The sequence below is a fragment of the Callorhinus ursinus genome, unplaced genomic scaffold (genome assembly GCF_003265705.2).
Source record: "Callorhinus ursinus isolate GAN/ISIS: 27379988/994484 unplaced genomic scaffold, GSC_fseal_2.0 scaffold88, whole genome shotgun sequence".
In the NCBI taxonomy this organism is placed as follows: Eukaryota; Metazoa; Chordata; class Mammalia; order Carnivora; family Otariidae; genus Callorhinus; species Callorhinus ursinus.
Window position 1 is genome coordinate 965,659 of NW_027397150.1, and position 72,089 is coordinate 1,037,747.

The following is a 72,089-nucleotide window of genomic DNA, read 5'->3' on the forward strand; positions in this document are numbered from 1 at the left end:
GGCTCTGGTCATGATCCCAGGATCCAGGGGTCAAGCTCTCTGCTCAGTGGGGACCTTGCTTCTCCCTCTCCCTCTGCCCCTGCCCCCACCCCTGCTCATGCTCTCTCTCTCTCTCTCTCAAATAAATAAGTAAAATCTTTAAAAAGAATCTTTATCTAAGAGATAAGAACCACCATCAATTATCTTAATGTACATATAATTTTTATGTTGACATGATTGATTCACATTAATTTCTGATCTTTAGAAGATTCTCTGAAGCAGGTATTACCATCCCTATTTTTATTTGCAAACAGAGGTAGTGTCTGAGAGGCATCCCATCCCATGGCTTTTGGTTTGTACGTATGCAAACAAAGAGTCAAGTTCCTGTGAGTATCACCACCATGCCACCCTGTTCTTTATCTGTTCTAGCCAAGCTTCTCTTAATTCATCAACATCTCTGGTTGTCCCGTTCCAGAATCGTCTCACCAATGGTGCCAACCCTGTGATAACCTTATGACCAAAGAAATAACAGGTCCCCATCAGCAGGATTGGTCATCATGAAATAATAAAATAAAAGTAGGCAAGAACACTAGTCTTCAGAGCAGGGAGTGATGTGGAAGTGCGCAAGAGTCAGGGAAGAGGTTTTATGCATCATAACCCAGCGTTCTTTGAGTTTTCAGCCATTTCAGCCAGAAGAGACTCATGGGACAAGCTTCTCTGGCTGCACTCTAGCTGTTAGTCCGGCAGCTGCCCTTGAGGCTCAGCCCTGCCCCATCTTCTGAGTCCTTCTAGGCTGACCGAGTCGCTGCAGTCCTCTGAGCACTACCACGTTGGGGCGAGAATCAGGGTGCCCTTGGGATTGACAGAGGGACATGATGAGAACATCTTAGATCCTAGTGGTTTAACACTTGGAACCCTGACCTTCTTGATACTTTTATAGTTTTCCAAGAATGCTCACTGGCTCTGACAACCTAGAGGCTCTGATTGGAATACAGTGGAGATTTGGAGCTATCTTTAAAATTGCATGTTGCTCTGTAGGTGAGTGAGTGCTGAGTGGCTGCAGAGAAAGCTAGAGTGCACCCCTGACTTCATCAGAGAGGAGACTTACCTTCCCTTTTGCAAGGGCGGGAGTAATTTGCAGGGTTCTTGTATGGGTCAAGGTTATCGGCACTAGGCAGATCTGTGCTTCACATACCCATTTAATCAGCTCTGTCCAGCTTGCCTGGGGCCTCCCCTCAGTTATCAGATCTTTTCCTGGGCCCAGAAACTCGAAGAGATGCTCTATACCCCAAACTCTGGAGTATCCCCAACTGGCAGCATTAACATTCATATCACGTTTACTGTGGATTTTCTGGAGTTCCATATTCTCAGCTCATTTACCAACAATGAAAATTGTTAATTTCAACATAAAACAATTTCTTTCCCATGGGATAAAGGTCGTTATTATTTTATTATTTTAAAATTTTAAATTTTTGTTTCTCCAGAATTAGTTCTCGTTTTAAAATGTCTCTAATTTTTGTCTCTTATGGGTTAGAATATTAGGTAATACAATTCAAAAACATAAAGTGATCTTTTTACAATTAACCGTATCGATGTTAATTCTTACCACTTCAGATCCTCTAAAGTTACTTGTGCCTTAACTCTATTCAGAATATATATTATTAAAAAAAAAAAGAAGAAGATAGCAGGAGGGGAAGAATGAAGGGGGGAAATCGGAAGGGGAGACGAACCATGAGAGACGATGGACTCTGAAAAACAAACTGAGGGTTCTAGAGGGGAGGGGGGTGGGGGGATGGGTTAGCCTGGTGATGGGTATTAAAGAGGGCACGTTCTGCGTGGAGCACTGGGTGTTATGCACAAACAATGAATCATGGAACACTACATCAAGAACTAATGATGTAATATATGGTGATTAACATAACATAATAATAAAAAAATTTTAAGAGAAAGAAAGAATATATATTATTCAAGATTGCAAATATATCATTAAAAAATAGAACTCTTTTTCTCCCTACTATAATCTTCTCTCAGTCTCTCTTACTTATTTTATTTTATTTTTTTGTTTAGTATCACTGCACTGAATAAGAAAAACCAAAACCCATGACATTTGCTTTATACAATGAACCATGTGATTGAGGCAGAAGGGGCGGTGGGGATAAGGGTAAATACACTGGATTTGGAAACTGAACCATCTAATTTAAAGGCTTGATTCCTCCATTTAACAACCAGATGAGCATTAGAAATTTGCTTTAATTTTGTTAAGTATATAATGCGGATAGTAGTGACCCATCCACCTATTTCAGAGAATTGTTATATGGCTCATTTTATATTTCAGTTACAAGTCATACATTTTATTTTAATTTTGAAAATCAGAAAGTAAAGGGCAGGGATCTGCTATGAGCTAATTCCTCATAAAGCTAAGGTTGTATCTTTTAAAGAACGATTTGCAATTCATCATTTAAAAATCTCACATAAAACTGCTTGATGTTCCCATCCACTAATAATTTTCTTTGAGTGCAGCAATGCTGAAGGAAACTATATAAGCCTAAGTCCTCATAAACCTTATAAAAATAGCAGGTTTGGTGCCATGGCCCCACTCAGGGAAAAAAGAGCTCAACTAAAAAATATTATTCTCATAAAAATAAAGGAAAGGAGGAGCCAAGTGCCAAGACCGAGCATATTATCTCCTGCATAGCCATGACTAGACTATGCTTATATTTAAGGGACTGGAGTCCCAGGATATCAGTGGAAGTTCTACCTGACATCTAAATATATGCCAGTCATAGAAATTTAAGTGGATTATCTGTGACATGGCTTCATTCCACTATGAAAATTGGCTGAACATGCAACTGCAGATAGACCAGATATCTTGCCTTTGCCCATTATCTCCCCTCCCCTGTGCTTCTCTGGTGAATGTGGGAATAGTCTGAGTTTTTTCTATAACTTAATTTTTTTATCACTTGTAATTTGTCAAGAAACATAAACTACCTCTATTCTAAAACTTTACTCTTTGAGCAAACTATTATTGAGCATTTCTATGGACAAAGAATTCTAACAGTCACTGGGAGCAGAGAGGTGGACAAAGCAAGATGCCTATTCTCGAGGAGTTACAAAAGAGAGGGCCCACTTTTCACATTACATGTATCATAAGAATATGCCAATGGTCCCTGTGTTTACAGCTGGTTGCATGCAAATGCAACAAGCAAACTGATGTCAGTAACATTTGATTTTCTCATGAAAACAATGGTTTCTAACAAAAAAGGTGGAAGAATGGTTTGTTATAAGTCACTTGACCCAGGACATTTGTAAATCCATCACTAAAAGATAAGACATTTTCAAGTCTACAACGGAAGTTCCATTATATCATCTTTTTGCCTTTTAGGAAATAAATTAAAAGATAAGACCACACTTTGATCAATTAGTGTTGTAGGATTCAGAGGAATTTCGGTGAAGAGAATCCCAGAACTATTTTTGAGGTGACTTTGGAGAAAATTAGTACTGCTTTCTGGTCTTTCAAAAACTGGTCCAGAGATGAGCCTTCTCACTGCGAATGTCATGTGGGTGTAGGCAAAAGGAAGTGACGCGGGGCATTAGGAGAAAGGTGAGGACAGCCAGAGTCTTCAAAGCAAAAGGAAATGATTTTCTGATCATCTCACTATCAAAGGGACAACACCCTGGTAAGACCTGCCATAAATGTCTACCTTCAAGTTGCAAGAACCAATCTTTATTTAGTAAACAGCTGGGCTCCTGGGTGGCTTAGTCTGTCAAGCATCTGACTTTGGTTCAGGTCATGATCTTAGGGTCCTGGGATCAACCCACGTTCCAAAGACAGGGGCAGGGGTGTGGACCTCCCACCACCTGGATCCAGCTCATGGGTCAACTGATGTCAACTCTGGTCCCAGATTGTGAGCTTCTGCACATCAGAGAATGGGCCTTATACCAGTATCATTCCAACACTTACACTTTCCACTGCATATAGTGATACATTTTAAAAGTTTCTTGAAGAAATAGATGAACTATTTCAATAGCACTAACAAGAACCTCAGGGATGGCCTATGCTGTAGCTGCTGAGAAGCAAGTCCTCCTCACCTCCCTCTTTTCTCAAGAATATCAGCACGATATTAGGACTATAGCATGGTGGTTAAGAGCAAGTCTTCTGAAGTAAAATAGGATGAGGTTCAAATCACAGCCCAGCCTCTTCCTAAATGTATGTCCTTAGACAAATCACTTAACTCTTGTAAGTCACAGTTTTCTTACTTATGTAATAAGAATGATAATAATAGCTATTGCTTAAGATTGTTATCGAGTAACATATATACAGGAGACATTTATTACAATGTCTTATATACAGTCCATGCCCAATAAGGAAAAATTGTATTATTGTTATTATCAATAAATATAATTGCTGCTGTGAATATAAAAATGTTATTTTGTTATTAGAAGCAAAACTATGATTAATAAATGCATCATAGTTGTTGATAAAAGAAATATATCTAAAATTAAGAAGAGTAAGTTAGCTGCTCCTGTGCCCACCAAGTCAGAAGCCACACATTTCCTTAATCCTATGCATTTACTAAGGGCGTAGTTAGAAAGTAATGTATGAATGTCAACACATCGTGAACTTTTTTTCTGTTTCCTTTGCTTTTGTTTTTTCTCTCAGCTTGGAATTGTCTGTGGTCAACACACACACACACACACACACACACACACACACACACACACACACACACAGGCTACCTAGTAAAATTCCATTCACAATCTGGAGTAGGATGGGTTTAGTCATAGGTTTTTAAGCGAAGTAATAAAGTGATCAGATCTAAGTTTCAATAAATAATTCAGCCTCAGTTGGGAGAGCAGCCTCAAGGTAGAAAAGTATGGATGTGAGAGAAATAGTTTTAGCTATATGAAGTTTTAGGGACATTGATAATATCTAGGAAAGGATTATATAATACAAAAAGTGGAGAGAACAGTTAAGAAAAGTGTGTAACCCTTTCCCCTGCTGGAGATTCATGTGTATCAGTTCTCCAACAATATCGCACTGGGGAAGGTACAGTTAAAATAACTAGTCAGTCAATCAGTGAAGTAATTCTGTTCCTCATTTCTCTGGAAGAACATGAGAAATAGATGCACTACTTAAACCCAGCAACACTACTGGTCTCGCTTTTCCTCTAGTCCCTCATTTTCTTCTTCAAGTATATGTTGAAGACTTCCCTTCTCAGGACGTTTTCACCCACAACCTATGGGTTTTCTCTCATTTACCTTCCCTTCTCTATCTAAGATCGTTATTAGATATTAGCCTCTTCTTACCAGCCCTTCCCCCTAACTCCTGTCTTTCCATCTGGTATCATAACATTTAGGCGTGAGGATGAGCGCATGGCTGTGGTACAGTCGTGGGACAATGAGGCTGACAACCATAGGATTTGTGTGGTGGGCTAGGGAGGGGGAAAATCTCCTAGTGGTAAGCTTTACCATGTCCTAACTGGGGTGTGAGCCCTAGAGGAAATCACCCTTTATGAAGCATATATAAGAAGAGTCAGCAAGAGAAAGAGCCCTCAAACAAAACAGGACAAGAAAAGTCCAGTATCCTCCAAGCCAAGGGAAAAGAGAAGAGTTGTTCAATACTGTTGACCAACCAGCTGCAACATTCAGAATGCAGTGTGGCCGTATTGGTTTACTCATCCAATGGGGGTTCATTGATGTTGTTGCTTAATTCACACAGTATCCTTAATTACATAGAAAACAAAGATTAAGTTTTTCAACTTATTATGAAAAAAATACTGATTCACTGATGGTTATTATTGCTTTACGTTTTTAAGGCCAAGTTTTAAATTTTGTTTTCGCATTTACAATATTATTCAATGATCTTCTTGGCCTAAGTGCAAATGGAGCAGGTGAGTCATAAGAGCACCTGCTGAAATATGTCTATACAGTTATTTATCAATAATGAATACTGGGTGTTATTCACAACTGATAAATTATTGAATACTACCTCTGAAACTAAGTATGTACTATATGTTGACTAACTGAATTTAAATAAAAAATAATGAATGCTTAATTTAGGAATTAAGATTATTTCTCAACTATATCCATTGGTGGTACCATGGAGAGAACTTAGTCTTATGAAGATGATTTTTCAATTACCATATCTCACAAACACTTTGACTACGTTAAAATTAAATGTTGACCCAGATCATTTCCACGAGATGAATTTATCCTGACTAAGCTGAGTGGCAGAAAGCTTATTTAAAAAAGTCAGATCCAACCATATGTCAGGTTGGATAAAGAGTGAAAGAAACTGTTAAATTTAGTTTTTAGTGAATTTTGTTTCTTGGTAACCTCTGGAAGACCAGTTTCCGTAAAAGGCTGATGGGAAAAGACAGATCACAGAGAGTTATGAATGAAAAGTCACCAACAACTATGTAGACTTCCAATAATTAGATCTTACTTGAGGTCCTTGGTCTTATGAAAAAAGATTTTAGCTTGACCCCAGTGTTTCTTTATAGCTTCCTTTATTTCTTTATTCCTCAGACTATAGATTATGGGGTTGAAGAAGGGGGAAAAAAACTGCGAAGGCCAGAGCCATGACTGTATCCCCAAATATGGAGTAGGTGGCAGAGAAGCAAAGGTACATGAAGGTCACACTGCCAAAGAAGGGCAGAAAGACAGTGAGGTGGGAAATGCACGTGGAAAATGCCTGTGTCCGCCTTCAGCTGGCCGGATATGTAGAATCATAGCCACAATACCAACATAGGACATGAAAATGAGCATCACGGCTGTAATAATCTCCACTGCATGGACAACATCCACTACCTGAATCATGACAGTGGCCTGTGGGTCTGTGCAGGCCAAGCGTAGCACGGGGAGGAAGTCACAGAAGATATGCTCAAGGTGCTTTGAGCCACAAAATGGCAGCGTGGAGATCCAGGCAATCTCAGGAAGGGGTGTGATAAAATCACAAACACAGCAACTGAAAGTCAGTTGGGCACACAGCCCGGGCGTCATGATAGTGGGATAATGAAGAGGGTTACAGATGGCCAGGTAGTGGTCAAAGGCCATAGCTGTCAAGAGACAAACCTCGCTGATGCCGGTGGAATGGGAGAAATACATCTGCAGGAGACAACCATTTAAGGAAATGTTCTTTTTTCACTCAGCAGGCTGGTGAGCATCTTTGGTATGGTCGATGTGGTGTACCAGATCTCCAGGACAAAAAGGGTGCTGATGAAGAAGTACATGGGAGTGTGGAGGTGAACATTCAGCTGGACCACTGAGGTGATGACCAGGTTTCCAAAGACAATGAAAGTGTAAACGAAAAGCAGTGAAACAAAACAGGTGACAGGACATTCCCAGGAATAAGAAGATGAACTCCTGAGTGGGCTTTGATTGGGGCTCTCCATTTTCTAGTTGAAAAAAGGACTTCCAAGTCCCAGTGCACTCAACCCTATAGGAGATGCCTACTATCGGTCAGAGAGTATATGTGATTACCAAACGCCAACTCTGTGTAGATCCGTGTACTGAGGATGTGGAGGAAGACAAAGGAAGAAGGAAGTAGTCCATACTCCACAGATGTTTACAACTGAAGTTATAGTATGGGAAAATCTCCAGTCAGAAAGACAATCAATATTTTAGACCAATGATTCTCTAATTTTTGCATGCTTCGGAACCATATGGAGGGCCGTTGAAACTCAGATTGCTAGTTCCTATCCTGAGAGTTTCTAATTCAGTAGATCTGGGATAAGGCCAAACAATTTGCATGCCTAACACATTTCTAGGTGATTCTAATCCTACCGGTTAGGGGGACCCCATTTTAAAACCATTGTGTTTAGACAAAGAAAGAACTAGACAAGGCAGTGAAGGTACAGCGAGGTGATATTTTTTTCCTGTATTCAGGTCTTACTGATTCCCTAACAACCTCCCCACAATGGCTTCAAAATTCTTTCCTCAAGCTCTCAGTTCCTCATCTGATTCTTGGCATATGTTTTAAATGAATATTTTCATAGCAAAAACAAACCATCACTGGTGAATTTCACCCTCTTCCTTCCCTTTCTGTCTCTAATACATCCTCTTTCTCTATCTCCATATGTATGTATAATATACATAACATGTATATGTAATAATTATTCAGACAATATTCAGAGAAGACAAATGATAGCAATTTTTACGTTATTTTTCTTTAAAAAAATGGGCTACTCTACCTTCTCCAGTTCCTTCCCTTCTCCCTCTTCTAGGAAAATGGATCTCAGATGTGTTTTGTGCCAGAAGGCTTTGGTCAAATGCCATAATTAATGGAAAATGACTATGTGAAGCCATAAATGCAGAGCTGCTCCGGTGGGATTGTGTGGGGCACTGGGATGGAGAGAGAGGCTGCAGGCTCTGTGGAACACAATATAAACAACACACCGCAGGATATGGTACTGTTAATTTATTCCCTTTTCAGAATCATTTGTTTTTTTCTCTTCACTGATTCTCTTTTTTCTGCTATCAATGTGCATAAATCTTATCTTGAGAGAAAAGTACTGAATCTACACAGACGATTTCTCTCCTTTGTACCAACATCATTTTCCCCTAATACATGAATATATATTTATTGTCTTCATTCCCTCCTCAATCCCTTTGAATCAATGATCTCTCAATGCTCCATATCTCTTTTCTTAAAGTATATCAGTGGATTTCTGATTAAAAATTCAATGGCCTCCCTCTGTCCTCATTTCCACTAACCTCCAAAGGTCAATCACCTGATCCTTGAAAATCTTTTTTTTTTTTTTTTTTTTGTCTTTTTGATGCCACACCTTCCTGGTTTCCCTCATTGGCTATTCTGTCTTCCACCTCCCAAATTTCTTTGTTCTTTGTTTCTAACTCCATATTTTTTTTACACAGAATCTTATTTATTCAAAACTTCCTCAACTCCTATTGGCCTCCTACTCTCATTAACTAATGTGACTCCAGAATGCTTTATTTTGGATCTCTCTCCTGAGCCCCGCATTTTCTTCAGAACCCTCCCACTTAGAGGTCTCACCTTGACCCGAATGTGCCGTCCCCACCTGTTACAGGCTGAATTCTGTCCTCCCAAAGTCCACATGTTGAAGTTCTAACCCCTGGTACCTCAGAATGTGACTTTTATTTGGAGAAAGGGTCTTTAAGGAGATAATTAAATCAAAGTGAGGACACGAGGATGGACCCTAATCTGATATGACTAGTGAACATCTCAGGAGAGGAAATGTGGACACAGATAGTTTCAGAGGGAGGACCCTGGGAAGACTCAGGGAGAAGGGAGTCATACAAACCACAGAGAAAAGCCTCAGAAGAAAGCAACTCTGCCCAAATGTGGAACTCAGGCTTCTAGCTTCCAGAACTGTAAGAAAATAAATTCCTGTTGTTTAAGGCGCTCAGTCTGTGATACTCGGTCCCTGCAGCCCCAGCGGGCTATCGTACCATCCTCACCCAGAGCATGCCACCAGAGTCCCTTGCTAGGTTTCTTAATTTTGTTCATCTAGATACCAACGTTGCTCGTTTTATATCCATTGTGCCCTCATTTCTCAAACCCAATTAAACATCAAGGGCTGCTTAACTTATTTTTTTCTTGTTCTATCATCAATATCTTTTATTCCCACTGCCTTCACCTGAACTTGATGCCTACGCATAACACTTAGACTATTATAACAGGTTTCCAGAGGTCTTACTTCTCCATATAATCTTTCATTCCCTCGAAGGTTGTCTTGCTAGAACATCAGTTTGTGCGTGTGACCTCCTTCCATCCTCTACTGGAGTTTCACGTTCTCCCCATCCTACTTCTTCTGAGGTGTCTCTGCTTTAAAAAGGTAACAAATTCAAGTCCTCTAGGGTAACACTTTCCTAATCACTGGAATAGGAAGTCATAAGCTCCTTTTGTTTGTCATTCATTAGTGTCTTGCTTTGTGTATTTATTAGAAAAGGGCACATTATTATAGTTTCTTACTTAGATTAGCTACGGATGTGTGTGTTCACTGATTATGTAATTAAGCCCCATCAAATTCCTACACCATCTGCTACATCATCTTCCTTTAAGACTGTACAGAATTTTTTTTTTGTTATTTATACAAAAACCCACCTTATCTTCTGTTGCTATGGCAAATTTTTAATCACCAATCCAGTTTAGTAGACCTGTAATTATTCCAAACATGTCAGTTTCATTTTCTGGTCTCCAAACACCCTTAAAGGAAATCTCTCTTACCTGAAATATCCTCATCTTCCTTCAAAACTCTGCCTTTTTTTTTTTAAACCTCACTGAATTGTACATGTGTCTTTTCTAGTTTCAGCAAGCTAATCCCACATGTCTTGAATCATTCTTTCTATTCCTTGTGATCTCTCTCTATTATCTCTCTCTCTATCATCTATATCCATCTATCTACCTCTCATCTACCATCTATCAATCATCTATATCAATCTATGTCTAACTATTAACCTATTATCTCTCTCTCTGTATATATATATATATACCTATTGATCATCTATCGTTTCTATCCATCTATGTATTATTATCTATCTATTCCTTTTACAATATTTTTTTCCTTTTACATATCTGATCTTTCCCATAAGTCTTGATGTCCCCAGTGGTAGTCACCACATCTTCTAACTATGGCCCTCAGGGCAGGGTTCTACAAATTGAACCAAGCTACTAGTTCAAGAAGGTGCTTCTGAGCAGACCTAGACCTAATTCCCTAATCTCCTGAAGAGATGTGATCAAGTAAAAAAAAGGATAAGGAAGATCTAAACCTGAAAGAAAAACCATTAGACTTTCCCCACTGAACCCTCCTCTATCTTCAGCCGAAACTTAGTAATCTTAGATCTAGTGCAAATGTTAATGATGTTTATGACAAACAGCTAAACGGAAATCTCACTTGATTCCTGAAACATTGATTTATGAAACATTTAAGAAATCAATCACAATGTTCATTTGTGGTTTTAAAGTAATCACTTAAGCCTTGGCTCCATTTCCTGGGAAATTTTTATATTTAAAATATTTATGCTTTGTACTAACTTGCACTATATAATTTTTTTCCTGATTGCTCCTTGCTCAAAATCTTCTCAACAGTTAGTTATTCACAGTATCTGCATGCACCCTAGGGTTATCTGTTCTTATGCAGGTGAATTGTTCTTTCTCTAGATATCTCCAGTTCCCCAAAATTAGTTAATTCACTGACCTCGCTGCTATTGGCTTCCAAAGTTGGACAAACACAGATGACGACTCTATCTTTCCCTGCCCTGATGTGGCCAACCATCAACTTCCTTCACTCTTCTGCTATGTTCCTACCCTGAGTCCTCCATCTATACTGTATCTCCTTTCCCAGGCAGTGATTTGTAGATATGATGCTCCCTGTAGAGCCCTCTCCCTCCCTCCCATATGCATGTATGTATCTTTTTTCTGAGTGTAACTAGAATGGGAAGATAGACTCTCTTGGGAATTTTACATAGACTAATTAAGATAAGAAAACAATCATTCCTGTAATGGCTTCAATTAGGAAAAGCAGTTCAGCCTGGCAGTTAGGAGAACCCCAGTTCTGGGGAACTTCAATCCCAGACAAATGAGATAGCCTGGGAGCCTGAGGCATTGGAATAAATGTATTTTTATAAGCTTCCTTTTTCTGTGTACTTCTGGTTGGATTGGCTTTTAACTGAATCAGAACGCTGAAGATCCAAGACTCAGATTTGAAGGAAGCTGATACAGCAAAGGGGAGAAATGGGTGGAACAATGAAAAGTGAGGTTTGAACTTACATCATGATTACTTATTTCCAGGCCAGTAAGCCAAATTTAGGAAAATGTAACCTTGCTTTTAAGCCATAAGTTTTCCATTTTCTCTTTGAATTTCTCCTTCCCCATGTTGTGGAATAAGCTCTTCTTTAAAAAGTTCTAGTTTCATTACTGAAGACAACAATTAGAAAACCAAATCTGAATTTTAGGAAATGACTTTTTTTTGTCCTTTTAGTATATTTTACATGGGAGTTGGCAGCTAAAAATATATTTTCCTAAAAATTGCATGTTCACACTAAAAAGTTCAACTTGATGCTAACATTGTACTTCAAAAGATGACTGCTTATTGATTCTTACTTTATAATTAAATAATAATTTACACTTGTATCAGTTAGGAATATTCTTTGCTTATTGGATCCCAAATTGACAAGTGATTCTCTTGGACTTTTCCTTATGGTTGCAAAGTAGATCTCTAAGTACCAGGCATCATTTGCATACTCAGGGCAGAAAATTGTGTGACTGAGAGTCCATCAGCAAAAGCTCTCCCAGAAATCCTAGCAAATTGTTGCCAATATCTCGATGGTGAGACCCCCTTAGCAGAGGTGGGCAAAGAATAATAGGTTTAGCAATGGGTCTCGGATTAGACAACTGAGCCAACAGTATCTGCTATATCCCTTCTCACTTTAAAATATTACTCTGAAAATTAATCTGGAATTTGAAATCCTACATAATTTTAAGCATTGTACTTAGGAGACTCCGTGAAAGATATTGATTATTACATAGAAACACATTTATTTGGAAACCCACAATGACATTTAATGCTGTATCATCAATTCCAAACTCAGATAATGGTTGCCTTCAAGTAGTATATGAAGTCATGTCTAAGAAACTTATATAGTTCCAGTCATTTTAGATTTATTGAGAAAAACCACTATTTTCATAAATTATATGAAATTGTAATATGATAGTATATGAAATTTTATAAAACAAAGGGCTCAATGGAAAAACTGTCAACACATAATAATTAAGAGTTAAGGAGAGCAACAGAGGGGGCGGAGCAAGATGGCGGAGGAGTAGGAGACCTGGATTTCGTCTGGTCTCAGGAATTCAGCTGAATGGGGATCAAACCATTCTGAACACCTACGAACTCAACAGGAGATCGAAGAAAAGAATGGCAACAACTCTCTGAACAGAAAAGCGACCACTTTCTGGAAGGTAGGACGTGTGGAGAAGTGAATCTGAGGCGATATTCGGGAGGATAGACGGCGGGGGAGGGGGGCCTCCATCGGCTGCTTCTGGAGGGTAGAAGAGAGCGACAGAGCACAAAATCGGAACTTTTAGAAGTTGGCTCCGCGGAGGGACGTCACTGCAGTGGCTAAGCGGGGGGTGGAACCCTCGCGGGACAGTGTGGTCTCAGGACCCTTGGGGTCACAGGAAGGCCGGGGGTGCCTGAGTGCGGTAGAGCTCCCAAGTATTGGAGCGGGGAAGCCGGCTGCAGAGACGGAGCCGAGGCGCGGGCTCTCAGCTCGGGGTGGCCATAAACCGTGATCCGCGGCCCAGTCGGGCCACGGCTCCTCCAGCAGGGACCCAACAAGCGGCAGAGCCGGGGAGACTCCCCTTCCTCCCCTGGGAGGAGCAGCGCGGGAGCGCACCGCAGGGATCTGCTGGGTTTGGAGACTCCACACGGGGTCGGGTGCCAGAGATAGAAACGCTCGGTCACAGGCCGGGTGAGCACGGAGTGCGGCCGGAGACCGGGGACACGGGAGTGACTGCTTTTCTCTGAGGGCGCACTGAGGAGCGGGGCCCCGAGTTCTCAGCTCCTCCGGGTGGAGACTGGGAGGCCACCATTTTCACCCTGGTCCTCCAAGGCTGTACCGAGAGCTTGCAGGGAACAAAAGCTCCTGAGAGCAAACCCGAGCAGATTGCTTAGCCCGGACCGACAAGGGCGGGGCAATTCCGCCTCCGGCAAAGACATTTGGGAACCACGGCAACAGGCCCTTCCCCCAGAAGATAAGCAAGACCAGCCAACCAAGACCAAGTTTACCGATCAATGAGAAAGGCAGAACTCCAGCGCTGGGGGAATACTGCACATTGAATTCGTGGCTTTTTTTTACTATGATTCATTAGTCTTTCAAAGTTAATTTTTTTAACTGTTTTTTTTTTTAATTTTTCTTTGTCCCTTTTTCAACCAACATCTTATCAATCCCCTTTTTTAAAAAATTTTTTTTATTTTTCATCTTAGAGTCATAATCCATCCCTTCATAGTAGTTACCCTTATTTTTGGCATATATATATATATAAATTGTTCTCTCTTTAAAATTGTGAGATACAGTTTCTTCCAACATATCAAAATATACCCTAAATCTCTAGTGTATGACTTTGTTCTGGTCTCCTGCCTGATCACATTCTCTCTCCTTTTTTTTCTTTCTTTCTTTCTTTCTTTTTTTTTCAAACCTCTTCTTTTTTTCTTCAAGCACCTTATCAATTCCTTTTTAAAAATTTTTTATAATTTTCATCTTTACAGTCATATTCCATCCCTTCATCGTATCAACCCTTATTTTGTACATATATAAGTCTTTCTTTCTTTAAAATTTTAGGAGGCGCTTTCTTCTAACAGACCAAAATACACCCAAAATCTAGTGTGTGGCACTGATCTATGCACTGGCCTGATCATATTTGATCATATTCTGTTTTTATTTGTTTTGTTCTGTTTTTGTTTGTTTTTATCTTTCTCTTTTTTTTTCTCTTTCTTTTTTCTTTCTTTCCCTTTCTTTTCCCCTGGGTTCAGGTCTTTTCTGATTTGTTTAGAGTATATTTTCTGGGGATGTTGTTAACCTGTTAGCATGTTGTTCTCTCATTCATCTATTCTCCTCTGGACAAAATGATAAGACGGAAAAAATCACCACAACAAAAAGAACAAGAGGTAGTACCGTCAGCCAGGGACCTACTCAATACGGACATTAGTACGATGTCGGACCTAGAGTTCAGAATCATGACTTTAAAGATACTAGCTGGTCTTGAAAAAAGCATGGAAGTTATTAGAGAAACCCTTCCTGGAGAAATAAAAGAACTAAAATCTAACCAAGTCGAAATCAAAAAGGCTATTAATGAGGTGCAATCAAAAGTGGGGGCACTAACTGCTACGATAAATGAGGCAGAAGAGAGAATCAGTGATATAGAAGACCAAATGATGGAAAATAAGAAAGCCGAGAAAAAGAGAGATAAGCAACTACTGGATCACGAGGGCAGAATTTGAGAGAGGAGCGATACGTTAAGACAAAACAACATTAGAATAATTGGGATCCCAGAAGAAGAAGAAAGAGAGAGAGGGGCAGAAGGTATATTGGAGCAAATTATAGCAGAGAATGTCCCTAATGTGAGGAAGGAAACAGGCATCAAAATCCAGGAGGCACAGAGAACCCCTCTCAAAATCAATAAAAATAGGTCAACACCAAGACATCTAAGAGTAAAACTTACGAGTCTCAGAGACTAAGAGAAAATCTTGAAAGCAGCTCAGGAGAAGAGAGATGTAACCTACAATGGTAGAAACATTAGATTGGCAACAGACCTATCCACAGAGACCTGGCAGGCCAGAAAGGACTGGCGTGATATCTTCAGAGTACTAAATGAGAAAAATATGCAGCCAAGAATACTATATCCAGCTAGACTGTCATTGAAAATAGAAGGAGAGATAAAAAGCTCCCAGGACAAACAAAAACTAAAGGAATTTGCAAACATGAAGCCAGCCCTCCAAGAAATATTGCAAGGGGTCCTCTAAGCAAAGAGAGAGCCTAAAAGCAGCATAGACCAGAAAGGAACACAGACAATATACAGTAACAGTCATCTTACAGGCAATACAGTGGCACTAAATTCCTATCTTTCAATAGTTACCCTGAATGTAAATGAGCTAAATGCCCCAATCAAAAGACCCAGACTATCAGATTGGATTAAAAAACAAGACCCATTGATATGCTGTCTGCAAGAGACTCACTTTAGACCCAAAGACACCCCCAGATTGAAGGTGAGGGGGTGGAAAACCATTTACCATGCTAATGGACACCAAAAGAAAGCTGGGGTGGCAATCCTTATATCAGACAAACTAGATTTTAAAACAAAGACTGTAATAAGAGATGAGGAAGGACACTATATCCTACTTAAAGGTCTATCCAACAAGAAGATCTAACAATTGTAAATATCTATGCCCCTAACATGGGAGCAGCCAATTAACAATAGGCAATTAATAACAAAAGCAAAGAAACATATTGACAACAATACAGTAATATTGGGGGATTTTAACACCCCCCTCACTGAAATGGACAGATCATCTAAGCAAAAGACCAACAAGGAAATAAAGACTTTAAATGACACACTGGACCAAATGGACTTCACAGACATATTCAGAACATTCCATCCCAAAGCAACGGAATACACATTCTTCTCTAGTGCCCACGGAACATTCTCCAGAATAGATCACTTCCGAGGTCACAAATCAGGTCTCAACTGGTACCAAAAGATTGGGATGATTCCCTGCATATTTTTCAGACCACAGTGCTTTGAAACTAGAACTCAATCACAAGAGGAAAGTCAGAAGGAACTCAAATACATGGAGGCTAAAGAGCATCCTACTAAAGAATGAATGGGTCAACCAGGAAATTAAAGAAGAAGTAAAAAAATTCATCGAAACCAATGAAAATGACAACACAACTGTTCAACATCTTTGGGATGCAGCAAAGGCAGTCCTAAGAGGAAAGTATATAGCAATACAAGCCTTTCTCAAGAAACAAGAAAGGTCTCAAATACACAACCTAACCCTACACTTAAAGGAGCTAGAGAAAAAACAGCAAATAAAGCCTAAACCCAGCAGGAGAAGAGAAATAATAAAGATCAGAACAGAAATCAATGAACTAGAAACCAAAAGAACAGGAAAACAGATCAACGAAACTAGGAGCTGGTTCTTTGAAAGAATTAACAAGATTGATAAACCCCTGGCCAGACTGATTCAAAAGAAAAGAGAAATGCCCCAAATCAACAAAATCATGAATGAAAGAGGAGAGATCACAACGAACACCAAAGAAATACAAACAATTATAAGAACATAATATGAGCAACTGTATGCCAGCAAATTAGATAACCTGGAAGAAATGGATGCATTCGTAGAGATGTATCAACTACCACTACTGAACCAGGAAGAAATAGAAAACCTGAGCACATCTATAGCCACTAAGGAAATTGAAGCAGTCATCAAAAATCTCCCAACAGACAAAAGCCCAGGGCCAGATGGCTTCCCAGGGGAATTCTATCAGACATTTAAGGAAGAATTAATACCTATTCTTCTGAAACTGTTCCAAAAAGTAGAAATGGAAGGAAAACTTCCAAACTCATTTTATGAGGCCACCGTTACCTTGATCCCCAAACCAGACAAAGACCCCATCATAAAGGAAAATTACAGACCAATATCCTTGATGAACATGGATGCAAAAATTCTCACCAAAATACTAGCCAATAGGATCCAACAGTACATTAAAAGGATGATTCACCACGACCAAGTGGGATTTATCCCTGGGCTGCAAGGTTGGTTCAACATCTGCAAATCAATCAACGTGATACAATACATTAACAAAAGAAAGAACAAGAATCATACAATCCTCTCCATAGATGCAGAGAAAGCATTTGACAAAGTACAGCATCCTTTCTTGATCATAACTCTTCAGAGTATAGTGATAGAGGGTACCTACCTCAATATTATAAAAGCCATCTACGAAAAACCTACAGCAAATATCATTCTTAATGGGGAAAAGCTGAGAGCTTTTCCCCTAAGGTCAGGAACGCGGCAGGGATGTCCACTATCACCACTGCTATTCAACATAGTATTAGAAGTCCTAGTCACAGCAATCAGACAACAAAAAGAAATCAAAGGCATCCAAATCGGCGAGGAGGAAGTCATACTCTCACTCTTTGCAGATGATATGATACTGTATGTGGAAAACCCAAAAGACTCCACCCCAAAACTGCTAGAACTCATACAGGAATTCAGTAAAGTGGCAGGATATAAAATCAATGCACAGAAATCAGTGGCATTCCTATACACCAACAACAAGACAGAAGAGAGACAAATCAAGGAGTCGATCCCATTTACAATGGCACCCAAAACCTTAAGATACCTAGGAATAAATTGAACCAAAGAGGCAAAGGATCTGTACTCAGAAAACTATAAAATGCTCATGAAAGAAATTGAAGAAGACACAAAGAAATGGAAAAACGTTCCATGCTCATGGATTGGAAGAACAAACATTGTGAAGATGTCAATGCTACCTAGAGCAATCTACACCTTCAATGCAATCCCCATCAAAATACCATCCACTTTTTTCAAAGAAATGGAACAAATAATCCTAAAATTTGTATGGAACCTGAAGAGACCCCGAATATTTTTTTAAGATTTTTTATTTATTTGAGAGAGATAGTGAGAGACAAAGCACGAGGGGGGAGGGTCCAAGGGAGAAGCAGACTCCCTGCTGAACAGGGAGCCCGATGCGGAACTCTATCCTGGCTCTCTGGGATCATGACCTGAGCCGAAGGCAGTTGCTTAACCAACTGAGCCACCCAGGTGCCTGCAAAGAAGCTTCTTAATAGTATCTTTCATATCCTTATTTCTCAGGCTGTATATTATGGGATTGAAAAAGGGAGTAAGGACAGAGAAGGTGAGAGTGATGGCAGCATCCCCAAATGGGGTATACGTGGCAGAGAATCTGAGATACATGAGGGCCACATTGCCAAAAAATAGCAGGAAGACAGCAATGTGGGCAGCAAAGGTGGAGAAGTCCTTTTTGCGACCCTCCACTGAAGGGAAGCCCAGGATCACAGTGACAGTTCTGATGTAAGTAAAAGAAATAATCAGACCTGTTATCAGAATGGCCAGAGCATGAATCACGTCTTGCACTAAGATCACAGAGGCATCCGTACAGGCTAAATGTAATAACAGTGTGAAATCACAGAAGATCTGGTGGATTTGGTTGGGGCCACAGAAAGGCAGGCTAGAAATCCACACAATCTCAGGTAGAAGGATGAGGAAACCAAAGACACAAGAGCCTGCAGAGAGCTGAGCGCGTATTTGGGGGGGTCATGATGGTCGGGTAGCGGAGTGGGTTACAGTTGGCGAGGTACCTGTCAATGGCCATGACAGTCAGCAAGTCTCCTTCAGTGTTTCCAAGTGAATGGAAGAAGTACATCTGCAAGAGGCAGCCAATAAAAGAGATGGTCTTCTTCTCACTGATGAGGTTGGAGAGCATCTCCGGGATGGTGGCGGTGGTGTACCCGATCTCCAGGAAGGAGAAGATGCTGATGAAATTGTACATGGGATTGTGGAGATGGGTGTCCGGTCTCACAGCAAAGAGGAAACCTCACATATCTTAGGCATCAGTAAGAAATTAGTATTTCGAAGGCTATGCAAATCCAGAATAACAAAAAGCTTCCAATTCAGTCTAATAAGTATTTTACTTTTCATCTGTATTAATTTGGAAATAGGTGTAGATGAAAAGTAAAGGAAAAAAGTATAGGAAGCCACTCTCCTGGAGCTGGGGGGAGCCAGTGAAGAGAAATTCAGTCACTGCAGATAGATTTGCACTCTCCATATCCCCAGAAGAGCTACCTGTGAATGAGGGAGAGGTTATACCCAACTAACAGAGAAGGAAATCAATGCAGTGTAAACATAAATATTATTTTGGTTACCTGGTGTTTTGTGTTTTGACATTTCCCAGGTTCAAAGTAACCAGTGACTTGCCTGTATCTGTAATCTTTTTATTTGGGAGACAGTATTAATGATTAGTAGCGTGAGACCCAATCAAACATACTAAGCCTGAATTCTCATCCTGCCACCTGTTATTTGGATGATAATGGACCGGTTATGTAATCTCTCTGAGACTCAGCATCTTCTTCTGTAGTTGAAAACATATTAGTCCGATCAGAGTTGTGAGTATTAAATGAATTAATGTCTCAAAGTCCCTGGCATTAATGCTCAATATCTGTTACCATTTCCTTCCTAGATCAAGTTTCTGAAAGAGTAATATTAACAACATCTTGTTCAGATTTGTTCTCTCCTCAACCATTTGCTGTGTGAAATCTTTCCTTACTGCCACTTACAGAAACCATTCTGTCCTGTGTGTCAGTGACATGATAACTGCAAAACAATAGAAAGTTTCCATTATTGTATTATGACCATACTTTTGCTCCAGAAATTCCTGATCACTGCTACTTGAAGATTTTCTCCCGTGGCTCTCATGAAGGTTTGCCCTGTTTTATATGGAAGCTTCCTCCCAGGTGTGTGTTATATCATTGTTTCCTTATTCTATGCGTTATGGACCCATCTTCTCTACCCATTTGGTACATGGCTATATATTGCAAGTTCCTGCAGTGGCCCCTAAAATCACATCCTTCTGCACTGTCTGTTGATGAGCAGCGCATAGTTATCAAACCTCTGTCTCCAGCACAGGTGTTTTTCCTGGACTTTAGACCCACAGATCCTGTATCCCCACCTGCCCCTCTCTCCTGCTCTGCTATGGCAGTTTTCAGAGCTCACCACCATTTCCCTGGGATGGCTTTGTGAATATCAACCCTTGTCTTGGAAGGCCTTTGGACTCACTCTTCTTCATCAGGATATTCCTGGGCTTCCTTCAGGTTTCAGCTCGGCCACTGCATCCTGTCAGAAGCCCCACAACTGTTGCTGTGCCATCACCTCCTTTCTGACATTCACACACGTGTGCATGTGCTCACACATATGCACACGTGTGCACACATTCACACACACACACACGCACGCACATCTGAGCTTTCTCATCTATGTGTCCTCCACAGGGCCTCTACCATAAACCTTACCATTTTTCATTGTAATTCTTTCTGTTTAATTTCACTACATGGTGAGCTTCGATCAGGGCGGGATCAGCTTTTTGTCTTTCATACCTCTTAGCATGTCTTAAGCACTTGAAAGTAGCTTCTTTTACAATGAATAGGTTTGGAGCAGACTACAAACATCATTAAAACCAGAAAAATCCAGAAGCAAGGCAGGTGGGAAGGAAAGTATAAGCATTCGTATCTTAGACCATCATATGGTCTAAATAACAGGGTATAATTTCTGATTGAAAATATGCAGAGCCCAGAGCCCCAAGATAGAACTTTCTCAGAAGCCTTAGGACAGTGCCAAATTCAAGCCACCCCAAATCTTCACTGAGTCTTCAGGTTGTGTTTCATCCCAAGTATAGGAAATCGATGCTATCTCCCCAGACTTCAGTGACCCTAAACTCACCTCTGCCAAATGCGTCTTTCCCTGAGTCTCTGCATTTCCAAATGTCCTTTCACCCTCTCTGGAAGGGTTGTTATAGACATCCTACAGAACACACTAGAGGGGAAATGAGCTCCACTGAGGCTTTATCTCCTGTTAATAAGTAGAAAGCAATCTTTTCTCTCATGGGGTCAATCATCAGAATACTTCTGCACTTTCTTCTCATTAGATCCCCAGGTCAAAGGGGAGTCAATGCTCCAAGGAAGATTCACAGATCCTGGTGACCATTGGTACCACCTTTTCCTTATTCTCATTATGATTTTAACCAGTCTCCATCTTGGTATGGAATGGGGAGGCTTCCATACAAAGGACAGCTTTCGTAGGACCCCATCCTTAAAAAACACACAAGAAATAGGACAGTGTTGAAGGTGATTTGTTGGCATGTTTAAGTATTGTGAATAAATTAGTGAAGAAAAAATAGAACAATTTCTGTGAAAACATGTCATTTGGAAAAAGGAGCCAGTGCTAAAGAAGACAGTGGAGGAATATCCACTTTTTCCTTCCAACAACGTACACAGGGCTCTCCTTCAAATTATTCCCATTGATTCTGATGAACTCTTTAAATTTCCTATTTTTCTCGACAAAATATATGAAAGATTGGTGTATAGTTCTTGTATACCATTTTATTTACAGTTTGTTGCAAACGTTGTAAAATACAACAAATATACATTAACTTTTTTTCTATTCATCATTCTTATAGAAAATATCTTAGAAGTTTCTTGATACAGTAGTATAACAATGGGGTCATGTCCTTCATTGTGAATGTGATTAGTGAACGTGGCTCAAATGTATGCAGTGTTAGGAAGAAGGAAGTTGGTGACTTCTTAGAATACATTACAAAAACAAATTCATATTAATTACCATTGCATAAGATACATTTATTTTTAACCACTGAAAATAATCAGGGAAGATCTTTTTCCTTCGTGATTCTCTATCAAGTGTAGTACTACTACAGAAATTTATTGCTAAAAAATATTTTATATGCTCCCTTGAATATGCAATTTCATCTAGATTATCTATTTCTCCCCATAGAAACTAACCTGTTTTTAGTATCAGCAACATTTGGCAACTTTACTTTTCAGATATAATCTGTGGTTCATCTGTTCACTGTTTCCAGAAATAAAATTATTTCTATGACAAAATGCATAAATTAACAAGAAAGGAGAGTGACTTAATTTGCTTTAAGAAAAAGAAATGCTTCGTTAGTCTGAATTTGTCCTCATCCAGGTGTTGGGAAGTCTAGAGAGTGAAAGGGTTGAATGACAATAGTGCCCCCTTCTTAATAATGTCCCCTTGTTAGCAGACCTGCCTCCTCTGTCAGTGTGAATCTTAAGAGTTGCCCCAGTGGAACTCAAGTGAGCCTCTTGTTGGCAGATGGGCACCAGTGGCAGCAATTTGGAAGGACATATTTGCACGGTCTCTTTATTCTCTAATTCCAACAAGTTTGTTGCTTTCAGAAGCAAGAAAAAATTTCTTCTCCCCACTCTTGTTTTAAATGCACCACAAGAAAAGTATGAACAGTTGAACTATATCAAACCCTTTGTGACACTTGGAGAAATCAGTACACTTTTAGATTAACAGAATCATTTCTAAATCTTTTGGTTTGTTTTCCTTCGGTATGGGAAGTTATATAATACTTAACTGACAATAACGAGTGTTGGCATGTGGGAGCGTATCTCAAATGCATTACACATACTCCACGGTCTTTCTGTGGATTCTCCTGCTCCCCTGGTGCATTTGTCTCTCCAACACCTGCTGCTGCAGACTTAGGAATGCTGACACAACCATGTGAATTCTGGTTGCCCACAGAGCAGGAATACACATTTTCTGGCAAGGGTACCATGAAGCCATGAGGCGCACGCCTTAGTCAAGTATAGATTTTGTTGGATAATTTTTTGTTTCCTTACCCATTTTTGTTTGCTTTCTTTATTTTTGATGACTATGACTCATGTTCAAAATCACTGGGTACAGCGTGGGATGCCGTGTAGGACTGAAGTTTGTTCAGCCCTTTAATTTTAATTGTTTCCGTGAGAGGACTCAGAATTCTTATGGCAAATATGGGTGTAGACCAAGTCTATTAGAGGTGGTCACTAATGTGCCCCTTTTCTCTGTTGGTGGTGGCATCCTAAATTCAGACTTTTGAAGTAAACATGTCCCAACTTTACTTGGCATGCCATTATTACGGTAGTAATAATTTAGTCTTACTAAATGTATATGCTTATTATTCTAATGGAGAGTGAATTACACAACTAAAAATAAAAGTATAATTTACTTCCTTAAGTATTATTTTTGCTTTTTTTAAGATATCTGCTTCCAGACAAACCTTATCAGGTAATCCGTGATTTGTCATGAAATAGAAAACTTTCCCGAGATCCAGTACCTGAAGCACATGGCCAGCTTCTGAAGTGGTGAGTGAGTTTTCCTTTAATTACAACTCTTCAGAAGAAAGCAAGCAAAGCCTTCAGTCCCATAATAAAATTCTTGACCATATATACATCAGGTGTTATAGCTATGACAGAGAGTACAAATGTGTTTTCCTAGATATAAGGAAAGTAATCAGGAGAACAGACAGAAAGTTCAGTGTGACAAGAAATAGGTATAGAGTAGTTTCATTTTTTAATCTGTTAGAGAAACATTAAAACAGTTGAAGGGGACATGCAGCTCAGAATTAACCTCTAGATGTGTTCAACTCTTTCCAAAGATGGAAGAGTTTTCTAATTGCATTCTTCATGTCCTTGTTTCTCAGACTATAAATGATGGGATTGAAGAATGGGGGCAAGGATAGTAAACATCAGTGCAATAGTTGTGTCCAAAACTGGGGGATAGGTGGCATTGAAATGCAAGTACACGAGGGACACAGTGCCAAAGAAAATCAGGAAGACAGTGAGAGGGCCGACACAGGTAGAAAGGTCTTTTGCCGACCCTCAGCCGAGGGTATCCTCAAGATCACAGTGACAATTCTGATATAAAACAGGGCAATGATTAGGATGGTAGTGATGATGGCCACAGCGTGGATCACATCTTTAACCAGAATCATGGACATGTCAACACAGGCCAGCCTCAGCATGAGGCCCAGGTCACAGTAGTTCTGATGGATTTGGTTGGGCCCACAGAAGGGCAATGTGGAAATCATTACAATCTCAGGAAGCAGGATGAGGAAGCTGAAGACACAGAGAGCTGAGCACACAGCCAGGGGGTCATGATCATTGTAGCAGAGAGGGTTGCAGATGGCAACGTACCTGTCAATGGCCATGGTGGTCAACAAGATCCCCTCCGAATTTCCAGGTGAATGGAAGATGTACATCAAGGGAAAGAAGAACAGGAGGTCACCATCCTGGGGCTGGGGAAAGCGAGTGAAGATAAATTCCGTCACTGCTGACACGTCTGCACTCTCCATACACTCAGCAGAGCTCCCTGTGATTGAAGGAGAGGGCACACACCAGCTCACAAGAAGGTGGAGAAGAAAGGATGTTGTACAGCTAAATAACTCAAATGAATAACGAAATAATCTGAAGGTTTTATTTTTTCCTAATGTCACACTCTTGTGCATATTGACTAGTATTTGACATGCTTTCTCACTCCTTCAGAGGCACAATCACAGAAACAGGTGTCTCCAAATGTTTTTAATGGTGCAATTAACCTGTAATATAACTATTTGCATTTGTAAGTTGCACACGCTTACTGTATTATGATTTAATAATTCAAAATATGTGCATATATTATAATAGGCCTGGAGTCTACCCTGAAACACCAATTGAGCCTCTTACTATCTGCATGTCTTTTGGCAAATTACTTAATCTTTCAGGCTCAAGTACTCATTTGCAAAAGTGAGATTAAAAATAGTACCTATCTAATAGGGAATCTGAAGATTAAGTGAATATGTGCACAGGACTTAATCATTGCCCCACAGGCAACTTCTTGAAAAGTGGTAAAACCCGACTCCCTGCGCCTCTCATGTTCCTACAACACTGCTGTTTACTCACTCCCCCACTTCTGCACTGACGCTCTTCCCACCAAGCTTCGCGAAGCCCTGTCTGCCCATGCTAATAGAGACTCTGCTGTCCTCTGGCACTGGACACTGTTCATCACTGTTACCTGAGGCTTTTCTCCTCCACTTCTGGGATTCCATCCCTAAGAGTAAGAGGCATGAATAAAAATAAACATAATAGGAGTAACAGTATATATTCCCAGTGGCTCTCAGAGGTGGTTCTGGCTTGGGCCTTTTCTTTTATTCCACTTGGTTGTGTTCATTCTACCATCCTTACTCTTACTTCTCCTCATCTCTCTCTTATAACATGGCTGCTTTTCTTAAACTCTTCCCCAGGTGCTCATTTCCCTCAGGCTCTCTGTTCTCAGGGGCTCTATCTGCCCATCCACCCTGCTGTTGATAATTCTATTTGCTCCTGTGGTGATCTCATCCACTTATAAGATCTCCACTATTACAACTTACAGATGTTTTCCCCCAGTTGGTTCATGAGCTCCGAACCCACACAGCTGGCCCAGAACTCGCTCCAGCTTCCTCTCCTAGCATCCCCAGTGCTGTTCCCCTGGAGTCTCCTCACGCACACTGCTTTGTGGGATCACCACAGGCTCCTGAGTCTGCCATGTCTTCTGACTTGTGGCGTAGTCACCACTCCTCGCTCTGCCTCCTCTCCTGACACAAAAGCAATATGTAATCCTGGTCAAAAGTCTGCATGTCAGAAACAGGTCCTCTCCACTACTTATAAACCCCCTGACCTATCTCAAGTTATTTAGCCTTTCTATGTCTTTAATTCCTCTTTTGTAAGATGAAGAAAATATTAATACTGGCACATAAGGTTTCAAGAATAGGTAGACACTTTTAATAACAATAACAGCACTGTATAGTGTGCTGGGGTATTGAGTCACTTACTGAGGCAAGCACTGCCCCAAGCACAGGCTATATTTCTTGCTAATGCTCTAATGAGGTAAGATTATCCCCATTTTACAGATGAGAAGACTTGGGCACAGACAGATGAAACACTGCCCAGGGATGCTCAGCTCAAGTCAGAATATAAATCCGAGTACTGTATCTCTAGTGACACGCTCCAACGCAGACACTTGACTGCCCCTACCAATATGTGTACACATAATTTCAGTGCTTTAAAGTAGTGTCAGGAATGTAGTAAACACTCCAGAATATTGGGCGCTATTACACTGGGGTTTCTGTAGTGTATGTATCATGTTTCAAAATAATTATCAACTACCTGTTTTTTGTTCTCTAGGCCAGGCTCTTCCTCCAGGGCCGTAAGCTAGAACAGGGTTGGCATGTAAAAAATGGTTGGTGTCAAATAAATTAACTTGGAGCCAAGCTACTGGGTGAAATTATAATTTAGCCCACGAGACAGCCTTGGACAAGTGAAAAAGAAAATTAGGGACTGTTTGGAAAGGGCAGTATGACAATTTACTTTGAGTGACAGTCTTAATCAAGTCTGGAAAAAATCACCTCTCAAAAGATGGCATCATAATGGAGTATTCTGTTTTATATACACCTGTGCCTGGCAGAGTCTCCCCCTACACTTGCTGTTGCACCCCACCAACATTGGAAGCTTCTGAGTCCCCAGGTTCTGACGTTCTTACATGCATGGTGAGTGAATTCTTTCTCAAGACAGCCTTCTGCACTCACTTCTACCAAAGACCACAGGGGCTCCCCTGTCTGGGTCTCTGCATCCTTCCTTGATATTCCTCCAAGCTCCAAAATGGGACTTAGAGCTATTTTCATAGGCATCCCAGCGAATAGCAGGAAGGGGAAGTGGGTGTCATAGGGGATTCCTGCCCTGCACCACAGTGGAGAGCATCACTTTTGCTCGTGGGGTTAATTAGGAGAAAGATCCCCACCGTACTCTTCTCTCATTAGATTTTAGGATCAAAGTTGTCATCAAGTATTTTTTCCTGATTGTACTTATCACTCTGAACATGGCAAACTACTTTCTCTAGCACAATGGCTATTGCCCCAGATATGAGTGTCCATCAGGGAGTCATGCAAAGAGCACTTTTGTGTTGGTCCTGCTCTTCTCACATGAACACACATGTGTGGAAAGTCTTGAAGGAAATATACGGACACCAGAAAAAAAAACTTGAAAAAATATTTAATAGAAAATAAGATCATTTCATAACAGACATGTCATTGGGGTTTTGTGCCAATATTGAAGTGAGGGGACAATGTCGTTTTTTTCTCATGCCACAAATGCATGTGGATTTCTCTTACCCTGAACAACTCACATTGGCCCTGCTCACCTCTCTATTGACAGTCAATGTCTCACCTTTTTTCACAGGATTATTCTGTACTCTATGTGCTCAATCCACTGCTCTGTGCTCTGTTGAAAACCCAAAGTTTTCCTCCTCCGCTTCCTTCTCTTCCTCCTCTTCCCCCTTCTTCTCTATAATCTAGTTTCTTTTGTTATAGAATCTTCTTGAAAATAAGTATCAGATTTTGGATGGGAAGACATGCTTTCTTTCTCTCTTGAGTGTTGTCTAACATTTATTCCTGTGACTTGGGGCCTATTTTCCTTGTCTAACTTCTTATAATACTTTCTGTGCAATTCAAAAATAATAATAAGCCATGGGAATAAAAGTTACAGCATAGGGAATATATCATCTGATATATTCAATGTCAGTGATGTTGTAATAGTGTTGTGTGGTGACCGATGGTGTCTACATTTGTGGGGAGCACAGCATGACATATAGGGAAGTTGAATCACTATACTGTACACCTGAAACTAATGTAACGTTGTGTGTCAACTACAGTCAAGTTAAAGAAAAAAATCACATGAGGGATCTGAAAAAATTTTAATTGGTAAAATTGTATTTCTAATGATTTAGCATAGTGTGAACCGGTCTATTTCATTTTTAACAACTTTTTGGAGATATAATTTGTATACAAAGAACATATGTAATGTATACAATGTGATGAGTGTGAACATACACAAACACCATATATAATCACCACAGTGAAGTCATAAATGTATCCAACACCTCCTAGAGTTGCTTCATATTTAAGATCACAACGCTTGTATGTAGTACAGTAAAATACAGTAAAATATGAATCTTAACCTCTTCTACAGATCTTACACTCTTAACCACTCTATTTTATAATCTGTAGTTATTTCTAATGCCTTTGGAATAATAATAATAATAATACTTACATAGTAACAATAAAATTGATGTTTATAAGATCTATTTTAATGGCTTAAACATTATATTTCCTTTCTATTATCTATCCATCTATGCAAGTCTCAACAGGTAGTCCATGATATATTAAATGTGTATAAATAGAATAAACATGTGAACTGGAATAAATAGAAACTATCAGTGTGACAATGAATGAGTTATATATGTTAGTTTTATGGTTTAGTATGTCAAGATAACATCCAAAGTGAGAGGTGCTAAGAGCTAGCTAACATCAACTTGCAGATGCATTAAACACTTTCTGAAGGCAAGGAAGTTTATTTTTTTAAGATTTTATCTATTTATTTGAGAGAAAGAGAGAGAGCACGAGTTGGGGTGGGGGCAGAGGGAAAGGGAGAAGCAGACTCCGCACTGAGCAGGAAGTCTGATGCGGAGCTCGATCCCAGGACCCTGGGATCATGACCTGAGCCAAAGAGCCAAAGGCAGATGCTTCACCAACTGAGCCACCCAGGCAACCCAGGACAGAGAAGCTTCTTAATTGCAATCTTCATATCCTTGTTTCTCAAGCTATAGATGATAGGATTGAAAAGGGGAGCAAGAACAGCAAACATCAGTGCAATAACTGTGTCCAAAATTGGTGGGAAAGTGGCAGCAAATCGCAGGTACATGAGTGACACACTGCCATAGAACATCAGAAAGACACCAAGATGAGATGCACAGGTGGAAAAGGCCTTCTGGCGGCCTTCAGCAGAAGGGATCCTCAGGATCACAGTGATGATTCTGATATAAGAGAGAGCAATAATCAGGACAGAGAAGATGATGGCCACAGCATGGATCACATCCTCAATTAGAATCACGGACGTGTCTGTACAGGCCAAGTGCAGCACAGGCTCAAAGTCACAGAATATCTGATGGATTTGGTTGGGCCCACAGAAGGGCAGTGTGGAAATCCATGCAATCTCTGGGAGCAACACAAGAAAGCCAAAGATGCAAGAGCCTGCAGATAGCTGAGCACACAGCTGGGGGGTCATAATGGTAGGGTAGCGGAGTGGGTTGCAGATAGCAACATACCTGTCAATGGCCATGGTGGTCAACAAGATCCCCTCCGAGTTTCCAAGTGAATGGAAGAAGTACATCTGCAAGAGGCAGCCAGTAATGGAGATAGTCTTCTTCTCACTGATGAGGTTGGAGAGCATCTTGGGAATGGTGGCTGTGGTGTACCAGATCTCCAGGAAGGAGAAGATGCTGATGAAATTGTACATGGGATTGTGGAGATGGGTGTCCATCCTGACTGCAAAAAATATAGTGAGATTCCCGACAACAATGAATGTGTAGATGATGAACAAAGGAATGAAGAGGAGGAGGCTACCATCTTCAAACTGGGGAAATCCAGAGAAGAGAAACTCTGTCACCGTAGAAGTTTGGTTAGTTCTTACCATGATCTCAATGGCCTTAATTGTTATGGGTAGAAAGACACAGCTCACTCCCCAGATGAAATATAAAGAGTTAGATCTCTTGGCTCATATAAGAGTAAAAGGAAGAAATGCTTTAGGTAGATGATTTACTCCATCATTCCTGGATTAATTAAACAGATATCCATTTAGTTTCTATTACGTGCCAAGTACAACTGTAGGCTTGTTAAATTCAGTAGTGAAGAAAGCACTCTGTTTTCATGGAGATTATATTTCAACGAAGGAGGCAAATAATAATAAACAAGTTATTAATAACGTCATGTTTATAAGTTGTGCTAGCTAAAATAAAGTAGAATATTAAGGGTACTAATAGGAATCACCTTTTATAAGAATTTCCCCAAATCATTTTGAATCACATACCAGATAAATTCTCTAATGTTTCCTGACTATGGATTAGACAATCAAAACTTTTAGTTATTTTCTTCTCTACATAGTTATTGTAAAGTTGTATTCTGCACTTTTTCAAAAATCTCCAGGTTTAAATATTCTCTTCCTTTTTCAGACCACAGAGGAGCTCTGAGAGTGGTTAGAGAAGAAGGCAACGTTTTTAGGCAAATATATCAAGGTGAAGCTATGGTAGGAAACTATTCCAAGCAGCAGAAGAGAGAAAGCTAGTGGAAACTGGCCAGCACAGAGGGAAAAGAGGTGAGAGAAACTGAGCTTTAGAGGGTTCTGGAAGAACAAAGAAGGCCCAGTGGGTGAACTGGGAGTTCTCTCTTTAGAAGCTAGTTCTTGAAATCTTTCAATCAGTCTTCTAAATGTCAGTCCATCAGGGATATGAAGAGAAGCAGAGAGTCTTATGGAGATAGCTAAGTCTCCCTGTGCAGATCATTTATACCTTAAAAAAGACCATCAAGGAATGAGAAAGTGAGGGCCAAAATGTGAGAGTCCGGCACAATTTAGATCCCTTGAAAGTGGCATGAAGCATGAAGAGGTCTCTAAAGGTAGTACAAGGAAACTCATCAGGTGCACCTGGGACTATTCCCCTGGCAATTCAAAAACCTGGTCTGACGGAGATAGAAAAATCAATCAAAGAGAAATGTTGAGAACACCAAGGAATTTGAAATATAAGTTCTCTTTTGAGACAATGTAGAGTCCTTTAAAAATGAGCCCCTTGTGGGAGTATGTCAGAGGGGGAGACGAACCATGAGAGATGATGGACTCTGAAAAACAAACTGAGGGTTCTAGAGGGGAGGGCGGTAGGGGGATGGGTTAGCCTGGTGATGGGTATTGAGGAGGGCATGTTCTGCATGGAGCACTGGGTGTTATGCACAAACAATGAATCATGGAACACTGCACCAAAAACTAAGGATGTAATATATGGTGATTAACATAACAATAAAAAAATTTAAAAAAATGAGCCCCTTGTATGATTAAATTAGAACACTTGATTATGCTGTATGCCAATATTCCCCTGGGAAGGCAGCCAAATATTTCCCCTGAGCCGATACTATTTGAAAAATTACTTATAAGCAGAATCAATGTAAGCTTACAACTTTATTGAAGAATGGCATTTGAAATTCCAAATTAACATGAGGCATTTAAAACATAGATGGAACCAAAGAAAAAATATTTGGCTCGTTCAGAGATTTTTTTCAGAGATCTCATTACAAAACTAAATACATATTTTGAAAAAGATCTTTTAAGAACTGCTTTATATAGACTAAATTTGACAAATATCAGTTCAGCAGCTTGTAGAAAACTAAGTGCCCACAGAGAACTAGGAAATGTTGATTATTACATGTATACATGTAAATCCCTCAGGTTTTCATAAAATAAGATTATTGTAAGGGTTGTTCTACACACATCAATTGTCATTAATTTTCCTACTGGTTATAGAACATCTGGTACATAAATATGCATATATAAGAATGTATACATTATATATTACGTATAATAGATAGATTCATTCAATGCAATCTCAGTTAAAATCCAGGTAGAGTGTTTTTTTTAGATATTAAGAAGCCAATTCTAAAATATATATGAAAAGACAAGGGACTAGGCAAAACATCTTGAAAAAAAGAGAACAAATTTAGAGGACAGAACTGCTGATATACATTTCCAGACTCACTATAACACTAAAAAAAATCAAGATAGTGTAGTATTGTCAAAAGAATAGACACACAGATGGGCGCCTGGGTGGCTCAGTTGGTTAAGCGACTGCCTTCAGCTCAGGTCATGATCCTGGAGTCCTGGGATCGAGTCCCGCATCAGACTCCCCACTCAGCGGGGAGTCTGCTTCTCCCTCTGACCCTCCCCCTCTCTTGCTCTCTCTGTCTCATTCTTTCTCTCTCAAATAAGTAAATAAAATCTTTAAAAAGAAAAGAATAGACACATAGATCAACGGAACCAAACAGAGTACAAAAATGGACACTCATATATACGGCCAAGCCATTCAACAGCGAGAAGAAAGTATTTCTGGCAAATGGCACTGGGAAAACTGGAAACAAATGTGCTAAAAACATCTTGCATCATACACGAGAATTAACACAAAATGGATCATAGACCTAAATGTAAAACCAAAAACAATATCTCCCAGAAACTAGAAGAGAACATCTTTATGGCCTTTGGTTCAACAGAAATGTATATGCTATAACATCAAAAGTACAGTATGTAAAAGAAAAAAATGATAAATTGAACTTCACCAAAATTGATTGCTTTGCAAACTCAGCAAAATTAAGGGACTGAAAAGAAAAGCCATTCTGGGAGAAAATATTTGTGAGACATGTATCCAACAAAAGACATATCCAGAATACATGAAAACTCAAAATTCTTAAAACCACAATGAGATACATCGTCATAACACATCTATAAGAACAATCACATTTTTTTTTTTAACAAAACAGCTGGTGAGGCCAAATGCTAGGGAAAGTATAGAGCAACTAGATCTCTCCTATAGGGCTGATGGGAATACAAAATGGTGCAGCCACTAGGGAAGAGTTTAGCAGTTTCTTATAAAGTCAAACATACCCTTAACATGTCATCCAGCAACTGCACTCCTAAGTATTAACCCAAAAGAAATGAAAGTTTGTTTATGTCACTAAATTCTATACCTGAAACCTATTTTAGCATACATGTTAACTAACTAGAATTTAAATAGAAACTTGGGGAAAAACTGAAAGTTTATGATCACAACACCTGTAAACAAATACTTATAGTGGCTTTATTTATAAAACTGTAAACAACTCAAAAGGCCTCTAACTGGTAAAGGGATAAATGAACTTGGTACATCCATGTAATGAGCTACCACTCAGCAATGAAAACGAATAGTATACACTCAATGCAGATTAATCTCAAATGCATTGTGATAAAGGGAAGGAGCCAAAAGCTACATGTTGTATGATTCCATTTATATGACTATTGTGGACTGAATGTTTTTGCTCCCTGCCGCTCTCATTCCCATGTTGAAACCTCACCTCCCAATGTGACAGTACTAAGAGATGGGGCTTTGGGAAGGTAATAAGAATTAGATGAGCTCACGCGCAGCATTATTTCCCTTCTAAGAGTCTGGAGAGAACTTCTTCCCTCTGCTGTCTGCCATGTGGAGATACAGAAAGAAGCAGTCATCTACAAAGCAAACACCAAGTCTTCCTGACCTAGACCTCAAAACTCCCAGGCTGCAGAGGTGTTACATACAAATGTGTGTTGTGTAAGCCACCCCTTCTCTGATACTTCTGTTATAGCAGCCTGAATGAATTAAGATAGAAATTAGTATCAAGGAGTTAGGGGTCCTACTCTAATGAATACTTAAAAATCTGGGAGCAGCCTTGAAACTGAGAAAGGGGCAGAGGCTGCAAGAGTTTAAGAGAAAGTATTTTGTGCCTGAGAAAATCTCAGTCCCAGGTGGATAGAATGCGGTAGTGACCCACATCTGTAGGGTGATCATCAGTAGTAACTTTGACTTATCACTCTACTCTTTCCAAACTCAACTCCAGGTAGATCAGGAGAGCAGTGTGGGCCCATGGAAGTCCACTGGAACAGACTTGCCCTTCCTGGTCTTCTGGACTCTGTGAAACTTAGAACACGTGAATGGTGGGGCTTGGAGAAACCCAGGAAAGGATGGAAGATCTGGGCTGACCTGAAGTTCACAGAAATGTTAGGCTGGCCCAAGCCCCAGGGGGATGGAATTAGCTTATGGTTGAGAAAGGGAAGACATTTAGGTTATGTAAAAGTTTGTGAATAAATGACTTAAGAGTCCAAGGCATAGGAAAAAAAAATAATAAGGGAACAGGAGATCTCCTGCTCTACCCTCCGCCTCAAAAATATATATGCACCGAGGAGTCTGGCTGAAACCCTGTGTGATTTTCAGACCTGACTGCAGGAGATTACAAAGGCTTTCCCAGGCAGTTTTCCCACGGAAAGCCATCCCTGGCACCAGGTCTCAGCCCATGCACTGAAGTGTCTAAGAGAGTTACAGCAAGGACTAAGGCTCCTGTGCCCACTCATACTCTTTGCATGTTTCCATTTGCCCCAGCAAATGCACTCCTACATCTCTGTTTGCAGCCTTGGGCCAAAGTCCTCTTCAGGCACCCTTTCTGAGGCTTCTTTAGGGGAAGAGAGAGAGAAACCCTGGGGTCACTTCTCCCCACTCTGACTTAGTCCACTCTGTGTCCTCCTCTCCATCTCAGGGTCCATGAAACTGCTGGAGCCTTTTGTTCAGGGCTCCTTCGACAATAAAATAACCCTCACATCTGCACTGATGCACCTGATCCTTGATCAGGGCTCATTTTCTCAGGGAATATGATAGGGGCCTGGGGGAGGTATTTCTCTGCTTTCAACATTTTGCTCATACTGTCATAGCAAATGACTATCACAGTAAGTGATCAAAAGCTTCATGGTTACGTTCATTGGGGCTCAGTGTTATTTTAATCTGCTACTCTGACACTCACTGTTCAGCTGAACCCCTGACACGCTCAAAGAGATTCAGGGAAGGGGCAGAGCAGGTTTCTATTATCTCCATTTACAAATCACTGTAAAGATGTCTACAACTACTGCCTTAGAACTGAGGTATTTTGGACCCCCAAGGCAGTCAGAGTTATTGTCTTATCGTGTTTCTGGTGCTTCTATTTATTTCCCCTAAGTGAGTGATATTAATCTTTTTAATAGAATCTGGGGTGCTTATGTTTTAGCAAAATCAGTGTTCTACTTTACAGAAATTAATGTGCCAATTCGAAGTTTATCCATTGGAAACTGGAAAGAGAGAAATGAGCTGACCCAGTCCCACCAGGAGAAAGGAAAGTGAATATAAAAATTAGTGTGGGGGGATACAGACCGTGTTCAATTTGACTCAATTCCTCAGAATAAGATTTTCAGGAATAGACTCCTCAGATGTATCTGACCTCTTTATTCATGATCTTATTTGGTTTATATTCATATGACTAGGAACAGAGACCAGTATGTAAAATGGTATCCTCCTGGATCAGAATTAATTTAGAGAAACTGTGAGGCTGTGAAAGCAGAGGAACAGTATCATTATTAGGGGAAAAGTCTTATTATTCCATCATCACACCCCAGACAAAACATAACATCATCACTAATTTTTAATCCTACAAGTGTATCTCCTCCTCCTGAGCCTAATTCCACTCAGCCATTCATGCAATCTCGAACATGTCCACAAATACTGTTATTTAAGTCAATAGAACGAGCACGAGCTAAGTGTCATTTTCTTCTACCCCGTAGGCAACTCACTTTCCCCTTGACTTGACACAGGACAAGCCTGCATCTTGGACGCACATGCCTTCTCCTCTTACCTCCGGCAGAGATGAAGGGGGATCCTTTCCCGGATTTATGTGGCTGAAGCCCCTTCAGTTCATCAGGTGGACCATTGTGCCTGTTTCTAAAGCCTTCTTGGGAAGATTTCTCTACTGGATACTTCCCTGATGACAAGAGAAAAACATCAGTTCCATTTCCCCGCAGATTAATTAGTGGGACTTCCTCCTCTGATCTTTCTTTGTTAGTTCTCCTTAGTGAGAGGAACTCCAAGAGTCCTTTTAAAGTATGAGTCCCCTGGGTGCCTGAGTGGCTCAGATGGTTAAGTGACTGCCTTCGGCTCAGGTCATAATCCTGCAGTCCCGGGATCGAGGCCCACGTTGGGCTCCCTGCTCGGCAGGGAGTCTGCTTCTCCCTCTGACCCTCTTCTCTCTTGTGCTCTCTCTCATTCTCTTTCTCAAATAAATAAAATCTTTAAAAAAACATAAAGTATGAGCCTCCTTTGATAGATTTGCTCAGAATAAATAGATTATATAAATACATATTTTTTCCAGTTTTATTGAGAAAAAAATGACATTCATCACTGTAAAAGTTTAATATGTACAACATGATGGTTTGATTTACATTTATTGTGAAAGGATTATAATAGGTTCATCTAACATCCACCTTCCCACATAGATATAATGCAAAGAAAAGAATAAAGAAGAAAAGGAAAAAGATTTTCTCCTTGTGTTGAGAAGTCTTAGAATTTCCTCTTAACAACTTTCCTATATACCATACAACATTAGCTCTAATCATTCACTATGTCATTACATCTCTAGGACTTATTTATGTTATAACTGGAAGTTTGTACCTTTTTACCACCTTCCTCCAGTTCCTCATCACCTCTACTGGAGTCAGATCTTTTTCTATGAGTTTTGCTTTTAAAAATTCCGCATATAAGTGAGATCATATAATATTTGTCTTTCTCTGTTTGACTTATTTTACTTAGCATAATGTCCTTAAGGTCCATCCATGTTGTGGCAAATGGTAGAATTTCCTTTTTCATGGCTGAGTAGATATCTAGTGGTATATTACATATATATATATATGAGTAATATATATATATATATATATATATATATATTACTCCTTTACCACCAGTTCCAAATACAAACCATTCATTACCCCACTCTTTGAGCCCATATATGTGGTTAGTTCCAATGGTTCCATTGAAGATTTCAGCACAACATGAAGACACCAATAATCTCTATTGCAAAGGAAATGGCACAATCCTAACTCTTCCCTGTATCCTAGCCCCTTACAATGTGATTTGGCAGCTCTCCTCATCAAGAAGTGGAGTCTCTTTCCCTCCTCTGAGTCCCTCTCCTGATATGATTTAGCCACTGAATACAATGGAAGGCATCGTGAGCCAGTTCTGAACCTGGTGCTCAAGAAGCCCTACATACCTAGGCTCTGTCTCAATGCCCATACCAGGCACTGTATGAACAACACAAACTAGCCTGTGGAAGGGGATGGAACAGAGGGAAGAGAGTACAACACTCTTAGCTAATATCAGACTGGTTCAGCTAGCTTTGGACCCTGGATACACGAGTGAACCAGGACAAGAAGAACCACCTGCTTGATTCCAGCCCAAATTGTCAACCCATAAATTACGAGACAAATAGTTTCTGTTTTAAGTCGCTAATCTGGGGGAAGGTTTTTTTCTGTAGCGAAAGATAATGGATATGGTCTCTTTCCGCCCTACTTTTTCTCCGCTCTGATCCACTGTGGATACAACAATAAAATGTTATTCTAAGAATATAGTTGCTTACTTAAATCTCTCCAATGTCCTCACTTGGCAATTGGGATAAATTCCAATATCCCACAACATGACCTCCAAGGTTCTGCATATCTGGCCTCTAGCCTTCATCCCATGACTCTCACTGTCTCCCATCCGCACATCTGTGCTTGGTTCCTTTAGTGCCCTCGGCTGCTTATCACCTCAGGGCATTTGCACAAATGATTTCTCTTTCATACTTTCCTGGCTGATGCCTTTTTAGTCTTCAAGTGTCAACTTAAATGCTGCTACATCAAGGAAGACTTCTCTGGCCCTACTTCTAAATAGATATGCACTTTTATTAATTCTTTTGACACATTTTGTTAAATCACTCTAGAAAAGATTGTGCCACGTCAACATCTCATCGGTGCTGTTGGAGAGTGTGTATTTTCTTCAACACATTTAAACTATCATTTTTAAAGGTAAAACTTGGTTTTTAATAAAATGCAATACTTTATTATAAATACATTAGAAACTATAGATAAATACAAAGATAAAAATAGAAGCAACCTGGGGCACATGGGTGGCTCAATCCATTAAGCATTCATCTCTTGGTTTTGGCTCAGGCCTTGATCTCAGGGTCTTGAGATCAAGCCCCATGTAGGATTTCACCCTTAGCATGGAGTCTGCTTGAGATCTTCTCTCTCTCTCTGCCTTTCACCCCCTCTCTAAAATGAATAAATAAGTCTTTAAAAAAATAGAAATGGCCTGTTAAATTTGTATCCAAAGGTAATTAGAGCTAAAGATTCATTAAGTTAAAGTTCTTTTTGTGTTCGTACTTAGAGTCACAACCCTTTAGTGAGTGGTGGAATCAGTTCCAGTGTTTTTAATAAAATAGAATAAGGGAGAAAAAAAGAATACAAAAGATAAAGAAGCACCACATGGAGTAACTGTAAGTTTTGTTTCATAAAATGTGTTTGTTACAAATACAGGAATTAATACGTATGTATATGGATCTTATATTGTGATTTAAAATATATTCTTTATTGTGAATCACAGTTAACATATATCCCACTTGCTCCTTAATACATTTCTCTACTTTCATCAGTACTAGAAGTCCATGAAAGAATTGTCTGTACTTGGAATTTCCAACTTCCCTTTGATCCTTTTCTATAAAATTACTCAAGTCAGCCTTTTGCCTGCAACACTTCAGGCACATTTCTCTCACTGAGTTCAGTACTGGCCTCCAGGTGGCCAATTTTCAGACTCTGTCTTACTTGACTATTGGCAGGATTTGGCAGAGTCAATCACTTCTTCCTCCTTTATTTATTGTGTTCATTTGGCTTTTGGAATGCTTGGGATTTTTTTTTCTATCTTATTGGTCACTCCTTCTGAGTCACATTTTCTAATTCTTCCTATTTTCCCCAAATCTGTAACAGTACAGTGCCCCAAAACTCATACCCTGGGTGATTTCCTCCAGTCTTGTGGCTTCAAATACATAGTTGCTGATCCTTGCCATGTATATCTTCCTCGTAGGCTTCACTCCTAAATGTCTAACTCATGTACCCAGTTGGTCAATATTTTAGTTGTGTAATAGTCCACTTATGCTTAAAATGTGCAAAACTAAACTTCTGATTTTTCTCCTCCCAACATAACCGTCTTGAAGTCTCCTCGTCTCAGATAGTGGCAACTCTCCCATTCCAGTTGGTGACTCTTCTCTTTCACACTTCATTCCTCAATCTACCAGAAAACCCTGTTAGCTCTGTTGTCAAATTATATCTAGAACTGACCCGCATTTCTTCACCTCCACTGTTACCATTCTGACCTGAGCCACTATCATCTCTCCCAGGATTATTGCAATAGCCTCCTGAGGAACCCAGCTTCCCCCCTGCCTCCCTTCATTGTCTTCTCAAAGAGAAACAAGCATGGTTCTTTTAAAATTCAAATCAGATAATAACCCTCCTGTGCTCCAAACTCTTGATGGCTCCCATTCTCAGAGTAAGTTAGGAAAATATAAATCTTTACATTGGCCTTCGGGGCCCTAGAGGATCCATCTTTTGTTTCCTTGCACTCATCTTGCAGTGGTCTAACCCCACCTTCAATCCATTTCAAGCACAGTGGCCTCCTTGAGTCCTTGAACAAGCCAGTGCTTGCCCACCTTGGGGCTCTCTCACTAGCTTTTCCTGCTGCCTGGACTGTTCTCCCTCCTCATGTCCATATGACTAACTCCTTGTCCATATGTGACCTTCTAAATGAGGTCCAACATGACCACTTGACTTAAAATTATGATCTCCTTACTCCTAGCAGACCCCCTTTTCCTGCAACATTTTCTCTTCTATTTCCCACAGAACACAGTTTCATATAATTTGTTAGTTTTCTGGTTTATTATGAATATGTATTTTAAAAAAATATCTCCCCTCACCATAGTGTTAGATACATAAAGGCAGGAAATTTTTCTCTATTGTAGTAGCCTCAGTATTTGTTTCAGAAATGGGTCACATAATAATTTCTGTAGTGGTTTAGCATCTTTTAAACTTAGCAAGATTGGGTGCCTCGGTGGCTCAGTTGGTTAAGCGACTGCCTTCGGCTCAGGTCATGATCCCGGAGTCCTGGGATCGAGTCCCACATCGGGCTCCCTGCTTGGTAGGGAGTCTGCTTCTCCCTCTGACCTTCCTCCTTCTCATGCTCTCTCTCTACCATTCTCTCTCTCTCTCAATAAATAAAAATCTTTAAAAAATCTTTAAAAAAAATAAACTCAGCAAGATTTTAGAGCTAACTATACAAATACGTAATAGAATCAAAACCTGTTATTTATTTTTTGCTCTAAGGAATTTATATATATTTATATTTTATGTATTTGCATTATTTAAGACAGTTTGATCTATTAGAATACCAAATCTAACTTGTAATTCTAATTTTAAATTTGTAATAGAGCAAATAATTTGTACTTTTTTAAAATCAACTTCACTGAGGTTAAAGTTATAGTTAATGAAATTCAAAATATTAGGCTTGTTATTTAAAACTGAAATTTTACCATGTCTATCACAGTCTGGAAACATTTAAAAGGATTTGGGATTAGCCATAGTCGTAATTTTTTGTTTATTCTCTTTATATTATAAAGGTTGTTTTTAAAACCTGTGGAGGCTTTAAGTCAGAAAATTGAGGTGCTTAAAAACAAGAGTGTATATCATATTTAAATGTGGTTTAAAAGGATTTAATTGCCAAGTTTATAAATCAGACCAAATATTTGTCAAACATCTTTCATAACAAATGATAAAATCTATTAGATTTGTACAGGGAATACTGAGGTTTTTAAGCAGGAATTCAAGTATCAAATAACTAGATTCCTTAATATTTACCTCAAATAAATTTAGTTTGACTTTATAACCAAAGAAACTTCTGTATAATTTTCTTTACACAGAAATGTTTTTTCTTAAGTTTCCAGAAGCTCACAAAAATATAGGAGAGGATTTGCGTTTCCAGGAGTGAGGGGATAAACGATGCTGCTGGTCCCCCAGGACGCAGCTCGCTCTTCTTCCTCATCAACACTCCCAAATGGACTTACTCTATGAAACCCCTAACAGTTGTCTTGTGTTCTTGGTTTGCTTCCCACAGAAGCTGAACCAACATTTCTTTTTCTAGAGACATTTCACTCAGCCCCTAAAACTACTCATGTACTTTGGGAGGAAGGCAGAGACCTTCATCCCAGAGGATAGAATGCATGTGATTTTTTGAGTATAGTTTCCACGGCAGAGAGGGAGCTAGGGAGAAACAGCTCCCGGGGCAGAAAGGCAGTAAGAACAAAGACACCAAGGTGAAACTGATGTTGATATTTTGATACAACCTAACACAAACAGAGCATTTTAATATAATGATGTTAATTTTAAAAATGGGCAAGTATATGTCTTTACATAATTTATGTGTTTTTTTGCTTTGGTCCCAAGCCTATATATTTCATCTATTCAATCTTTCAGTTTCCAAAGTTGTCTGCTCTGGAATTTTTAAGAAAATGTGAAACATAACCACAATGGCGTTGATGATGGCAGGATGACACAGATGTCACAAAGCCAGTGGCTGTATGTGCTGCATTGTCACTGTCACGTGTCAGAGCACAATCTGGGATGAGTGTTAGGAATCAGAGCTCCTAGTGCAGGCTAAAACCATCTCACCGCTGCACAGCTTGTTAATTTTTTAAACTGAAAAAAAAAAGAACCTGATATAAATGTATTGTGTATATAAAATAAAAGAGCAGGAAAGGGGAGTGTTTTGATATGTAAGAAATAAGTATGATTATTGTTCAGCCTGGTATTTGCCATTGATTTGGAGAAGAGAATACCACCCTATGTGGAGCTACAAAGGGGAAAAATATCCTATTGTAATCTGTAAATGATATGAAGATGGGTGAATCACAGAAGACCTCCCCCATCAGATCAAACAATAGTTCTTAGTTGAGAAAGTTGGGACAAAATACCCAAACAGCAACATGAAAAGTGTACACAGTAATTTCAGAAACTGATTTGTTAACATTTTAAACTTACAGAGATATTTCTTGGAACAGATGTGTATGAAGTCTCACTGGCTACCAGAGACATTGAACCTTTATTGAAAACAGAGAACTCTCCTGATGGCATCTTTCATGTCTTTGCTCCTCAGACTGTAGATTATCGTGTTGAACAGTGGGGTGAGGACAGCAAACATCAGGATGGTGGCCTTGTCCAGGAGAGGTGCGAATGTGACAGAGAAACGCAGGTACATGAGGACCACACTGCCAAAAACAGCAAGAAAATAGCAATGTGGGCTGCACAGGTGGAGAACGCCTTCTGACGGCTCTCCCCTGAGGGAATCTTCAGGATCATAGTGATGATTCTTAAATATGAAAGGCTGTTGATAGACACAGAAGTCAGGAAGGAAATAGCATGGATCACATCTTCGACCAGAATCATGGACATGTCCGTACAGGCCAACTGCAGCACAGGTTCAAAGTCACAGAAGAGTTGATGGATTTGGTTCGGGCCACAGAAGGGAAGAGTAGAAATCCACACAATCTCTGGCAGCAGAATAAGGAAGCCAAAGATTCAAGAGCCAGTGGAGAGCTGGACACACAGCCGAGGGGTCATAATGGTTGCATAGCGGAGGGGGTTGCAGATGGCAACGTACCTGTCGATGGCCATCACTGTGAGGACTAGGGCTTCTGTGACCCCAAGCGAGTGTAAAAAATACATCTGCAGGAGGCAGCCAGTAATGGAGATGGTCTTCTTCTCACTGATGAGGTTGGAGAGCATCTTGGGAATGGTGGCTGTGGTGTACCCGATCTCCAGGAAGGAGAAGATGCTGATGAAATTGTACATGGGATTGTGGAGACGAGTGTCCAGCCGGACAGCAGAGAAGATCGTGAAATTTCCAACAATAATGAACACATAAATAAACAGCAGAGGAACGAAGAGTAAGAGGCTGCCGTTCTCAAACTGAGGGAAATCAGAGAAACAGAACTCGGCCACCACTGTCCGGTTCTCCTGATCCATCTTTTCAGTGGGTTTTCTTGTTTGCTGATGAATCAAATACAGACAGTCAGAACCCCTCCTGCATTCAAATAACACATAGCTCAAGAGCTTTGAAATGAGGTCCATTAAGTAAAATATGTATGTGGGTTGCTTTGCAAACTGTAAAGTGATCCTGTCTAACTTGCAAATACTTATCAGTAATTATGATATCTTACATTATCACCTATTCTGTAGCTAAGCAAATAATTTTGTTATTTGGACATTTAATTTAGTACAAACTCCTCTGAGTGGCATTTTGGCAATTTTTATTGAGACTCTTGAGACTGTTTACAGCCTGCCTTTCACCATAGAGCATAAGAAAAATATTTTGAATATTAAAATTTAAAGATTGATTGGAATATTTATTATAATAGCAAATTAGAAACAACTTAGGTAAGGTAGGCATTTTTATTGTTTGAGATGAGATGTTGAAGACATAAAAAAATGAGTTGTGACAAAATGGTTCCCTCTGTGGGTAAGAATAAGACCATTTAAAGAGTGTCTTGGGACACCTGGGAGGCTCAGTCGGTGAAGCGTCTGCTTTCGGCTCAGGTCATGATCCCAGGGTTCTGGTGTCGAGTCCTGCATCAGGCTCCCCGCTGAGCTGCTTCTCCCTCTCCCTCTGCCACTCCCCCTGCTTGGGATTTCTCTCTCTCTCTCTCTCTCTCTCTCTCTCTCTCTCTCTCTCTCTGTCAAATAAATAAACAAAATCTTTAAAAAATAATAATAAAATAGAGCAGGTGTCTTAAACAAGGAAGTGTCTGTACAGGCTTCCCTTGACCAGCCTCATTATCAACCAATGAGTAAAAAGATAAAGCCAAATATAATACTCATTTTAGTTTACTTTAAAATATAACAGCTTAGAGCCATGCACTATGTCTGTGTGTGCAAATTCACCTTAACTTGTACCAAAGGGGATTAGTTAATAGTTGTATACAAATCTAGAAATCAGACTCTAGGAGTGGTTTGGTGACATTTGAAAGACTCAACAGTGGTCTACATCCAACAGCAGGTCTGGCAAGAGCTTCAGATACCCATATCTGTACCCACACCATCGGGTTCATTAATTAGCACAGAGCAGATCTGCTCGAGAAACTGACATTTGGACCAGGTAATTCTTTGCTGGGGGTGAAAGGTGGGAAGCTTTCCTGTGCATTGTAGAATGTTTAGCAGCAATGCTGGCCTCTGTCTACTAGGTGTCAGCGGCACAAGCCCCTTTAGCCTATCATGATCACCAAAATGTCTCTAGAAATTGCCAAATGTCCCTGCAGGGAAGGAGAGGGAGTAAAATTGCCCCAGTTGAGAACCAGTGGCATATAGAACATTAGAATTCGTGGGGAGTGAGGGGGTACTGAAAAACCCAGTGACCAAGATATGTGGATTGGCTAGAAATATACCTAAACTTTCCCCTGAGGTGATAAAATAAGACAGTGAGCCAAGCCACCTCTAAAGCTGGGAGGGCGCGGTAGGTCCATGATGTGTCCAGTCCTGTGATGCCCCGTAACAGAGATCCATCACCTGATCTCCAGCACCGCGTCAGCTTCTCTACCAGGGAGAATTATTAAATCTTATCTTTGATGGAGACGTTTATTCCTTCTTCTAATCAGAGAGCCGAAAGTACAGAGATTTATGGGTGAAGGGGATTAGGAGGCACCAACTTGCAGTTGTAAGTCATGGGAATGAAAAGCACAGCACAGGAAACAGAATCAATAGAATCAATGATATTTTCATAACAGGGCACAGCGACAGAAGACAGCTACACTTATCATGGTGAACACTGCATAACATATACAATTGTTGAATCACCATGTTGTGCACCCCAAACCAACATGACATTGTATGTCAATTATATTTCAATAATAAAGAAGAGAGAATAGAGTTGGGACTTGCGTGAGCTTCTAAGAACAACTTTGATAATGTTTTCTGTGCCTGCTTACTCATAAACGTTTGCAAATGGGGCAGAATTCTGAGACTTGCCTCCACTCTAGGAAACCGCCTGGGGGTGACGTTGTTAGAAACGGAACTCCACAATGACATGACGTGACTGTGGTGTGACAGGAATCATAGTGCAGTATACGATCCCAGCACATCAACGTGCACACTTTAAGCTTATGCAACGTTAAATGCCAATTATATCTCAATTTTTTAAATTAAAATATGTAAATGGAGAAAACTACTGCTATCTACCAAAAGGAGTCAGACAATTGTGAACTGGCAAAAGATATAAAAAGTAGATAAAATTCTTTTGAAACCAGAATACCAGAGGATTTAAACAGAAAGTCAGCTTGGCATATGACAACCAAATATTTTTAGTTTATTTTTGTTCTCGTTTTTTATAGATACATTAGAATATTACATCTGTGTTGGAATAGGAGAAATATAAGAGACAAAATTTCCCTTGGTTTTTCTTTAAGAAAACTTCTACCTAAAAAAACAGAGATTCACAAGAAAACATAATGTATGCTCTGATGGTTTCTTGCCTTAATTACTCTTACCTAGACTCACTGTTTTCAAACTTGATTTGTCCCAGTTTACCCTCCACCCAGCTTCTGGAATAATCTTTCTTAAATACAAAGCTGTCAATACTGTGTCTGAAAACAGACCTGGAGGTGGATCACACAGGCTTCCAAATAGAGCCTGAACTTCTTAGCATGATCAATAATATGAATGTATATGAGATTTTTTAATCATTTTGGCATCCCAATATCTCTTGGTTCTATTACCCCCTATATGATTTCCTCAAATGACAGAAGTTAACACTCTTTTAATGTTCTCGTTTCTTCTCTCAGAGGCAGATGGGAGATAAATAAGGAAATTAGCACTATGCTCAGTGGCAGTACATTTTGGAATTAGGAGATGGAAACTCAGAAAAGGAGAAAACTGGCAAGAGAAACTACTCTGAAAGAGAAGAGAAACTTGAGTCTTTCAGAAGGAAAGAACATACACATAGGAAGGCAATTTGAAGTTACTTGGGCCCAAAACCATATCTAACTGGACTCATATATTTTCTGGAAGAATGGATGGCCTGGAATCTCAACTAGAAAGCTCTGCGGGTTGCCACAGCATTGCTTTATCTTAAGAACATTTTCTGATTTTCAACTTTTTGAGGAAACTCCGTACTGTTTTCCAGAGTGGATACACCACCTTGCATTCCCACCAACAGTGTAGGAGGGTTCCCCTTTCTCTGCATCCTTACCAACATCTGTCGTTTCCTGACTTGTTAATCAAAAAAGAGCATTTTTTGACTTGACTAAATAAAATGCAAGCATCCTACATCAGAATTTAACCCAGAAATCAGTGGAGGTGAAAAGAGTCATAGAGCTAGTGGCACAGACAAAATTTAATAGATGTTTGTTTGGTACAGCCGTCAGTCCTGGGACACAAATCCACCAATCCCTCATCCCTGAGCTATGGTCTTTCCCCCTACCTCATGTGTCTGTAAAACCTCAGTGAAGTTTCCACAGGTCTTCACTGAAAACCAACAGAAAAAATATTTGGGTTCTGTGGCAGTCTTCCCCAATATATAGCCAAAGATGCCGCCCATGCACCCTCCAAAGTACAGAGCCCACCCCTCATCCCATAGCCACCTCTTTCAGGACCTAAGGGGCCACCTCTGTTTGCCAAATGTCTTCATCTCCATCGTTCTGAAGTCCAGCAAACAGGACTGTTATAACTGCAACCACGACGCTGGGTGTCTCAGGGAATCATCCAATGGGAGAAAGGCTTTCTTCAGGAAGGTTCTCCCCAGCCCCTGGGAAAGCAACTCCATGTCCCATGTGGTTAGTTAGGGGAGAACTTGCTGCCATGCTTGCCTTTTGTGAGGTGGCCCCACCTTCAGGAAGCTAGGTCTTTGAGTCAGGCTAGACCTCAGAGGGAAAGAGACACCTGGTTTTCTTTTCTGTTCAAGGGTTGAGAGAATTGTTTCTATATGAAGTATCTGCTGAGACAGAGGAAGGATAAGGAACACGAAGAGTCGAGCTCACAAAATGTGGTTTGAAGACAGAACGTTTTCTCCACTTCACAATGAAGCAGCAGTTCAGTGACATACAGCGGCTCTGAGGGGCACGATTGAAGATTCTGCCAGCAGTGGCCCAGCATGGCTCTGCAGAACTTCCCAGGGGGGTCCAGGGGGTCACAGGGCCATTAGCAGTCATGGCAGGAATGAGGGGCTCCCGTCCACGTATGTCACATGCTTCAGTGGTCCCAGCGGCAGGTGTCCCTAAGGGGCTGGAAAGGAAAGGGTTTGAGGACAGCCTTTCTTGCCACAGGAAAGATACATCGATGAGCACATGCAAGCTAGCCCTTGGAGAGAATTGGGGTTCAACAAGCCCCCCACATAATGAGTGGGGAATACAACCAGAGGGATTCCTTCCTTCCTTCCTTCCTTCCTTCCTTCCTTCCTTCCTTCCTTCCTTCCTTCCTCCCTCCCATTTGAGGAATGGATACACAGTTAAATAAGTAAATAATTGGGTGAAAGGGTGAATTAACTAATTTTAAGAATCAGACAGCGAGCCAGTGTTGGGCTGGTCTGCAATCTCTCTCATGCTTCCCTCTTCCACGCTGGTCTCCCTGTGAGCACCTTCGCAGCGAAGACACATTGCTCCCCACGTGCCCTGAAGCTCTGGGCTCACATCATCCTGGCCAGAGATGTTGCTTCTCCAGCCATCCTACCTCTCTATACATGTTCAGTTCTTCCTCTCTATGCCTTCTGCTCACTCTGCTTATAAATGTATTCACCTTAAAAGATATACTCGTCCTGTATACACAGTTGCTTTTGGGGCTGGCCACCACAATGCCTTTATTCTCCCTTTCTTTATTTTCTTTAGGGAGTAGTTTACCCTCCTATGTCTATTTCTGCTTGTACTTTTTCACTTCTCACTCACAGGAACGCATGACCCCAGTGAAGAAACAGAACATGATTAATAACTTTGAAGTCCACTAACTGCTCTTCCTCAGTCCAGTCCTTTCCCCCCATATTGTGTATCACCATTAACCTGCACATCTTGTTCATTACTCTGTTAAGCACGTGCGTATGCAGTCAAAAACAGCATAGTGTTTGGTTTTGCCTATTTAACTCTATATAAATTGAATTATATTTTAGGTATTATTGTACATCTTGCTCATTCACTCAACGTATTCTTGAGAATCATTCATGTCAATGCATCTAGCTGCAGCTTTAAAAGAAAATCACTTTCATCTCGTATTAATGTGACACAAATTATTCATTAGGGACGAACATTTTCTGTTGTAGAGCATTCACATCTTCAGCTCTAGGAGAGACTGCCAAATTGTTTTTCAAGGTTGTATCCTATCAATAAAGCATGGGTTTCTATTGTTGCACACCTTTTCTAACATTTTGAGTGGTCACATTTGTTGCTGTTTGGTTGTATGTATAAATAATGCACTATTGTTTAGATTTGCATTTCTCTGCTTATCAGTGAGGCTGAGTGCCATGTGTATGTGAGTATATATTATGTGTGTGTGTGTGTGTGTGTATATATATATATATCTTCACCTGATTTTTAAAATCATTTTCTTTTTAATTTGTAGGAGCTCTTTATATATTTTGAGTAATATTTGTTTTCAGTTATATAATTTATAAATACAGACTCCTAATGTGTAGTTTGTACTTCCTTTATGGTACCATTTGGTAAACGGAAATATTAATATACCTGAACTTAATGGTGTTTTCCTTTATCGTTTATATTTCTATTGAATTGTTTAAGATTTTTTTCTACTTTAAGTGATAAAAATATCCTCCCAAATTTTATTTTAAAGTATTATTTTTTAAATTTTTTATTGTTATGTTAATCCCCATACATTACATCATTAGTTTTTGATGTAGTGTTCCATGATTCATTGTTTGTGCATAACACCCAGTGCTCCACGCAGAACGTGCCCTCTTTAATACCCATCACCAGACTAACCCATCCCCCACCCCCCTCCCCTCTAGAACCCTCAGTTTGTTTTTCAGAGTCCATCGTCTCTCATGGTTCGTCTCCCCCTCCGATTTACTCCTCTTCATTCTAAAAAAATAAAGTATTAAAGTTGACTTCTCATATTAAACTTTCATTCTATCTGTAGACTTGTGGGAATGTAATGAGGTCAGGACAAATTTTATTTTATGTTTCTCATATGCTTAAACAGAGGCTCTAGGACCACGATTAACGATCAGCCCTTTCTCCACAGACCCTCTGCGCCGGCTCTGCCCATCCTCCCCACCCCCCGCCCCGGGTTCTGATGTTTCGGTTTGGCCATCTGTCAAAGCTCCGCACTGTGTCCATTTATTTCTTGGCTTCCATTAGCTTGTTACACTGCTCTGTTATAACCTTTGATGTACAATAGGACAAGCCTTGCCATTTTAATCTTCTCCTTTAAAATATCTGTCTGTCCCTCACCCTGACACAATCTACTCCCCACTACCCAAACGGAATTTTCATAGAAGTTGCATTGAAGTAATAGATAGATTTGTGTAGATTTGGCATGTTTCTGTAACTGAGACATTCTATTCATTAATACATCATATCAGCCCATTTATTTAGGTGTTCAGTGTCTTCCAAGAGTTTACAAAGTACTACATTTATCTATAACCCATCATTTATAGTTCCCGGGTTTTGTTGATATTCCAAATGATTTATCATTATCATCATCATTATTTTTAGAGCAGCAGAAAGAATAGAAAGCACAGTGAAAGTTGAGTGAATGGTTGAGAACAAAGCAATGTTTACTGAGTGTTTCTTTACTGTTGCCCGAACAGTGTGGTCCTGATGGGTCTTCTCTGATACCCACAGCTACTCCAGCCCCAGGGCTCAGCTCTACACCCCCTGGGAGATACAAAGGTATTTGGCTACGGGAAGCTTTTGAGACTTGACCCCGGGGAATATTTAATTACTATGTGAGACTTTTCCCTTAATTTATCCCTCAGAGAGGAGAGCAGAATGCACCACTTTCCTTGAGATCCTGCATCATCTAAGGAGAAAGTCCCAGGAAAGGACTTTTTCCCCTCTAGAAATTCCCCAAAGAGCCTTCTAAGACATCAATATCCTTGTCGACAAACCGGCAGCGGGGCTGGTAGCTGCGGAGACTCTGAGGAATGTCGCCGTGGGCTCAGGCAAGGTCAGTGTGAAAGACTGTTGACAGGAAACCATCCAACTGCTCAGCTGCCTCAGCTCCCCCTACCCTCTCCTTCCCTTGTACCCTTCACTCCTCTGGACCCAAACTTGCCCTCACTTTCCGGGTAAAGTTTCCTCAATGCAGGGGCTAACATTCCATATTTTTAGAACTTGATTGCATGAGTGAAAAAATTAAAATAATAAGACATGAAATCTAGAAAAGCCGTTAGAACAAACATAGTGCAGCTAACAGGTGAAGATACTGATACCATCTAAGGTCTTCCCAACACTAAAATTTTGTTGAAGCCCAAAGAATTACAGATTCCTGGGGAGTCACAGAGAAATTTACTGCTTTTTTCCCCCCAGGACTAAAATCTAATTTGAGTCTCTTTTAACCATACAACAAATATTTGTAGGGTGAGCTCCTTGGGCACAGCTGATTATCTGTCATTCTAGGAATCTTAAAAGTGTTCTTCATGTGTTTCAGGAGCACGAATACTGTTTAATCCACCTTCATGTAGCCCCTGAACCTATAATAGTGATTGGCAAATAGAGAGGGTCGATCAATATGTAAATGTTAACTGAATAAATGTGCGAATGATGAACAATGATGCAGTCTTCCCAGTGAGAAGGGCCTCACCGAGGGCAAAGTAGACACTCTATTGCCTTTTATGAGCCAATCTGTGCTGAACTTGCTTGCCTTTTCTTAGAACTCCATCGCTTCCTGCTTTGCCCAGCCACGTTGACCATAAGGACCACTCAGCATGGCCATGGTCTGTGCTTCAGGTGGAGATAGGACAGAGACAGGACTGCTTCGGCCCAAGAGCCCTCCCGTCTCTCACCTGTCCCCATGCAGGCTCTGCCCTTCTGCCCAGCACTGATGTTTCCTCCCTTCCAAAGCCTTCCTCCAGGCTTGAGGCTTAAGGCAAGAAGTGTTTTGTAGGAATTCATTTTCTTAATCTGCAATACATTTATTTTAATCTGCTTGTGACCCGCAAAAAAACAAACCAAACATAAAACACCTCTGCTCTCTCATTTCACACTCCGGGACACACCTGAGGATAAAGTGGTGCTCAGCGTAGGAAGCAGACAGGATGACTGGTGACTCTTGACCTAAATGTCTCACCTTGGTACAAAAAATAATAGTGGAATTTAAATAAATAAATAATAATAATAATGGTGGAATTTTAAAGCCTACAGACCAGGCTTCCCGTTGTTTTGGATCCCAGAAATGCGGATTTGAACAAGTTATTTCTCCCCTCTGGTTCCCAATTTTTGCACTTATAGAACAATAATAATAATCTCTCTGTCATAGGTAGAAAGAAATGAGATAAAATATGTAAAGTCTGGCATCATGACCGTCACCAGGGAGCTCTGCACTAACACTACTTCATTTATCCCTTATGATTCCTCTATGGAGCTTTCAGTCCACTTGGGGGGCTGGACACCGTTGATACACAAATATTTAGAGTGTAGGAAGCATGTGTTCGGAGTCATGGAAGCGGAGAATTCCCAGCACGCTTGCGGGTCGGAGGACAGAGGGCTAACTTCTGGCCGTGCAGACCCGTGGGAGCGGGATGATATAAGAGGGTTTGTTGGACGCCGGCAACTAGGATTCCAAGAGGAAGACAGAAAGAAAACTAAAGGAAGGAAGGACATAAGCAGAAATAGAAACACAGGAAATCATCCTATTTGGCTGAGCTGTTGAGTATGTAGAAAAATATTTGGCTCTAAAATTTGACTGGAACCAGATCAGAGAAGACAATGAGTTTCAGGCTAAGATCCGTGGGGCTTATCCTTGAATCATTTTGAAAAGAACAGGGACAGTAAAAGCCATACTCATCTGCAGAATGACTTGTTGGAGGTAAGGAAACCAGTGAAAAAGATGTTAAAATAGTCAAGGTGAGAGGTAATGTACATTACTATCCCGAACTTTTTTTTTTAAGATTTTATTTATTTATTTTAATGATTTTATTTATTTGAGAGATAGAATGAGATAGAGAGAGAGCATGAGAGGGGGGAGATCAGAGGGAGAAGCAGGCTCCCCGCCGAGCAGGGAGCCCGATGCGGGACTTGATCCCGGGACTCCAGGATCATGACCTGAGCCGAAGGCAGTCGCTCAACCAACTGAGCCACCCAGGCGCCCTATCCCGAACTTTAATTAGCCTTGCAAAAAGTCTAGTTGCCCTTCTCCCTAACAAGTAGATGCTGGTCTGATTTCTATTGCAGCTGGGTTTTGTGACACTTCCTTCCTGAGACAGCCATAGTTAGGTTAGAAGCGATTTTTTTTTTATCCAATGGCTCTTAGATGCGGCCCAGGAGGGGTGGGATATGGGAGGTGGAGTTATATGCTTGTCCAAAGTTCAGTGACCAATAGTTGCAAAATGGTTCTAGAGAGACTCTTGGCCTGAGCAGCTATCAGTGTGAACCACTGGGGGGGGGGAAGGGAAGGAATGTGAGGAGGAATATTTCCTGACATCTGGGCACTTAGCATCTAGCGAGAAACAGATGTCACCATGAGACGAACAGAAACAAGGCAGAGGTGAAGACGACCCTTTAGCCAGCCTCAGATTAGGGATCAGGGCCAGAAAAGATGGGACAGCAACATGAGGAATTATTGAGACCAGGGCTCCTGCCGGCGTCTCTGTATTTTTTTTTAAATCACTCTGAAGAACAGGAGTGAAAAACAGAAAGAGAAGTACACATTTTGGGGGCGCCTGGGTGGCTCGGTCGGTTAAGCGTCTGCCTTCGGCTCAGGTCATGATCTCAGGGTCCTGGGATCGAGTCCCGTGTCGGGCCCCCTGCTCCGCGGGAAGCCTGCTTCTCCCTCTGCCTTTGCCTCTCTCCCGCTCATGCTCTCTCGCACGCGTGCGCGCTCTCTCTCTCTCTCATAAGTAAATAAAATCTTAAAAAAAAAAAAAAGGAAAGTACACATTTTAAAGCTAAACGCCGAGGGCAGAGAGTGCGGGGAAGAACCAAGAAGTTAAAGAAGTGACTGAGACTCCAGAAAATATTTCCAGAGAATTAATTTGTGTGTCGCTTTGTGTTTCCTTTGCGTCAGTTGAAGATGTTTACAAAAGAGGCATTGAGGGGTCCAAAAGCAAATATTCCAGGTGTTTCTGGCGTGGAGGTGGAGCTACGAGATATTTCTAACTGGCCTGACTAGGGTCCCAGAGTCAGCTTAAGGAGCTGGTCACAGAAAGGGGTGGAGTGGCTTGCAGTGGATGGTCTCTCCCCCCCCCCAATTCCAGGAGTTTGTCTCCTTTCTTCCCCTCGCAGATGACGCAGATGGTGACCAGTGGGAGTCAGACTCGGGTGACTGAGTTCCTTTTCTCTGTGTTGCCACCGCTGCATCAAGGTGGCCCCTTGTTTTTAGTGCCCCCCCAGCTGGGCTCCTGTCCCTGCCCTCTGCGGCTCCACATCCCACACGCCGGTGCGGCCGGACGGCAGGACGGACGGGTCGTGAAAGACGGCATTGTCGTTCTGACCATTTGCTCCTGGCAGCTTGCCCCCAATCCTCTCTCCGTTCCTGAATCCCCCTGCTGCTCAGCCCCCCACATGAAGAAACAACCTCCTGATGCTAAAGAGACAGGCTCCATCTTTAGCTTATTTAACCCACAAACTCAAGTCAGCCTCCGTGCCCTGATCGACCAGGCATGAGAGAATTTGAGATCCAAAGGAGTGACACACAAATGCAGAGTGGAAATAGTCCACTCTGCTTCTTTAGCAATCTACCATTTGAAATATATTCACATGTATGAGTCCTCTTTAAATTTAAAGTATCCTAGAGTAATTAGGTCAGAAATCACCATTATTTACATGTTGGAACTGATGCTCAGAGAAGTTTACTGACTTGCCTGAGGTCACATAGGAGCTTAGTGACAGAGCTGGTCTGGACCTCAGGGCTCTACTTCATCCACTGTCCCCAGTAAGTACATACTTTTGTTTGATCTATTTGGTGTTCAAGAAATGAAATTATACCCGGGAGCCTGGGTGGCTTAGTCAGTTGAGTGTCCAACTCTTGGTTTTGGCTCAGCTCATGGTCTCAGGGTCGTAAGATCGAGCCCCAGCATCGGGCTCTGTGCTCAGCAGGGAGTCTGCTTGAGATTCTTTCCCTCTGCCCCTGCCCCCCGCTCATGCTTGTTCTCTCGCTCTCGCTCTCGCTCTCGCTCTCAAATAAGTAAATAAATCATAAAAAAAAGAAATGAAATTATACCGTCTATCCCCAAAAGTTTCATGAAACCCACCAGTCTCCAATGAGCTGTAGGAGTCACTGACTCCGTCCTTCATGAGCTTCCAGCCCTCACTCAGAGGACTGTGGCATCACAGAAACAGTCTCATTCAAACCAGATTTTATACCTGTTTTGCCACTAAGTTGTGCTGTTTCTGTATCTGTAAAATTCTGTCTGGATCAGATGAGCGGTTCCCCCAAACCAATTGCTCATCAGAACTTACAACTTAGAAAATCTGCAAGGGAAGCCCATGCATGCACCTGCATCTGGAAAGCTGACTCGAACATTCTGAGAATGGGTCAGAGTTGGGAGCAGCTGCATTAGATGGTCACTAAGATCGTCTCCAGCCTGGGACCCTTTGAGATTTATAAGCGCTGACATTTTTTAATAACATCTGAGCTTGGGACAAGTACCTTACATGTCCTGTCTCGTTTATACTCACAGCAATCCTGTGGAAGCAATATTAACCCTGACTGTTCCAAATGAGAAATGCAAAGCACAGAATTTCAATAAGTAGTCCGAGTTCACAGAGTTAATGATTTAGGAAACCAGGGCCGAAACACAATTACATTTGCTCCCAGAGCCGGGACTTCTTCACCGTGATCTGTGCCTGCTTCACGAGGCTGTCATCCCAAGACCGGTCTCGAAACCCAGAAAAAGCTCCAGAGGAAATGTGGTCACTAATTATTATACAAGAAGTCCTGAAAGGGTTTGCTCCTCCAGATTTCAAGATTGATTCATTAAAAAACGTTTGAGTAGCAATTCTATGTTGGGTCCTGTGTTAGGTGCAGAGGATTCACTTGGCAACTGTCACACCAGTGGGGTGCCTTCTGGAGACCTTGAAGTCTAGCGATTCATTAGCTGCTCTTAACAAGAATGTCATTATCCATCAAAATGGCTGGTTTTCTTGGCGCAAGATGCAATTGCCCCTGTGCACTTGCTGTTCCCAGCCATTAGATTATTCTGTTTCCTTTAAACTTTCCCAAATGTGCTATTTGTGTTACACACCTCTTAGAATACACACCCTTTTGTGTATTCTCTCTCAACTCTGCCCATTGATTCTTTTCACAAGGACATACTAACATTTGGGATTAAAGCTCAGGGATGGTTATTTTTGTCCATTGTCCCCTACTTCTCAACATTACTCCAGATTACTGGAATCTTCAAGAAAAGATTCCTCACACTAATATTGCTACCATTGGTGTCAGGACCAACGCGGACCCTTGTCTGAACGTGGCTTGCTTTCTGTCTTTCTGCTTCTCTCTGGTTTCCTGCTTGCCCCGCACCTCCTATGGGATTAAAGGGCACACAGACAGCAGGAAGAAGTTTCCCTCATCCTTAACACCACAGCCTTCAGCACAGGGTTCTGTTGACAGGCTGTCAACCAGCCAAGCTTTGTTCTTGACTTGTGGACCAACTAATCTTACAGGTGGATTGATGCCTGTAAGAACAGAGGCAACAGAGAGAAGAACGTTGGTGACAATGACAGGCAGTTCCCATATCTGCCCAAGGCAGCAGAAAGAGAAGCAGCACAGGAGGGAGGGTCTGTCGTCTGTGTGGAGGCCAGATCCAAAGGAGCCAGGCTAAGCTGATAATTCCATGCCTATAATATTTATCAAATGTTAATTATTATTATTTAATGCTTTTGTTACTTTTATTATTGCTCTGAGCTGAAAATTACTTCCAGGGTCTCATGTGGTACAACTCCAGGGGATACCACTCAATCTTTACTTTTTGCTTTCTGGGATCCCAGTAGCAAATGCTGAATCCCGTAGGTTTCACAGGGCCGCAAATTATCATTGTTGTATGGTTTTCGGCACAAAACAGAAGAACACCTTGCCCATGTAGATAACAGGGTCCTGTTTAGGACGTATGGTGTTTCCTCGTGTTGGGCATTTACCATATTTCATAAGACACAGTTCTTTTTATTTTAGAAGTGGAAAATGATCGGACTTATAACTAAATCCCTTAGCAAAAGAGTCAGATATTCTCAGAGCGTGGGATGAGATACTGCTCCTCTGAGACCGGGATAGGAGACTCTCATCCCCTCAAACAGGGATTGAAATCCCAGGGAACAAAGCACCAAGCTTGCCTAAGGCACATGGGCTGACCACACAAACCTCTGGTTTGGGTCAATTTAACCAGTGATACCCCTCAACTGCATGCATATTTTTCTTATAAAAAAATAAGTGTTTTATTCTTTGGCTACACTAGATTGCCTTCCACGTGTCATATCTTTGGACTAATCAACTCCCATGTTGGGTAAAGTACAATAATCATGGAGATAACAGTTAATTTGATATATTTCTCCCCTTTAAATAATCCCTTCTCAACCCATTCCCTTCATCCACCTAAAATCATTATGTTCAGAGAAAGTAGTCACTAAGGTAACTATATTTCAAAACAGAATTTCTTTACAAGCTATATCAACTCTACAAATGCTTCATATATAAGTAAGTATTTCCCCTATATGTTTGATATGCAGGATCTATCTATATACAAAGTTGTACACATAGAACTTTATAACTTTATATATAATATATGTAACTTCCATATTGTATTGATGTATATAATTTATATGTTACATACAACTAAAGCTTAATCATATAGCTTTAGTTTGATTTTTCCATATCCTTATTATTTCCTGGCACACTTATTTTCACTTCTTTCGGAAAGATGTCAAAAAGCTTTAGTTTCTTCCCATATTTTTGTCACTTTCTTACATGCTTCAAAGCTAGGTTGTTGGATGTAACCCAGATGAGAATGTTATGTTTGGCGTGGAATTTTCCTTATAATATCTTGAGAGTTCCTCTCAATATTGTTGCTAATATGCCTTTGTCATAAATTCTATCTTGTTATTAATATCACTGCACCAAACATGTTCTCTATGTTTCCTTCCATACTTTGTCTCTGTGTGTCTGTACATTTAGATCGATTCTCTTATAAGAAGCAAATAGCTGGATTAAAAAATCTAGTGTGATAATCTTTGTGTTATAATAGGTGGGCTTAATTAACCATTTACATGTTTTGTGGTCTAATTAGAAGGTTTGGAAGTGTTTTTACCAAAATACTTATGGTTTCTGTTTTCTTCATTCGTTTCTCTCAAAATTTGTTCCTTCCTTTTTCTAGTTGGATTGATGGAATTTCTTATATTTTTCACTACAAACGTTTTTCTCTACTAGTTTGAAAATACAGAAGATAATTCTCCTTTTAATGATTATCCTTTTTCCTTGTTTTTTATTTGTTTGTTTATTTTAAAGATTGATTTATTTATTATTTTAGAGAGAGAGAAAGAGAACCCGCGAGTGGGGGGAGGGGCAGAGGGCAAGGAAGAGAATCTCAAGCAGACGCCGAGCTGAACACAGAGCCTACCATGGGGCTCCATCCCACAACCCTGAGATCATGACTAGAGCCTAAAATCAAGACTCAGACGTTTAATGGACTGAGCCACCCAGGCACCCCTTTTTCCTTGTTTTTTTTTTTAATGTTTTATTATGCAATATTTATAAACATTCATGAAAGTATAGAAAATAGTAAGCCCCTAGATCTCAAATTTTAATAATACACAATATTTTGTCATTTTTACCTCATCTCTTTTTTAAAAATGTATTTTTAAAAGATTTTATCTATTTATTTGATGCACAGAGAGAACGAGAGAGCACAAGCCGGGGAGCTACAGGCAGAGGGAGAAGACAAACAAGCTCCCTGCTGAGCAGGCATTCCAACATGGGACTCGATCCCAGGACTCTGGGATCATGACCTGAGCTGAAGGCAGACGCTTAACCAACTGAGCCACCCAGGCGCCCCCAAAATATTTTAAAATAAATTCCAAAGATGTTGACATTTCCTCCTAAACACATTTTCTTTACTAACCACAAAACACTGTCACACTCTAAAGAGTCAACAATTTCTCAATAGCACGTGATACCCAGTCCACAGTCGAGTGCCTCCACCCACCCCATAAGTGTCCTTTCACTTTTGGTTGATTTGAATCAAGATTCATGTTACTCTGTGACATGTTACTCTGTGTTGTGTCGTCTAAGTTTTTTTTTTTTTTTAAGATTTTCTCTATTTATTTGACAAAGAGAGAGAGAGGGAGAGCACAAGCAGGCAGAGAGGCAAGCAGAGGGCGAGGGAGAAGCAGGCTTCCCGCAGAGCAGGGAGCCCGACGTGGGGCTTGATCCCAGGACCCTGGGATCGTGACCGGAGCCGAAGGCAGATGCCTAACAACTGAGCCACCCAGGCGCCCCCATCTAAGTCTTTTTTTAACTTAGAGTAGTTCTCTCGTGCTCACTCACCCTCCACCTCCCCCCTTCCCCACTTCATGTCTCTCTCTTTGTCTGTCTCCCTAAATCTAAGAATCATGTTTAAAGATGTCTGCCCCGTGGAGACATCCAGAGCAAAGTCCAGTCAACAAGCCAGGGGACAGTGTGGTGGTGTTCCCGGGAGACTGTATTCATGCACCTGTTAAGCCCAGAGCCTCCCATCAAACTTCCAGCCAGTACACTGCAGTCGGTTGTAAAGCAAATATTCATCAAGTGAGCCGAACTTCAGCCCTACTTTTTAAAACAGCTTTACTGAGATACAATTTACAAACCATACAATTCACCCATTTAAAGTATACAATAGAATGGCTTTTAATAAATTCACAGATACATGCAACCATCACTACAGTCAACTTCAGAACTTGTTAAACACCTCAAAAAGAAATTCTGCATCTTTTTTTTTAGGTTTGAGTAGTTTTTTTAGATTTTATTTAAATTCAAGTTAGTTAACATATAGTGTATTATTAGTTTCGGGGATAGAATTTACTGATTCATCAGAAACTCTGTATTCTTTAGCCATCACTACCCCCTACTCAGGTGCCCCCCCATACACACTTCTGCCACTAATCCAGTTTTTGTTTTACAGATTTTTTCTATCCCTTATATTTTGTATGAATGATATCACAGAGTACGTGGCCTTTTTTTTGTGTCTGGCTTCTTCTATGCAGAATAATACTTGCAAGGTTGATCCATGCTGTGGTAGGTATGAGGACTCCATTGCTTGTTCTGTATGAATATAATCCAGTGTTTAGATATGTACACGTTTAGTTCATTCAGTTCTCCATCAGTAGACATCTGGATGGTCCCCATTCAATACTCAGGTACACGTTTTTGTGTGAGCATATATTTTCATTTCATTTCTCTTGGATATACACGTAGAAGTAGAATTGCTGGGTCATGTGACAACTCTATGTTTAATCTTTTGGGGAAATGCCAGGCTGTTCTCCAAAGTGGCTGCAGGGCTTTACATTTCCACAAGCCTTGAGTGAGGGTCATGATTCCCGCCCACCACCAGCATATGGGGGTATCAGGCCCTGTGATGCTAGCCATCCGATGGGGTGTGAAGTGCAATCTCATTGTGGGTTTGGTTTGCATTTCCCTGATGACTAATGATGCTGAGCATCTTTTCATGTGCTTATTGGCCACTTGCATTATCTTCTTTGAATAAGCGTCTGCTCAGATTCTTTGTTCATTTTTCAATTGTGTTATTTGCCTTTGTATTATTGAGCTGTAAGAGTGTTTTATATATGATAGACATAAGACCCTTACCAGATACATGGTTTGCAAATAATTTTTCTTATTCTGTGGGCTGTCCTTCACTCTCTTGAATGTGAGCCCTGCTTTCACCCCTGCTGTTGCAAATCCTCAGTTGCCAGCACCCTGGCGGCCTCTGCCTGCTTGTTTCCAGACCCATAACCTAGCTATCAACTATTTTAACTGGTGCTTTCATCTTTTTTCTCCTTTTTTCCTATGCTTTCTGGGACCTTTTAAAGACTAGAGGGTCCCAGCTGGGAGGCTGAAGATTTTGTTTTCCTGTACTGTTGGCAAGTCTTTCCACCTTCCTGGGTCTAAATTTCCAATTTTATGAAGTGAATACAATCATTGCTCTCATGAAATGGCTGATTCTGATGTATCCTTTAGTTTTCAGCTTCAGTGTAACTTCCTCCCGAAGAGAGAGTGTATGTGTTTTATTACTAATTACCACAATTTTTATTAACTTACTGTAACTGAGTATAAATTAATGATAATGTTGATATCTATATTCTCAATTCTTTCCAACCAGCCTAAGGGCAGGGACTGGACAGATTCTGTTTTGTTCATCCTTTTATGTAGGCCTTAGCATGGCACCAGATATAGAGTTAGAGCTAAATAGCCATGTGCTTACTGGACTGGATGGGTGGATGGATGGGTATCTTTAAGATGGTGGGAATAGAAACACTTGGGGGCTTTTGTTGAAAGTTCTACAAAATTGCAAGTTTTCTTATAGTCAATGTTTGATTCTCTACTCATAGTAGATATTCAGATGCATAATAATCCCTAACACCAGCTAAATAATTAAATCACCACATAGCTCATATGCTAAGATATAAGATTATTTTTCACGTATTTTCATTTGTTTAAGGAAATAATTAGCTTAAAGCAGAATAGAGAACTAGTCCAATGTAAAGAGTAATCCTATTTCCTGCCAGTGGCTCGACCCCTGCACTCCCACTAGGAATGGATGTCAAGGCCCCCAAGACTGACACGCACAGCTGGCCAGAACCCAAGGGCAACCAGCTGGCTCGCCTCTCTAGTACACCCTCTGGCTCCTTCACTCCTTTCCTCTGGGGAACAGTATCTGGGAATTTTTTTTGCATATTCTTGCATAATTACATTTTCCTGGATATTATTCTAAGGCTCAGTGTAATGATGAGAGGTTTGGGGCAGAATAATATATATATATATATGTATATATATACATATATACATATATATATATATATACATATTGCTATCAGTTACATGCCAGACACTTTGTCTGTGGTATATAGACCTTATCACTAATTCTCAAAACAACCTTCAAGAAAATATTTTTAACAGATGAAATTAAGACTCCAAGATTTTGAGTTACTTTCTAAAGATCATGTAATTAATAAGTAACTGAATGAACTAGGATTTAAACCCAGATGTATGTTGTTAAAATGTTTTCTTCTACTATGCCTGTGTCTCCCATTGTAATACATAAATAATTGGTACACATGAAATACCATTTAAGGGTAAGTGGTGCATGAAAAACAATTTATTTTTGTTCTAAAATTTATTTCACAAATATGATTGCTTAGAATATGACTAAATGCATTTATATTAAATATACATCAAATTTGCTGTGTGTGTGTATATATGTGCATATATATATATATATATGTATATATGTTCATAGTAGGTTAGACACAGAGCTGACAAAAATCCCATGTGTGCTATACAAACATCTGGGATTTGACAACCACCACACTGTACCATATTCCCATCTGGCTGCTAGCTGCGTGTGTGGCTCCAGCACAGTATGGTGTTTGTGTCGGCACTGAGAACCAGGCAGCTCTTGGCCCAGCTCTGCGTCCCGTGCAGAAAAGCACTCGATGCTTGATTTCTCAGCTGTAGTGACTGACGACACCCAGAGTCACCATACATCGGCCTCCCACTTGGCCTGCCCTCCCCACCTTCATCCCATATCCCTGAGCTCGTTAACTGCCTCCTCATGGCCTCCTTAATATCCTTGTTGCGAAAGCTGTAGATGAAGGGGTTGAGGAAGGGCGTGAGCGCGGAGTAGATCACGGCCAGGGCACGGTCACAGTCCAGCGAGTCCTTCTTCGGCCGCACATACGTGAAGAGAATGCTCCCAGAGAAGATGAGAACCACGGTCAGGTGGGAGGCACAGGCGGAGAAGGCCTTCTTCTTGCCTGCAACTGAAGGGATCCTGAGCACGGTGCGGATGATCTGGACGTAGGAGCTGAGGATCAACAGGAAGGTGGCCAGGATCTTGCAGGAATTGATAACAAAGTCCACCAGGACATTGATAGATGTGTCAGTACAAGCCAAGCTCAGTACAGGAGGGAAATCACAAAAGATGTGCTGAATGCGATTGGGGCCACATAAAGGGAGACCAGACGCTAAGGAAATTTCAGTCACCGGCCCAGCCAGGCCTCCCAACCAACACCCAACAGCAATCTTGACAGAGTTCTGAGGTCATGAGGGTGGGATAGTGGAGGGGCCGGCAGATGGCTAAGTACCTGTCAGAAGCCATAGCTGTGAGGAGATAGCACTCAATAGCCCCAAGGGAGTGAAAGAAATAGATTTGCAGGAGGCATCCAGAGAAAGAAATGGTCTTCTCCTCGCTGAGCAGGTTCGGCAGCATCTTGGGGATGGTGGCAGCGGCGTAGCCGAGCTCCAGTAAGGAGAGGGCGTTGACAAAGTGGTACATGGGGGTGTGGAGCCGGGAGTCCAGGCACACCACCAGGATTATCAGCAGGTTTCCCAGGATGGTGGTGGGATAGATGAGAAGGAACAAGATGAAGAGGTAAAAGCCTGGACCCCCTGAGGAAGGGGAAAGCCCAAGATGAACTCTGTCACCTGGCTCCAGTTCCCATGGTCCATGGTTCACCACTCATGTCCCTAGATGTGAGGCATGGAAGGACGAGAAAGAAGGAGCCATGGAAGTGAGCAAGAATCCTCTGCCACCTCCAGAGTAAAGTGTTCCCAGCAAATGCTTTCAGAGGCCAGAGTTTGGATCCCCACCAGCAGCCTCCTTCAAGTGACCACTCTTGTCACCAGATTTTTAAGTCCTCTGGTCTCACAGCCCATTTTGTGGCCCCCATAATCCATCCTGTTACCCAGTTATCTTGCTTAATGGAAACTATATAGGCTTGAGAAACTTTAGTATTCTTCTTCTAAGGCTTATCATATATTATTTATCCATATTCCTTGTCTTAGGTATAAATTATCCTTTATAGGGATGAAATATTGGTAGTGTGTAGTGGACCAAGATTACATCATTTCAATTGCACATTTTTTTAATAATTTCAATTTATTTTCTTCTTCAACTTTCTGGATACCAAAGAATCTTCCCTTTCACCCTGGGCTCCCTCCTGTGTCCTAAAGGAGACTCAGGTCTAGCAGCATCCTCCAGGAGCATGGAGGTCAGAGTGTCAGTCTTCTGGACACTGGCATGAAGCCTAGTCAAGGTGAAGGGGGGTTGAGTAAATCTGAGAGTCACAGAAAACGAGGAGGCAAATCTATCTCTTGCATTTCTATTGCAAACTATGGCCACTTCCTCCCTTCTACTGTCTGCCTCCACCAACCTCAAGTGCCCTTTTCGGATTTATTGCTTCACAGATGGTAAATATTTAAATTGTATTATGAGGTCAATGTAACAAAACTTTATTGAACATCTTTTTGTATTGGAAGCATTATTCTTAGAACAGGAGCTAAACAGATGAGTAACATAGGGGACCTGAAGTTAGGAAATGAATATTCTAATAGAGAAAACAGAGAAGCAACTAATTGCTAACCTGCTGTGTGTTGGAACATTCCCTCGTCGTACGAACATGCTCCTATTCTCACTTATTCAACAATTAAAAGACAAGCCCCCCAAACTCCTTCTCTTGACTCACTTATCCCACAGCCACTGGTCTTTTTCCTCCCCTGTTCCTGCAGCAACACTCCCGCGAAGCGTCAGTTTTCTCTAAAACCATTCCAATCAGACCTTCACCACCGGACAGTCCATCAGATCGCGCCTCCTCACTCACACCAGTTATGTAAGATCTGCCAGTTCCCATTCCTTGGCTTGCCCGACTGTCGGCCGGCCTTGACCGAGGTCTGTGTCCCGCTCCTTGACATACTCTCCTCCTTGGTTCTCGGGGCGCCATCCTTCAGGTTCTTCCTACCTGAGTGGTCACGCCTCAGCTGCCCCTGCTAGTTCTTTCTCTCTGCCCTACTTTTCTAATGCACAGAGCTCAGTGTTGATTTGTCCTTCTTCTTTGTTTTGTAAACTCACTCCTTTGTCAATGCCATCCAATGTCACGGCTGGAAGCACCATCTATGTTGAAGACTTTCCAAATCAGTTCCCAGCCAACACTGCCTCTCCTACTCCAGACACAGCTGCCTGGTCCCACCTCCCTCAGGACGACTAACAGCCGTCTCAAACCTCACTCCTGCAGGCGCCCCCCACCCCGGCCTCCCCTCTCCAACCTGGGCAGTCACGGTCTTGCGGCTCACGGGCCCAAATCCTCACCATGCTCCTTGTTTCTGTCTTTCTCTCAAATCCAGGATCTATTTTCACTGGGTTCAAGCCATGACATCTCTCACCTCCATCCCTATAATCGCCTCCTACCAGATCCTCCCTGTTTGTCCGTCACCTATCTCGACACAGCAGCCACACTGTCCTTTTGATGTTAAGTCAATTCCCTGCTCAAACCTTTTCAGTGACTTGACACTTTATAGTCTCTGTCGCAGCTGTTTCCCACCAAATTTCCACTTGGGTTGCCTCTCTGTTCATTCGGAGCCTTCGTGCAGATGCGCCCTGCCCGGCAGCCCTGCCTGAGCACTGCCCCCCAACATACACACAGCCCTGTCCTGTCCCAGCGCCACCCTCCCATCCACAGTTAATCCTTTGCACGGGACTTACCACGCCCTAGCATATCACCAATGCCCTTGTCTGTTGTCGCAAAGATGTGTTGTTTCTGTCCTCTTCGGGAATGGGAGCCCCAGAGCGCAGGGAGTTTTTCTGTTCCGTTCATCCACGGATGACTCTCAAGGGCCCACAGCTGTGTCTGCAACATGATAATGATTCAATAAATATTTGTTAAGTGAATAAGCAAATTGGGCAGGATAACCGCTCATTTGCATATGCAGGAGCCAGAGGAGCTGGGGATGAGCCGTGGGCTGGGCATGGATGTCAGGACCACCTCACAGAAGACATCATTCGTATTTGAAATAAAGTGTCAGAATTTGCCAGGTGGAAAAAAGGAAAGAAAGGTATTCTAGGCACAAGGGAACACCGGTGTAAAAGCAAAGTCTCCTCTTTCTGTCCTCCAGTCCTCTCATCACAGTCAAACCCAATTTTACTTACTCTGCTGGTTCCTGGCTGCACTATCTTCTAAACCCAGACAACACACCCCATCTTCTACCAAAAGCTTTCTCATTCTGAAGATAGGATGTTTCTCTACGAAGATGCGGGAGGGCTATTTCTGGGCGGGATCCTTACGAGTGATCTTTCTCCAGCAAGACCTTAATAGCCATCTTAATATTAGATATTTCCCCTCTGCCTCAGTTTTCTTCACTCCAAATCCGTATCTGTCCATTGTCCAATTCTGCCTTCTACCTCCTTCAAATCTGAGGTGCAGATGTGCCTCCTAGAAAAGATTATCTCAACATTTCTATCCAACTCAGATCATATTTATTGTGGATGTTTTACGTTCCTTCCCCTCCAGGTATAAATATAAAGCACCATTCCTGGAGCGGCTGCTCCATCTCTGGCCTCCCGACTGCACTCACAGATGAGTTGTCCAGTGACTTTGACTAAACTTCCAGATGAATGGGGGGCCGGCCTCACGGTTGAATATTGGAAGGCAATGTCTTGCCCTTTCTTTCTTTGGAGGGTAGGGCTTCCACGTGACTCCAAAGACTTAGTCTCAAGCTATAGAGTAGCCCCTCTTATCGGCCTGCAGTCCACTGCAGTCTGGAAGCAGATGACCCTCCTTCTGACGGATCATCCAAAAGTCAGGAGTAGCCTCACACTACATCACGATGCCTACATCACCCACCTCCTTCATCTCATCATGTAGGCATTTTATCATCTCACATCATCATGAGAAGAGTGGGTGCCCTACAGTAAGATATTTTGAGAGAGAGAAAAAGACTACATTCACCTAACTTTTCTTACAGTATATTTATATTTATTTTATACTTCTATAAAACTTAACTTCTACTTGTTTATAATTAAAAATTTAACTCTAATTTACAAATCAAACTTTATCATCGGTATGTATGTATAGGAAAAAACATAGTATATGTAGGGTTTAGTACTATCTGTGGTTTCAGGCTTCCCTGGGGCTCTTGGAACGTGTCCCCCGCAGATAAGGGGACCCCGCACATTGCTTCTCTGCTCACCCATGTCCTGCTGTTCTTCGCTCCCTGGATCCTGGGACATCAAAGTCACACAAAGTCAACATGGCCAAGCCAAACATTATTTCCCCCCTGAAACTGGTTCTGCACATCCTCTCAATTCCCTAGGTCATAATTCTCGGGATTCTGACCACTCCCTTCTTTCCCTCACTTTCCCCCACTCGGTACAGAAAAAGAAAATTACTGATGGTTTTCCCTTTACATTTTTTTATTTCATTTTCTTTTACTATTTCTAATTACTATTGTAATTCAGTTTCCAGCACCAAGAGACATTGAGTCCATGTTGGAAGAAACTTTAGGAAATATCAATTCTCTTTGTACTGCCATAGTCTTGGGTTTCATTGGATCATTAAAAATATTTTAAATGCAACAGATATTCCCATCAATTCATAAAAATAAAAGATCTTTTCAAACCACACCACCAAAAAAAAAAAAAGAAAAGAAAAGAAAAGAAAGGGGAGGCTGAAGCTTCTTCCCCATAAGACAATTCTCTCTGTTGTTGAAGTGCTTCAGTGATAAACTGAGTCCCTCCATTGACCTGACATCTGAGTTTCACCCACTATCCCTAGTTCTGCTCTGTGGAAAGTCCCTGTTGTTCTGGTCCAGATTCGTGCTATAAATACTGTGTTCAGCATCATCATAGACATTTCACTGTTTGCCAAATGGGTCCCTGTGTTTAGTCTTGACCCTTCTGTTTGCAGCGTACCCTCCTGAGAACATACCTCCTCCTAAGGCCATCCACAGACATCTAACAATCTGGGCACCCAGACCCCCACTTTCTTTCCTTGACTGTCTGTGGCGAACACCAATCTTTCCCACATCTGAATTCCCAGTAGTCCTTCCTCACTTTGCTTCCAACTATACCCTGTCCTGTGCTGCGATATTTTCCTCTCATACATCTTATCATTCCAAAGCAACTCTCTGTGAGGATTTTGAAATTAAAATCTCACTTTATGCCCCACCTCCTAGAGTGCTTGGCACAGTGTCTGATGTCTCACAGTTGTGGTGAAAAATGAAAAAATTGATGATGATCAGGATGAGTGGTCCAGATCCTTAACTCATCAACTACTCATCTCCTCTCATTGGTCTCCTGATATTGGAATCAGGGCTCTTATAAAACCTAACACATGTATAAATTAGCATTTATCTTACTTGGGTCCTTTGCAACCATAGGTCACAATAAAAAAATAAACATTTTTAAAGAGGTGAGATAAAGACATTTGCAGGAAAAGGGTGAAAGAAATTATTGTCAGTAGACATGCATTACAAAAAATGTCGAAGAAAATTCTTCAGGCAGAGGGAAATAATACGAGATAGAAATTCCTAACTACACAAAGAAATGAAGAGTGCAAGAAATGGTGGAAGGTAAATAAATAACATCAAATTGTGGTATATTCTACAACAGCCATAAGAGGAAAAGAACTACAATGAAATGACATAGAGGTAAAGCTCATAAACATAATGTTGAGTGAAAGAAAGCAGAAACAAGAATGTAAACTGTACGAACAAATTTATATAAAATACCAAAACACATAAAATCCACCTACAGTGTTAGATGTCGGGTAACTGGTCACACACGGGGCGGGAGAGGAGTTGTGTTGGAGGTAAGGGAGCATGGGGGAAATTTTGGAGATGTTTCCACTGTCCTGTTCTGAATCCTGTCCTTACATAAAGATTGAATCTGTGAAAGTTCACTGAGTTGCACACTACTGAGTGTTCTGTATGGATATTTCAATACCTTTTAAGATCCAGAGTCACCCTCTAGCTTATACTTTTTCATTTCTTTGCTAAATTGTGTGTTCTGTATAATAAAAGGTTATGGTTCCAAACACAGTAGCTGCACAAAGTGCACAATTTACTTAGAGTGAAGTAGAATAAAACAAATCAGATAGGGGGTGTAACACAAACTAGGAAACAAGCCAAAAGATGGGTGAGTGCTCCCTTCTATAATTTCTGAAGGCTTTGCTTTCTGTTTTCCATGGAAATTCTCATTCTGCTCTATTTAAACTAAGCATGGAGGAGAGGGAGGGGAGAGGAGGAATATGTTGTCTTTCTCAGAGTAGAGAATAGGCAGGGATAGTGTGAAAGCTTTCTGCTCTCCATATATGTCTAAGGACCAAATGGAGAAATAATAGTTGTAACATACAATAATATAGAGAGAAAAATGGATGCAGAAATAGCAAAGGAGAGAAATTAAAATATAGGTAAAGAAATAGTGAAGCAGTCTCATCCATAAAGGAGGATCATGATTTCTTCCCTCTTTGTTCTGCAGAAGTTGTATGTTTATTTATGTTTATATGTTTGCATATTGTGTGTCTATATATATACATATGTAAGTACATACACACATAAATATGGAACTTCTATAACTTCTATATCTGTACACAAGAAAAATAGTTTCAATGTTCAATTAATCTGCATGGCTAAGAAAAGTCTTATGTTTGAAGTAATTGCTTGAATACTTAGAAAATTTAATAAATGTATTTTAAGATAAAATTCTTAATCTTAATTCTAAGATAAAAATCTTAATCTAAAAAGAGTCTGGGAAACTTGTGACTCAGAAAAAAACTCTCATTTTCTGACAAATGGCTAGTCTTGGAATTCAAGACCCCAAAAGACATCTTTTGAGGTAAAAGGAAGTCAAGGGTTAAATGGGGTCTTAGAACCATATAATGTTAGCGGTGAACATCACCTAAAGACAGCTTACCTGCCCACCACAGTTTGTGAATAAAGAAGTAGAGATCCAGGAAAAATAACTGAGAGTAGCGCAGAGTTAGTGATTAGTGAGGGTTGTCGGTATTATCCAGAGATTTAAATGGCAGAGGTAGGACAAGTCGAAGCTGGTTGTAGAGGAGACAGGGGCATGTTCAACTGGAGTGGATCAAGGCACTGTACAAAAGAGTGGGTTCCAGTAGTGATTAGAGTAGGGAGCAGAATGTGTTAGTGAGAGGAGTGGGTCAGATTCATTATATTTTTCATTCTTCACATTTTTATTGATACTCAGCAAGTTTAGACACTTGTTAGATTCTGGACATAGAGCAAGTAACAAAACTGACATGATTTCAGACCAAATGCAGTTTATAGACTTGTAGGAAAGAACAATAAATTATATCTATACTGATACCAGTATCTATCTATCTACATATATACATATAAGTTGTGATACATATTTGGAAGGAAACAAACATAATTTAAAAAAGAGAAAAAAATGAGTAACGTATATTAGGTAACATACATTAGGTGATCACATATATTATGCCCTCGAAGATAATGTCACTTGAATGTGACGTTTGAACAAACACTCACACAATGAGAAGTGAACCAAATGAAGTGTTGGGGGGAAACAGTACGAAGTTCTTGGAGCCATACAGATCTTAATGTATTTGAAGAACTCAAAGAGTTCTGGCCTAGGTAGGAAATTTAAAGCTGCAAGAATAACTCAAGCATCTAGTAAGACAGGACAAAAAAGATAGAAAGATGGAGTCAAGGAATAAGGAGAAAATGAAAAGATAATGATGCAAAGGAAGCTAAGAGACAAACTGTTTTTAAGAAGTAAGAACCGGTCACGTGTATCAAGAGTTCAAGAAAGAGGAAAGACCAGGAGGGTCTAATGGATTCAGCATGGAGGTCATTAATGATCTTGGCAAAGTATTGTTCAGAAGGCTGAGCCAAAGCCAGATTGCAATGGGATGTAAAGTGGGTAGGAAGTGAAGAAGAGGAGGTAGATTGTGTCATTAATCACATTGTGAAGTTTAATCGGAAATGAGAGCAGAGAAATGCACTTCTAGCTGGCTTAGAATGTATGCCAAGGAGATATGTGTGCTTATTAAGAAGGGAGATTCTAAAGTATTCTTAAGTGCTGAAAGCATGGATCAAGTACAAAATGGAAAACCATAAAGATGTAGGAAATTAAAGAAAAACGTAAATTATGTCTTTGAGAAGGCAAGAGGAGACGAGATCCACAGAGGTGTGATAATGGGAAGATTATTCAAGGTCAGTACAGAGGTGCATGGAACTTTTCTGAGGCCAACACTGAAGTGGAAGAAGGACCTTGGTAGAGAGTCAGTGGTGAGTAGGACTAGCTCTCCCCCCTTTCCGGAAGACGGTCCTCTTGATGGCCTTAATGAGTTCCTTGTTACGAAGACTGTAGATAATGGGGTTGACCAGTGGTGTCAGTACAGAGTAGACTACAGCAAGTGACGGGTCAAGAGTCAGAGAGTAGCTCTTCTTTAGGCGCACATACATGAAGATGATGCTGCCAAAAAAAATGAGAACCACAGTGAGATGTGAGGCACAGGTGGAGAAGGCCTTCTTTCTCCCCGCTGCTGTTTTTATCTTCAGTATGGCACCAATGATTCTTCCATAAGAAACCATAATAAAGAGGAAGGTGATAAGAATGATGAAGGCATTGATGGCAAAGTCAACGAGGACATTAGTGGTTGTGTCCTTGCAGGCCAGGCTCAGCAGAGGTGGAAAGTCACAGAAGATGTGTTGAATTTCATTATAGCCACAGAAGGGGAGCTGGGAGACCAGGATGACTTCAGAAATGGGACACAGGAAGCCACAAGTCCAACAGGCAGCAGCCATCTTGCCACAGAGTGTTGGGGTCATAACTGCAGGGTAGTGGAGGGGCCGGCAGATGGCCAGGTATCGGTCATAGGCCATGGCTGTAAGAAGGTAGCATTCAGAGGCCCCGAGGGAGTGGAAGAAGTAGGTCTGAAGGAGGCATCCTGCAAAAGAAATGGTCTTCTTCTCGCTGAGAAGATTGGCCAGCATCTTGGGGATGGTGGTGGCTGTATACCACAGCTCCAGGAAGGAGAGCATACTGACAAAGTGGTACATGGGTGTGCGCAGGGCTGCGTCCAGTCGTATAACTAAGAAGGTGAGCATGTTGCCACAGATGGTGAACAGGTATGCCGACAGCAGCAGGACAAAAAGCCAGCTCCTGACGTGGCCCACTTTGGGGAAACCAAGGAGTACGAACTCAGCTAAGCTCGAGTGGTTGTGCGGCTCCATGGGAGGCTGAGGTGGGGGAGGGAAGGAGACAAAACTGGGTGGAGGTGACTGCCGAACCCAACTCACAACTTCATTTCTCTTTATTGTTTTTTTTTTTTTTAATAAAGGCAGCCTTTTCTTACTATCACTGGATACTGCTCCAAAGATGACAACTGCTAACGCTCACGACACATCAAGCATTTTTACAAGTGTTTTGTATTTTACGTAATTTTCACACGAGCGAGGAGTACCATTGTTACACCCATTTCACAGATGGGAAAGGTCCAGAACGGAGAGAACGGTGATGAAGACGCTCCTCTTCTTCTTATAGACGCCGCGTCACAGAGACAGGATTTGAACTCACAGCCCCCGTGCTGCCTGCACTATGTGCCCTTCCCCAAACATTCTATCCCTTTCCCCAGGTCATAGTGTTTCCTTCAGTCAGATTCAAAAGGTGAGTTTTGTACATGAGATGAATGCAGTGGCAAATCGTATGGTTCTGTTCACAAATACAAATACTTCTCAAATACCCGTGTCAGGCAGAAGGAACCCGACTTCAGCAAGGTGCGGTCCCGTCCCCCGGACGGCTGAGAGCCTCGAAGCCTCGAAGGGAAAGCGGCACACCAGTCAGTTATCTGGGTATCGTCTGAGACGCGCAGAGCTACGGAGTGCCGAGGAAGAGACTCGTTCCTCAGCCCGGGGTTCTCAGAGGAAGAAGCTCCCGAACTAAATTTTCCAGGAACAGTAGCAGTTAGCTAAGAGAAGGAAATAAACATTTCAGACAAAAATCCCATGTGTGGGCGCAGAACAGGAAGCAGCTGGACCTAGGGAAATGCATGTTCCCCTCTGTGGTGTCGCAACTGGGAGTTTCGCCCCGTGATTTGGGACCTCAGATGTAGTTTTTAAAACATCACTGATATTTAACTATTCTGACCTCCATCTCGGAGGCAAAGGTGTGAATTTGCCTTGCGGGTGTTGCTGGTAAAAAGACAAGCAGGGTGGTTCACGACTCAGAAAGAACCCGATCAAGTGGCAAGAAGCATACATCCTGCATGTTCAGAAAATCGATTGTTATCAGTAGAGGTGGGGAATGCATAGCTGGCTT

At 41.0% G+C, this 72,089-nt stretch overlaps 4 protein-coding genes and 3 pseudogenes across 4 annotated transcripts; all 7 read right to left on the reverse strand.

The window, feature by feature from the left end:
* Window positions 1-6,413: 6,413 nt before the first annotated feature.
* On the reverse strand, window positions 6,414-7,373 carry LOC112814851 (olfactory receptor 6K2-like; annotated as a pseudogene).
* Window positions 7,374-18,012: 10,639 nt separating this feature from the next.
* On the reverse strand, window positions 18,013-19,332 carry LOC112814969 (olfactory receptor 6K3-like). The gene is given in 4 exon segments (XM_073888241.1): window positions 18,013-18,087; window positions 18,324-18,818; window positions 18,820-19,097; window positions 19,200-19,332. Coding segments are annotated over 4 exon segments (981 nt in total).
* A 4,371-nt stretch (window positions 19,333-23,703) lies between these two features.
* On the reverse strand, window positions 23,704-26,781 carry LOC112814904 (olfactory receptor 6K3-like; annotated as a pseudogene).
* A 1,891-nt stretch (window positions 26,782-28,672) lies between these two features.
* On the reverse strand, window positions 28,673-38,640 carry LOC112814905 (olfactory receptor 6K3-like). The gene is made up of 4 exons (XM_025860664.2): window positions 38,583-38,640; window positions 35,404-35,529; window positions 29,618-29,700; window positions 28,673-29,560 (listed from the first exon to the last, which is right to left on the reverse strand). The coding sequence occupies exons 1-4, from the start codon at window positions 38,638-38,640 to the stop codon at window positions 28,673-28,675; spliced, it is 1,155 nt and encodes a 384-aa protein (XP_025716449.2).
* A 3,053-nt stretch (window positions 38,641-41,693) lies between these two features.
* On the reverse strand, window positions 41,694-42,643 carry LOC112814906 (olfactory receptor 6K3-like; annotated as a pseudogene).
* Window positions 42,644-61,345: 18,702 nt separating this feature from the next.
* LOC112814907 (olfactory receptor 6N1-like) lies at window positions 61,346-62,461 on the reverse strand. The gene is given in 3 exon segments (XM_025860667.1): window positions 61,346-62,039; window positions 62,041-62,411; window positions 62,414-62,461. Coding segments are annotated over 3 exon segments (1,113 nt in total).
* A 7,590-nt stretch (window positions 62,462-70,051) lies between these two features.
* On the reverse strand, window positions 70,052-71,005 carry LOC112814849 (olfactory receptor 6N2). The gene has a single exon (XM_025860557.1). It carries the CDS (start codon window positions 71,003-71,005, stop codon window positions 70,052-70,054), a length of 954 nt encoding a protein of 317 aa, XP_025716342.1.
* Between the last annotated feature and the right edge of the window lie 1,084 nt (window positions 71,006-72,089).

What these genes read in the sequence shown, in the direction of transcription:
- LOC112814849 (XM_025860557.1), bottom strand. Translation starts at nt 71,005, where the DNA reads ATGGAGCCGCACAACCACTCGAGCTTAGCTGAGTTCGTACTCCTTGGT.
- LOC112814905 (XM_025860664.2), bottom strand. Translation starts at nt 38,640, where the DNA reads ATGGCAAGGATCAGCAACTATGTATTTGAAGCCACAAGACTGGAGGAA. An exon ending in ACTGGAGGAAATCACCCAGG is followed by an intron (nt 35,530 to 38,582) that starts GTATGAGTTTTG and finishes TCTTGTCATCAG; the next exon opens with GGAAGTATCCAGTAGAGAAA. An exon ending in TTAAGGCCATTGAGATCATG is followed by an intron (nt 29,561 to 29,617) that starts GTAAGAACTAAC and finishes GGATTTCCCCAG; the next exon opens with TTTGAAGATGGTAGCCTCCT.